Raw genomic sequence first — 72,089 nt, forward strand, 5'->3', positions numbered from 1 at the left:
ATTTTTCAGGAAGAATGCTCATCCAGTTCAAATGCCATATATCTTTGATTCGCCAAAGACAAAATAAATTTTAGATTACTTGGTGAAAGAAAAGTTTATAACTTTTCCCCCCAGATTATAAGCTACTAGCCAGAGAGAAGATAAAAGAAATGGACTAATGTAACTGTCATAATTCATTCAACCATAATACTAATACTTATCAGGCTTTTAAAAATGTCCTACAAGAAAGAATCAATAAGGGGATTCTGAAATTTCTCGAGAAAAAAGAAACAATATTAGTGGATGAAGACCATTTTCCCCCCGATAGCGAACGTGAATGTGAATAACACTGACTTGCGGTTTCAAATAAACGAAAATAGGAAGATTGTAGTTGAAAACATATTCTTCAGTCGGAGCGTTGTTATAAGGAAATTCTGGGTACCTAGCAAGTTGGTATTTGAGGTTAATGACAAAAGTGCATAAATTTTCTATGAAGAAAATAAATTACAGTAGAGGGAATGTGCTTTATAGAAGGAGGAATACAAGATATGATGGGAGATTCATGGCCAAAAGGTCGGTGAACCAGTACCTTGGAGGAAGCTCGCCTACTAAGGCCATGAATGATGAAAGAAGATATGACCAACACTCATTCCAAAAGGTACTTCAGAGGTCACCACTCCTGGATAGTCATAAAAAATATGAAAGGAAACCTCGTTTTGTCATTCCTCCTATGACAGCCCATCAATGGGCAATGGAGGCATGTGGAACATACAAATTTCTAAAGCCTCTTTCTCGAACTTAAAATGAAGGTTGTCAAGGGAAAGGATGCAGAACGTATGATAAAGGTGGATTAGTCATTAAAGGAGAATAAAAAGTTTGGGAGGAGGGCTACTGAGGATAATGAGGAAGAATATGATGACATGTTATCAGAGGAAGATGGTGACATAATCAGAAAAGCTACAATCATGGTGAGGCTCAATTTTGTCTCATTTGAGTGTGTCACAGACTCGTTGATGTTATCGAATGAGTTCGAGCCCAAAATGATGTCTGAATTCGACGTCTCCATTAAAAATAAAATTGTTGCATAATCCATTGATATTTTGAAAGATTGCGCTGGAATTCTTGTTGATGAAAAAAAAATAGTGGTTATGAAGAAACCTACTAGTGAGATAACTAAACATATTAAACAACTTTACATCATGGCACATGTTAATGGAAAGTCGGTGTCTAGAGTATTGATAGATAATGATTCCGCTGTCAATATTCTACCTTACATGATTCTTCAGAAGTTGGGGAAGAGTGTGGAAGACTTGATTCCTACAGAAGTCTTTGTGACAGCTTTTACCGAAGAATATACCAAGACTTTGTGTATCTTGCTAGCATATGTGACCGTAGGGTCTCATCATCTCTATCAGATTTCTTCGTGGTCAACTTCAGTGCTAGCTTCCAGGGTTTAGGGAGTATTAAATTCATACCAATAATTGCATGTCATCATCCATGCATCAGTTATTGTTAATGTGGAAAGGAGATGATGTACATGTGGTAAGTAAGAAAACAAGCACATATGGAGAATCCATATAATGCTGTTAAGTTTGGGTAGAGCGCATCATTTATAGCAACATTTAACCGTCGATAAAGTGTCTCGAAGAACATCACGCCAAGGCCATGAACATGTATAACACTCGAGGACCTAGCAAGACTGTTGCCCCAGTGTCATAAATTGAAGATTACGTAGATGGAAGGTTACAAAACGATTTGAAGAAAGGCTAGTCAGTTAGTTAGTTGAGCCATGCTGGTATCTCCGAGTTTCTGGTATGATCAAAATGAGCAATTGGTTTTTGAATACTCCAACAAAGCTCAAGATATAAGGGATATCGATTGATCAAAAGAAAAAGAAGCTGAGAGAAATAAACCTTGAAGGAAGAAAGTATACCTCACTGGATAATGCAAAAGGTGTATGTGTTCTTTTGTAATGCATAAGAGAAGAACATACAAGAGTGATTGGTAGAAATAAGGCTGCTACGGCTCGCCTGATTGGTTTTGTAATCGAACACTATCGTTTTAATGAGATCGGCTCCCGTGGATGTAGATCGATTTGATCGAACCACGTAAATCTTGTGTTGCCTTTTTCGTTATGTTCTTTTCTTAATGTTCTTTGAGTGTTGCTACTGTTTTTCTTATCCAAATTACTGAGGGTGCTACCAAGAAGAGGCACTCTATATTGCATGTTCTTGGGCAGTCGTCTTGATCGATACTTGAGGAGAGACCAAAGAAACAACAACTGGTATCAGAGCCATGTTCTTAGAAGTGAAACTCACACGGTGATGGATGTGAAAATCGAACTAGATCGATTCGCTGGGAAAGGGGACTTTGCAATCTGGCGCAGGACAATGCATGCCATATTGGTTCAACATAAGGTTGCCAAGGCTCTCGAGGGAAATAACAAACTCTTATACAGAGATAATGGAATTGGCATTCAGTACAATGAAACTTCACTTAAGTGACAAAGTTCTCCGTGAAGTCTCATCAAAGAGGAAAACTACACGTATTTGGGCAAAACTAGAATTTCTTTATATGACCAAGTCACTGCAAGATCGAATATATCTTAAAGGAAAGCTATTTGGTTTCAAGATGATCGAGTCAAAGACAATTGGAGAAAATTTGGATGAGTTTAACAAAATCATCCTGGACTTAGAGAATATTGGGATAGAGATTGAAGAAAAAGATAAGGCTATCTTGGTACTCAACTCTCTGCCCAAATCATTCTTGGTATTTGTGGATACCATAAAATATGCCAAAGAATCACTAGTCTTTGAGGAGGTTCAAAAGGCATTGAAGGCAAAAGAATCACAGAGTATGTTGGAGAAGGACTCGAGAGATATAGGTGATAACCTACATATAAAGGGCAGATAAGATAAGAGGGATATAAGAACAAAGAATATAAGCAGATCTAGGTCAAAGACAAGAAAATTGAAGTGTTTCTCATGTCTTAAACAAGGGCACTTCAGAAGAGACTGCCCGATCGATATACCCCAAGAGATAAAGCCAAGGATCAAGGTGAAGCGTCCACTGTCCAAGATGGTTATGAAAGTGCTTAGGTATTATGAGTTTCAGATTTCAAACCTGATCAACATTGGGTTATTGATAGTGGATGCTCTTTTCATATGACACCAAATAAACTCTGGTTCGAAGAGATAGAGGAGATTGATGGTGGAAAAGTCATTCTTGGAAAAAACAAGACCTATATGATAAAAGGGATCGATTCTATAAGGCTGGTGATGGAAAATGATACTGAAGTAATCCTCAAGGAAATGAGACTAGTTCCAGACTCGAAGAGAAACTTAATCTCCTTAGGTAGCCTTGACCTTGCTGGATATACCTTCAAGGCCGAGAGAGGAACAATGACAATTTACAGAGATGCATTAAGTATGATGAAAGGACATAGATCAAATGGACTGTATGTCCTCTCAGGGAACACATTAGTGGGCTCAGCCAGTCCAGCTGAAGAAAAACAAAACAACTCCAAGATGTGGCATCTCAGAATAGCTCACATAAGTGAGAATGGTATTCTTGAACTCCATAAACAAGGCTAACTTGGAGATAAGCCACTCAAACAAATGGAATTTTGTGAATACTGCATAAGAGTAAAATCTACAAGGGTTAAGTTCAATATTGGAAAAAACACATCTCCGGCACTTTTGGATCATGTTCATTTAGATCTCTGGGTTCCGTCAAGAGTATCATCGAATGGCGGAGCAAGGTATTTAGTCCATCCATTAAGACAACATTATCAGAAAATTTTCGGTAAATCTTAATCAGATTATTTTCGTTATCTTTTCTATATTTTATGTATTTGATATATACTTACTTTTATATTTTATGTATGTAACACTTCTCTTATTAAGTGTAAACATTATAACACATCAAGAAAATTGAGTATCAAATACGTACATGAAATGTAGTGAATGTAAATACCAATGATCCAATCTAAATCCATATAAATTCTATGCATTAATGAAGTTTTGTTTGGCCACTTGATTTTCTCCATCCTTAGATGAGTTGGTTTTCTTTCCTTGATTGTGGTGTCTTTACAAATGAAACCCCACTCGGTTCTCTGATCTCTCCCATACATATGTGGGTATTTGATGTGGCTTGATTTCTTGATAATAAATTAAAGAATATTTTTTATTGCATATTATTTATTTTTTTGAAAGCAACATTTATTAATTTTATACCCTGTAAACATTTACAATATTTGGGAAATATAACGAGGGTACAAAATATGTGAATTCAAAAGAAACCCTATGTTGACTGCCCTTGGATGCTAGTATGTACGCCACCTGATCTGCATATGGACGACAACGTTTGATCAATGAGTCTCAACAAAGAAACAAGTACATCCACACGAGAAAATGGATGGGGTTGATAGTGTGTTCGAGCATATTCATCCATTGTCACATCCTCTTATGGGACAGAAATCTGCAAATCAGCCTTTATTGTTTGGTGAGTTCAGTTTGACACAATTTAGTAGTTATCTTCCGCCTAGATTTGATAACTCTACGAGAGGGGAGAAAGCGGATGGGTGGATTGAACAAATATTTGTGATTTCTCTGTATGCTATGTCTGCTTGGTTACGATCGACTAGATTCCAACTTTTATGGAATTTAATATTGTGGTGGTAGATGATTGAGGCTGGATTGAGAGTCCATGGTCATTCTGTCGATTGAGATGAGTTTCGATCTCGTTTTCTTGATAAGTTGTGAAAAGAGGAGTGGCCTCATTACAAGTCATTTGCACTTGTAATTGTCCCTCTTTCAACCCTGTAATTGAATATAGTTTAGATCAAAATATTTCTTTACCGCATTTTTTTCTTATCAAAAAGTTCATTAATTTTATAGCAGGATGTAAGCAAGTTGAATAGAATAAAAAATAATTATATGCTCATCATAAATATATCAATCATCAAAAGAACTAGTTTTTTTTTTAAAAAAATATATAAAATAAAATAAAATAAAATCAAACTTTTTTTTTTTTGGAGAGAAGAAACAAGAAAAACTTAGCAAAGCAAAGGGATTTTCTTCTTTATTTCTAAAGTTGATAATGCATAGGATAAAAAGTTTAGAATTACAAGTAAAACAAATGGATTTTTTTCTTTATTTCCAAGTTGATAATTCATAGGATAAGAAGTTAAGAATTATTATATAACAAAAGAGGAAGAAGACATAGTAAAAAAGAGAAAAATAATTTCCCCTCTGCCTTAAGCATTAAGCCACTACAAAAAACAGTTGGATTAGCGACGGTTATAGGATAAACCGTCGTCTACTAAAGTAAGCATGATAAACTGTCATTAAAATTGCGACTGTTCGAACAACCCGTCGCCATTTTGTGCGACGGGTTTTTCGACTGTCGCCTTTGGCGACGTTTATATTTAAGTTCGTCGTCAGGTTTTTCGGTATGATACAAAACCGTCGCAATATTCGACGACAGTTTTTGTAGCCCGTCGCCAATAGCGACGGTTGTGCACAAACCGTCGCCGATCAGATCGGCGACGGGTTTTCAAAAACTGTCGCTACTGGCGACAGTTTAACTTAAAACTGTAGCTACTGGTTTTCGACTGTAGCTATGATTCAGGTATATCATTAAAAATTCTTACGTAAATTAGAAAAATATGACATGAAGCTGTCATACAAAAATTTAATATATCAAAACTAAATTTTAAAAAGTTAATTTACGAAAACAAAAAAATTATACAAGTTATTGGACTAAGAATATTATTTTTTTCTTAAACAATTTTATTTATTATAGGTAACACAAAATGATGACTATATTATTTTGTTTCTTGTTGTACAATTTATCAAGGTTCTAAAAGGCGTGAAGCGCCCCGAAGCGCGGATGTCGAGCTCCAAGCTTTTCAAGCTTAAGCGAGATTAGCACAGGCTTAAGCGTGAAAAAGCGTTTTTTATATTCAGTATAATTGTAATTATCTCAAACCAATAATTAGATAAAATAATACATAAATATGATAAATTTTATGTCTGATGCATTAATTCTCATATTTATAAAATCATAAAATATCAAAATTAAAATCTTAATTTGTTTTTGCAACTAAAACACATTAAAAATGTTAAATATTTGTCAAATCATTATCAGACATGCTTAATCATAATTAAATAAAAAATAAACATCTAAATTATAAACCTAATTTATTATTTTAAAATAAAAAAACATACCTTCAAAATAAAAAAATTAATAGATGCGATCATTTGTAGTTAAGCACGCTTAATCAAACATCTTAATTATGCTTAATTCGGTCAAACTACAGTTTGACCGTTTTTTTCCGCTTTCTCCGAAGCGGGGCGTTTTCGCCAAGCTTCAAGCTTAAGCGAGCTTAAGCGGAGCTTAAGCGAACTTTTTAGAACACTGCAATTTATAATCCAATTGTGAATATAAAAATATATTATTAGTAAACTACCAAAAGACACCAAACTAGTGTAACAGAGAGCATTTATTTCACATATTTTTTTCATTAAAAAAATATTAAAGAATGTAAACCATAGTTTCTTGCTCCTAGATAAGCAAACATTTTAAAGAGTGTAAACCATAGTTTCTTGCTCTTAGATGAGATTTCGTTCTAAATTTGAGATATTGATATCAGAAACATTAGTTAATTATTGGTATTTACAATCCATGATTTTCTATTTTTGGTGGATCATATAAAATATTTATTAACTTTTGAAGATGATTAAGCATGTAGCATGCTTGGCATTCCGCATTCCATCATCATGCTTGTAAATAATGATTATTATTATTGTTGAACTACTTATAATTTCACATAATCATGCATGTTTTTTGGTATATATTGTAACTCAAGATATATAAATTTTAAGGATTCAGCAGCTATGATCATTTTCATAGTCGTTATTCTACTTGAAGAGTGAGTCTCATGTGAGACCATCTCACGGGTCTTAATCTGTGAGACGGGTCGACCCTACCCATATTCACAATAAAAAGTAATACTCTTAGCATAAAAATTAATACTTTTTCATTGATGACCCAAATAATAGATCCGTCTCACAAATATGACCCGTGAGACCGTCTCACACAAGTTTTTGCCCTACTTGAATATGTCGATCACACACATCTAGTAATGCTAATGCTATATATATGAAAGAGATCGATACATAGTAGTTTAGGCTATCATATGATTTAAAATACTTGAGTTGAATAGTGATTCACTAAATATAATTTGGAAAAAGGGTAAAAACCCGGTCCTAAAATAATAATAAAAACTAAGATATATAAACATTTTCAATAACAAATTATTGTTCAGATCACGGATTAGCAACATTGTAGAATAAACTGTCGCTATTTTATATTAGCGACGGTTTCAATGAAACTGTTGCTATTTTAGCGACACTTTACATGAAACTGTCGCTAATATTCAGCGACAGCTCATATATACCGTCGCTCTTAGCGACGGAAAAGCTATTACCGTTGCTAATAGCGACATTTTTACTACCCCGTCGCCGATGAAATCTGCGACGCTATATAAACCGTCGTCTTTTGCAACGGTTTAACCTTTAACCGTCGCTAATGGCGACGGTTTTGGAATAACCGTCGCTATGATTCTATTTATACCGGCATTGCGAGCATTTTCTTCAGCGATTTTCGCCTTTCTTCTCTGGTAGTAACGAAACTCTATCAATTTGTTTAGACAATTTTCGGTTTTTTTACTTTGTAGTAACATTTTTTCCATTTAATTTCGTAGGTTTGCTCGTTGGTGTGATCTTCCCGCGCATATCTTCCCGCACGTCAGGAAGCGTTTTCTTTTAGTTAATTTAATATTTAATTTTTGCGTAGTATTTTATTTATTAATTTTAGCAATTTTAGCTTAGTAGATTATTAATTTGGTTAATCATGCATGTTTTTTTACTAGATAGATTAAAAACCGTCGTGTGCTAGTTTTTTTTTTATCGGAAATTATATTTTATTCATTAAACACGTAATCATAAATGTGCAGAGCTTCGCCAGGGACGCCTCTTAAAATTCTTTTCAAATTTTGAAATTCCAATCCACAACATAACTAACATATGTTTTATTGTAGTTGTCTCATTAAATCATACAAATAAATTATCTTTAAACCCTAGAAATTTTCTTCATATCTGCCTGAAAAATGTTCTCAAATTATCTTTATTCTCAAAATTTCATTACACTTTTCATTCAAAATATTTTCACAGAAGATTTCTCCACTAAAAACTTGTTGACAATAGATTTTTAGTTTATTCTCTCCATGAAAAATAAAGTCATTTCCTCGGTTTTGAGGCTTCCGGTTTGAGAAAGTTTCTCGGGTTTCTGGGACTGGGTCGGGTAATTTCCGAAAATGTCATGTTCAAGTATAATTTTTTCTGTGGAGTAGTGTTTTGGATACCCGATGATGTCGCCGTATTCCGTTCTCATTTGCTACCCAAAATGCAGGGTTTTTACCAAGGTTTCGAATTTAAAGAATTCGACTCTTTCAACGCACAAAACACGATGAGAGGCATTCAATTTACACTGAGTAAACACCAGAATCTTAGACTCGACAGAGCTTTAGAGCAACTAGAGTCGCTATCCTCAAAACAAAATTCTGACGCCTCCGTCACAGTGGCCGACGATATTTCTGTCAATAATGAAGACGCCATTCTCAAGTATTTTCAACCGTATCTTAATCCTCTACTTTTTTCATTTACTGCAGTGAAGAGCTTTTCCTAATTTTTATCATTTTGATCTTCTTTCTGTGGAATTAAGGGGCCATGGGACAACAGAGATGGACGGACGTGTGGTGGCGACCATATGCGGAGTGGTTGAGCGCGTGAACAAGCTTGTTTATGTTAGGACTTTGAGAGCCAGGTTCATTTTTGTTTTTAACCTGAATAGTTTGATCTTGACAATTGTATATTTATCTGTGTTTCATTTTGTCGTAGGTACAAGCCTGAAATTGGTGATATCATAGTCGGCCGTGTTATTGAGGTAATTTTTTTCTCTTGTGTCGTTCTTCATCGTCAGATTATTTAAACCCAATTTTAATGAGTATTGTTGACATTTTATAAAACCTGAATAGACATTAACAATTTATATTATGTATCATATCTGGTTCCTTTATGATATGAATCTGTTGTTTTATGTGAACTCTTAATGAGATCCATCAAGTGATGCAGATTTTTTTCGTTAATCTGCTTTTTTTTAAGAGAACCCCAAACGATGGGGGACTAAAGAGACCTGTCTATAAAAATGAAGCATAAGTACACCGAGGGGGATCAAGCCTAACTGAAAAGCTTTTGTTCTTTTTGATTTAAGGTTGCACCAAAGCGCTGGAGATTGGAGATCAACTTTAGCCAGGATGCAGTGTTGATGCTCTCGTCAATGAACCTGCCAGATGGCATCCAGGTACTTTTGGTGCTTTTGGTTTAAAATATTGTGAACAATATGCGAGGAGTGCTGAAAGGATTAAGATACTGATGGTTGAGGTCGTTTTTTTTTTTGCTGCTGTGTCTTCTTTTTGCTGCATTGTTAGGAGTCAGCATACACTTCTGAATATAGTTGGCTAAACAAGATTCTTGTTGAAGTTTTCATGCGCTATCCATGTGAAATTTCTAGTGGTAATTGGTTTCAATCCGACAACTGCAGTTTGTTGGGCCTCATTCATTCTTACTTCTGTGCTCGTTTTTGATTTCATGCATTTGGGTTTCAGAGACGAAGAACTGCAGTTGATGAACTCAATATGCGCAGTGTTTTTGAAGAGAATGATGTTCTCTGTGTAAGCTCCTTGAATATTCTTGTGCACGAACCAGCCGATCTCAAATTTTTATTTTTATGTGGTTTAGTATTCTTGAAAGTTAATTCTGGCAAAACCCACTATATTTAGCAATCAAGGATGATATTTTCAGTTTGACATTATATATTGCCTCTTAAGTTTCTAACTGTTTCAGGCTGAAGTTCGTGGCTTCCAGCATGACGGCTGCCTACACCTACAAGCCAGAAGCCAGAAGTATGGAAAGGTTTGTTTATAATATTTGTTCAATATGTGAGCAGCAGTGGTGCGTTGTGTAACTATTTTCAGAAAACTATGATCTAATGGCGGTATTGATATTCCATTTGATCTAAAAAGTTGTTACAGCTATTATACCAGTGAAGAATTCCATTGATACCATAGAATGCTTGATGAATCTTTAATCCAAAAGTATCGAAGATTTCCATTGATACCATAGAATGCTTGATGAATCTTTTATCCAAAAGTATTTTAAACTTGTTCATCACATTATCTGTGAAGATTTACGTTGGTACAATGTCAGAGATTTCTTCATAAATTTTCTTATACACCTAATCGCAAAAACACGTTAGCATCACATATCTGTTTATCTTTGCAAGCATCCACCTTGATTATATTTACACAATCATGTTACGTTTGTCAAATCATCTTAATTTGCTTTTTGAAATTGGTGATCCTCGTGAAATAGTTGCAGCAAGTTCTCTGGGTAACCCATAACCTCAACTATCCTCATATCTATTCTAAAATTACTTGATTTTATGTTACTCAATTGCCTTCTCTTTTTGTTTCAGCTCAAGAGTGGTCAGTTACTTTCTGTTCCCCCTTATCTAGTGAAAAAACGTAAACAACATTTCTACCATCTAGACCAATATGGAGTTGATCTGATACTGGGTTGTAATGGATTCATTTGGGTTGGTGAACATGTCGAAGTGAGAGACGACACGATAGACGATCTATCAAACAAATCTGAAGAACAAAATAAATCTTGGAACATGATAAACGATGAAGAATCAGAAGAAACATGCACCCCACTTGAGACGAGGCAGCGCATATGCAGGACGGCAAATGCCATCCGAGTGTTGTCTACCTTAGGCTTCATGATCACAGTTGAAAATACAATGGAAGTCATTAATCTAAGCGTGGCTTTGAATGATGACATACATGAGATGCTTGGTGCGGAGTTCTATGTTGTAGTTGCTGAGAAAGAGGCTGAACGTCGAAGCTTGTTATCAAAAAAGAGATGATTATCCAGATTTTGTTGCATAAACATCTTGTTTTGGAATTCTGTAGGATTATCAAGGACTTGAGAAGAGCAGTGTGAGATGATCAATTGCTGATGTCTTGATTTGATTACCTCTTTTTTGTTTGCCTGCATCACCATGAAATGATTAATTGCTGATGTCTTATTTTGCTTTCTTTGTTCATTACTAGTTTTGACGTACTTTTCGTGGGGAAATAATGAAATTTGTGCTAGGGTTTCAAATCAAGGCTTGTTCAGTAGATAAATGGCTAATGAAGTCAATCATATGCGATTTTGTTTAGAGCCTTGTTTGTTGGCTCGGGTGTTACAAAAAGGATATATCGAGTATTGTAGATGCCATGACTTAATGCTTGGCTGTTTGTGGCCATGGGAAATTTAGTCCATCCATTAAGACAACATTATCAGAACATTTTCAGTAAATCTTAATCAGATTATTTTTGTTATCTTTTTTATATTTTATGTATTTGATATCTAATTACTTTTATATTTTATGTAATTAAGTGTAAACATTATAACACATCATGAAAATTGAGTATCAAATACATGAAATGTAGTGAATGTAAATACCAATGATCCAATCTAAATCCATATAGATTCTATGCATTAATGAAGTTTTGTTTGGCACTTGATTTTCTCCATCCTTAGATGAGTTGGTTTTCTTTCCTTGATTGCGGTGTCTTTACAAATGAAACCCCACCCGGTTCTCTGATCCCTCCCTCCTATACATATGTGGGTATTTGATGTGGCTTGATTTCTTGATCATAAATTAAAGATTTTTTTTATTGCATATTATTTATTTTTTGAAAGCCACATTTATTAATTTTATAGCATGTAAACATTTACAATATTTGGGAAATATAACGAGGGTACAAAATCTTTGAATTCAAAAGAAACCCTTTGTTGACTGCCCCAGACTTTGAAAAATTACTGGGCTTGTGTCCACCTATTCAGGAGCCACTGGAATGGAAAATCTTCTCTCCAATGCATTCACAGATGCAAATGGAGCTTGGAAGCCCATACTTGTGTACCGATAGCTTCTCTGGGGAAATTAATGACGACCCAAATACTATTCCTTTCCAATATGGAACAAATGCTTCTGATATTGACATCTTCTTGGACTCCATTTTAAATGATCCAGAGGAGCCGAGCTGTGCGCTGACTGTATAAAAATCTGGTGGGTATAGCCCTGCAGTGGACAGAAACAGCTCTTCCAGACCTGGAATCATGCATATTAAGGACACGCCAAACATCGAATCAAGTAAATGCCCATGATTCTGCTGAACATGGAATTGCTCCTAGGAGAATGCATTTGCAGATGATATTGGAAATTGGACCGGCTCAGTGCCCCCTTCGTGGAGATTCAAATGACATTAAAGTCAAAGATGAGGAAGAGTCAGCAGTGACTGAGGTGAGAACTTTTACCATACAAATGATCAAATATTAACAGTAAAGCCCATTCTAAGAATTATTTTTTTCACAATTTTGTTTTTTACAGGATGACGATTCTATGAATCTGCACACTTCGAATAAGCCAGAGGAACCAACATCAGATGAATCAAATCAAGAGAAACAGTCCAATGATTTGAGCGGAAGCGTAACTGTCAAATCCAAGAAACATGATAGAAGTCGTGAATATGTTCCTTCTGTCCGCTCCGGGATTGATCCCTATTTGTATGTGCCCAAGATAGTTGTCACCACGAGTCTCGTCCTCGCACTTGTTGGGACATTGTGGTATCTTAGATTATGAATCAAAGAGAACCGTTTTATTTTTGGGTAATATGACCAGATAAACAGTCTATAGCCTGACAAATGTTGTCTTGATTTCAGCATATATTGCATGTGGGGGAGTAAATTTTTTATTAGGACGACTGTCGTGTATAAATTAATAATGGATATGATCTGATTTTGTTCCACTCAACGTTTCTGTTGTCTTGGTTTTTACACGCGCGTATAAAAAAAAACAAGATGGGTCGAGACCTACGCGCTAGCCAACTGCGCCACCACCCCTTGTTTTAACAGTGGAGTACATATATCTAAACTATTATTCATTACTAGTTACTATACTAAAGTGACCTGTTTAACATTTCAAAAAAAAAAAAAAGTGACCTGCACCACAGAGATTTTAGTTATTTGAAAGTACTAAATCTTTATTTATTTTCTGTAAGCCTAGATCCGGTTCTTTGAATGTACTGACTTACGAGGATACTGATTAACTGAAATTGAGATCCCAGACTCGTAGAAAATAAAACGTATGAGTACATATTTTCTTGTATTGATAGGCCGAAAGACAAACATTTGGTCAGTAAGAAAATTCTTTGACATAGTAGACTTGTAATCTCAAAAGTTCGATTAGTTGACTTGGTTTATCTTAATGCATAGAGCCCCTTTTCTTGATGCAACTAAATCCAAACAAAACAGGAAAGAAGACAATTCCATCGTCCACTGAAGCAATTAATATAGTGAATAACAGTGTACCGTTGATTCCAAATCATCACCACAAAATGCATTCAACCTTGTGTGAAAATATAATAATCATGACTGAATTCAGGTTGTCAACTCCATGATGGCGCTCACAATGTCTCCATCGTGAGTCTTTAAAGCCTTCACAGCCTTGGCCTTGGAAACACCTGCTTGTGTCATCACCAAATCAATATCCCGAGCCTCGACTCCCGTCTCATCAACCTCCTCCTCTTCATCATCCGCATGCACATGGCCAGCCGTAGCAGCACCTATTCCAGACTTGGCCATCACAGAGCCCATATCTGGCATCCTGAATTGTTGGGCAGCCTGTGACTGTAACTGAGAGCTCAAATCCTCGATTTTAGCCTCCCCAAAAATGACATAGGTCTCAGAATTCGGGCTTTTGAATACATCCGGTTTTGAGATGAAAAATAACACCTGCAGTATCATTGATGTCGCGATTATACTAGCATCTGAAAATGTATATCACAAAAGGGAACAAAGAATGTAATAGGGGGATTACGTTTTTGGTTCTCTTGATTGTGACCCTGCTTACTCCAGTAACAGGTTTCATCCCTAGTTTCAGCATTGCCTTACGACTCTTCTTCTCGCTTCTGCTCTGCTTAGAACCTGTTCAATTCTCCAGCCAAAGAAACTCCACTTCAAGGACACCAGAAGCTCAAATTTTTTAACAAGCCAAAAGGTAAAAGAAATGCTGCAGAAAGTATTTCGAATGTTGCCAAGCACAAGAATTTTTTTTATACAATTATTCTCAAGAATATATACTAGATAGAGAATCGGAACCAAAAATGAAAAAGAAAACGATCTGCGATACAAAACAATAAGCAACATCCTAAATGCAGTACAAAAGAAAAAAAAACTGTAATCTATCATCCTAAATCAAACACAAATTGGCCAACAACAACGAGGATGTCCCGTGAAGTTCTCATGAAGCATAGAAAATTCGGATAACTAATCCATACAGCCCTATACTATTAATTTAGTATCACAAAACATGTAGATTTTTAGTAAACAAAGAAAACTAGATTCATGGCCAAAAGCTTTACATACAATCAGAAGAACAGGAGAAAAGAAAACACAAACCTTGGGTTCCATCTTCCTTGTCATCACCTTCATCATCAGAATCGTCAGCTTCATCTTCGTTGTCATCATCTTCCTTCACATCCTCCACCAGCGGCTCATCCTTGAAAAAAAAATAAAGAAAAATCATCCCAACTCATAAAACTCAGAAGAAAACTTGGAAAGAATACCTGCGTCTTTTTCTGGGATTCAATTTCTTCGACGGGACCCGGCATGACGCGTTTGTTCAGGAACTAGGAATACAGCCAGCCACACCACAGGAGAAGATAGCTAAAGTTAGGTACGTGGAAGAAGAAGAAGAAGAAATCAAGATTGGATCTTTACTATCCTCTAGGGGTTGTCTTTACTATCCTCTAGGGTTGATTGGTAGTTTATGGGCTTCCTTCTTGGGTTCAAACAGGCAGGCGAAGAGTCCATATAAAATGGCCTTTTACCATATACCCCTTATACAAATTTCTCCTCAAAAAATATATACAAATTTTACTTATTTGTTTACGATAAAATTTATTCAAATGCTTTAGACAACATATGACTTGAATAACTTAATAATGATATAAAAAAATATTTAGGAATAGCTTGCACGATTAGATGGGAAAATAAATTTGAAAAATTTACCACTAGATAATTTTCTTTCTAGGTGGATGGTTATTTTGTTTATACACTTAAAATTATTTAAGAAAAAAAAACAACTTGCAAGATAGTAAGTCAATTTCGACCCATCTTCATGTAAACTTCAAGTTATCCTCTGAGATGTGGCTTAACAATGAAGCAGAGAAGATGTAGATATCTCGAGTACCATATGCATTAGCAGTGATAAATTTGATGTTCGTCATGATCTGTACAAGACTGGATGTTCTACAAGTAGTGGGAGCAGTTAGTCAGTATATAGCGAATCCTGGACGAGCGCATCGGAACACGGTTAAGAGGATTTAGATATATTAAGAGTACCTCAAATGGTGTATTATGTTTTGGAGGATCGTATTTTATACTCAAGGGCTATGTCGATTCAGATTATTCAGGTGATCATGATAAGAGGAAATCTGGTACTGATTGGTTATGTGTTTACACTTGCAGGGGGATCAGTAAGCTGGGTTCCAAAATTGCAAATAATTTTGGCGTTATCAACAATGGAGGAAGAATACATAACATCTACTCAAGCTTACAAGCAGACAATATGAATTAAAAGGTTATTAGGGGAGATCGGACACAAACAAGAGAAAGTTCTTTTGTTTTGTGACAATCAAATCTCCTTGCACATCGCAATGAAATCAGCTTTTCATTCCACGACTAAACACTCGAAAAGTAGTTGAGGAAGGAAGTATGAATATGCAGAAGATCCATACAAAGGATTACACAGATGATGTTCTGGCCAATCCAGTGAACGTTAATGAGTTTAAGTGATGTAGATCTTCAGGCCTAGCGGAAACATAAGCATCAAGGAATGAGAAGATTAAAAAGATGTGTTTGACTCTCATTCAAATCTCCAAGTAAGAGAAATGTCGTTCAATCATGTGAAAGAATTTCACATAGTTAAAAAAGGTAGGGATGCACACTTATTATATTAGGCATCATATTTGAATTTATATCCATCTTCAGATGATGAAAATATGCGAAAGTTTCTTGCGTTCAGACAAGGAAGAACGCCTATATATAGGTGCATCATTCACCTCGTTTCTCATCACATTCTCAGTTTTTTCTCTCATCTCATATCATTTGAATGCTTAGTTTTATAATATTTGTGAGGTGTTTGTTCTGATGTATTAAGAGAGTATGTGTTCTCTTTTGAAAATACAGTGAGTGGTTGTAGATCATAAAATATTTATAGTTGAATTATTTTCATCTTACCCCGTGTTTTTGCTCTAAAAATTTTTAGAAGGTTTTCACGTAAATTTCGGTGTTCAATTTTATTATTTTTTTTTCATATTTATATCTGAAGATGCTGCAGGACCAACAAAGTCATATAAAGATTTAAATTATGGTAGATAAGAATAAGATGGAAATATTTAAAAAGAAAATATATTTTAGGAAAAAAAATTATCAATAAATTTATATGGTAAAAAAATTATTGTAATTTTTTAAATAAAGTTTCACAAGATGATAGATAGAATCCACACGTGCAATTCTTGGCTTAATTTAATACATTTATTTTCAAGCTGCAAATTGCATGCCTGATACGGTATGCATTTTGATAATTTGTCGTCCCCAAATAACAATTAAAAAGGAATTATTTGTTAAAAAAATGAAATGAATCAAAAGCCAACAATTTCCCAACAAATAGTTTTATTAACTAAAGAGGAATATTTGATTGGATTCGATGTTAGGATCCAAACGATTGCATGGTTAAGAAATAAATATATTTTTTAAAAAAATTAACGCGATAAAACTTAATCATGGATATATAAATAAGAGTGAGTCTCATGTGAGACCGTCTCACGGATCATAATCCGTGAGACGGGTCAACCCTACCCATATTCACAATAAAAAGTAATACTTTTAGCATAAAAAGTAATATTTTTTCATGGATGACCCAAATAAGAGATCCGTCTCACAAATACGATCCGTGAGACCGTCTCACATAAGTTTTTGCCTATAAATAATGCGTTTGATCTCAAGATCAGAAAATACATTTGAAGTAATGGAGATGTGTGTTAATGTTATTTTATTTCATCAATTAACATCGAGAAAGGTAGTAGATACAATCCAAATATTCCTTAATTCGATAAGACAAATATAATGTCCACCTATTAAAGAGTGGGATTCATGTGAGACCGTCTCACGAATATTAATCTGTGAGACGGGTCAACTCTACCCATATTCACAATAAAAAGTAATACTTTTAGCATAAAAAATAATACTTTTTCATGGATGACCCAAATAAGAGATCTGTCTCACGAATACGACCTGTGAGACCGTCTCACACAAATTTGTGCCCCTATTAAAATATTAAAATATATAGTATCATTCTTTGACTTTTTCCCTTGAAATCCATGTACTTTGTGCACCTTTCATGGTGTCAAACTAATTAAGGGCTCTCCATTTCATTATTTTATTATTATAATTGCCATTTTTATAAGATAAACTTTAATAAACCAGATAGATAAATTAATTAACGATGACTTTACACAGCAAATTGCACGCATCTCTCTCTCTAGGGCGGCGTGGATTTTAATGAATATGTGCCTTAACAAATACGTACTTTGACCATCAATTAATGATTTTTATGTGTACTATTTTATAATGTATTTTCCTCGCCATAGTACTACTGAATAATAAATAAACAAATATATAGATATATATATATATATATGTTAATTGCCAGGACAAAACGATTATATTAATGAAAAAGAGATTAATTTTTTATTTCGTATATATCATATCACAAAAATAAACTTAAAAGCAATTATTACAGGCAAAGCTACTATAAATATGTTTGTCTCTGCATATGCACACACCAACCAACACAGTACTGCTTCCTTGTTTTCAAGCCCTTTAGGAAAAATGAGTCTTAAAATGGAAGAGGAGGCTTCTTTCTTATTCGCCATGCAACTGGCCTCTGCTTCTGTGCTACCTAATGTCCTCAAAGTGGCGCTGGAGCTCGACCTCCTTGAACTCATGAAGAGTAAGGGACCCGACGCCTTTATTTCGCCCTCAGAACTCGTCGCGGAAATCCCCACTAACAATCCAGAGGCGCATAACATGGTGGACAGAATCCTCCGTCTGCTCGCAGGTTATTCTATTTTAAATTGCAAAGTGAAAACCCTGCCCGATGGCGGCATTGAGCGGCTATATTCCTTGGCTCCAGTCTGCAAGTTTTACACCAAGAATGATGATGGAGTTTCTCTAGCCCCTTTGTTGATCATGAATCAGGACAGGGTTCACTTGGAGACTTGGCAAGTATCAACTATTTATTAATCTCTACACGTTTGATATATACATGTAATTAATCATTAACAATTGTATGAGTAGGTGCCACTTGAAAGATGCAATTCTCGAGGGTGGAGTTCCTTTTGAAAAAGCATATAAAATGAATCCATTTGAGTATCAGGGCACAGATCCTAGATTTAACAAGGTTTTTAATAGTGCAATGTCCAATTCTGCCACAATTTTTATGAAAAAAATTTTAGACACGTATGAGGGATTCAAGGGTCTGGGAACTTTGGTCGATGTTGGAGGTGGAATCGGTGTTTCCCTGCGCATGATCCTATCCAAGCATCCAACTATAAAGGCTATTAATTTTGATTTGCCCCATGTTGTTCGAGACGCACCATCTTATGCAGGTACATGAAATATTTGTGTTGGCTCTTGATCATGTATTTTAAAGTGGTGCCATTGAAATATTTATGTTTGGAGGCCACCTTTTAATTTAATTAGATGGTTTATGTGAAACTTAAGTTGGCCGGTTTTTTTGTTTTGATCAGGCGTGGAGCACATGGGCGGAGACATGTTCGTTCGTGTTCCCAAAGGAGATGCCATTTTCATGAAGGTGAAATTGAATCACAATAAAAAAATATTTTATTCAATATATGTAATTAAAGAACTTATGTATTTTCATAATATTTTATTTGTCTAAGTTCTTTTTTTAACTTTTTTGTATGATTATGTCCACAGTGGATTCTTCATGACTGGAGCGATACACATTGCTTAAAAATATTGAAGAGATGCCATGAAGCACTTCCAAATAAAGGAAAAATAATTGTTGTGGAGCGTATCCTTTCAGAGACCCCAGGTGAAGGGCAAATAAACAATTTCCAAGTTGATGTGGTTATGCTAGCATATAATCCCGGTGGGAAGGAGAGGACAGAAAAGGAATTTCATGCATTGGCAAAGCAAGCAGGGTTCAAAGAATCACGAACAGTTTGTTGTGCTCTCCCACTCTCCGTCATGGAGTTTTATAAATAAATAAAATATTGGGTTGAATATCCGTTTTTTATAATAAAAATTTGGGTTTGCTCTGCCCCTTCTATCTTTTTATGATGTTGTTTACATGCAAAAAATAATGAATATTGAAGCCTTTTTAGGCATTGTACGTAGTACTCTTATGATTGATCTTACATCATATCTGTAATAATCTTAGAGACTTTCGTATTATTCAAATACTATTTTGAATTCAATACACCTATGAAACGGGTGTTTATACATCATGATAGAAAAGCCATGCTTGAATGAACCTTTTCCATGAGACATAATGCATTTTGAAGAATAGAATAATTAGCTTCACCTAATGCCAACCAATTGTTTATCTATGCAATATATTCAAACCAATATCTTTTTTCTCCTAGTAAACAAAAACAGATAAAAAAAATTGTGGTTAATTTCCATGTGCATAATTTGATAACTTAAAATATATATGATTCAAGTTATTATAATAGCATAAATGCTACCATAATCAGTATGTGTATCTTGCTACTTTACACATATTATCTAAGTTGGGAATTTGAACACTTACCCCTATATGTGTGAAGGCGAACGAAGCGGTTGCCTCAGTGACCCCTTGAAGTCGAGTCCCTAGCAACATATAAACTAGAGAATTATGAATTTTTGATTGGCAAAGTAATTTGGTACATATTATTACATGCAATCAACACGGTAAATTTTATATTTGACCATTCTATAGTTTCAAAATTATTGTAGAAAATTTTTATTAAATGATTTCATATATTTGAAATAATTCTAATTAAATCTTTAAATTTATTTGAGTTTGCAAGTATTTTGAATTTATGGTTGTAAAAATGTGAATATGATTCCGAAAATTACTATTTTTTAAATTATAATTTTTTAAGAGAAAAATTATAATTTTAAACATGAAATTTATGATATTCATTTAGTTGCGAAATAAAAGGGGAACCGATTGGTAGGAACATATGATATGTCCCACGAATGGGTGATATTTGTAATGACCTAAAACTTAAAAATTTCAAGCCTTCTCTCTCAAATTGCCAAGTTTTTGAATTGTATGTGTCATAGGGTGGACGTCGTTACTTTGGGTGTTTGTACGAATTTGAATCGATTTTATGGCATACTAGGATGGGCTCGGGGTGTCGGTTCATGGTCCGTACAATCGAGTTTAGAATAGTAAGCATTCATGTATTGAATTTTCGTGGGTTTGCAAGTCGCGCATGTACACGGACCCTGGCACGGGGTCCGTGCCTTCGTTTTCTTCTTGGTGTCATTCTTGTGAGCTGACACGGACCCCCACACGGACTAGGGTACGGGGTCCGTGCCTTTGTTTTCTTTCACGGTGTCAATTTTGCGACCTTACACGGACCCCTACACGGACCTAGGTACGGGGTCCGTGTACTTCATGACTTAGGGAAAAATTGATTGTTTTCTTGGGAGTTTCATGTCTGGGTTTAGCACGTTGATTTAAATGAGGTCAAGTCACGAGTGTTTTAGAGTGTTTTAAGTTATTTATGGAATTAGCTGGTGAGCATGTGTACCTACGTCTAAGTTATGCAAGTTAAGTATGCAAATTCATGTTAGCATGTGCAGCAGCGGCCCCAAGTGATATCCAACGAATCCCTCAACGCCAAGTAAGTATGTTGACGTGCAGGAAAATATTTTCAAGTTTTTGAGGTATGCTAAATATCTTGTGACCAATTTATGTATGAGGTTGGAAAGCGTTAAATCATGAACTGGGACCAACCCACCCCGTTAAATTATGAACGAGTTTAGAGGATGTTTATGAGGAGACTGAAGGTGGGGACCAAGGAGCGGGCTTGGACTGAGCGGGAGGCTAAACCCGATGACCGCCATGTTTTATGTTTTATGAAAACATTCAATACTTTTGTCAAACTTTAAATTTCAATTTTTTTTTGTTACAACAATTTTTGAGACGTACATTTTATTTCTTTTATCGAATTTTGATTGTTCACGTTTTAATTAAGAAATTTTAAATTTTTTCGCAAATTTTGAGTAGTAAAAGTACGGTACGTTACAGTTGGTATCAGAACGGTATTCTTGTAAAAGGTTATGCCTACTGCCAGTTGCAAGAAGCTCACGAAGTCACTCCTCAAGTCTGTAAGTTTTAAAATTTTAATTATGTTATGTAGTAAGTTTTGAGTCATGATTTCAGCATGAGTCTATTAAAATTCAATTACGTGCATCTTATGATATTGATACTATCAAATTAAGTTCATCGAGGTAATCTTTGCTTTTATGGAAATGACCGAGGCAGATAGGGTCAGGTGTGCCACGTTCCTTCTGACAGGGGACGCCGGACTATGATGGGAGAGTGCGTCAGTGGCAGTCAACTTGCAAGTGTTGCCTTAGAATGGTTTCAATGAGGTTTTCTACTCTAAGTACTTCACTAAAGAAGTACGTTCCCGTCTGACCAGGGAGTTCATGTCGCTGCAGCAGGGAGACAATAGCGTGGCAGACTTTGTCAGGAAGTTTGAGAGGGGGTGTCACTTTGTACCCCTGATAGCTAATGATGCCCAGAGTAAGCTGAGGCATTTCATGGATGGATTGCTGCCGATCTTGCGCCGTGATGTCCGAGTTGCTGGTCCTACTACTTATGCAGTCGCCGTATCTAGAGCATTGGCGGCTGAGCAGGATCAGAGGGATATCGAGTTGGACAGGCAGGGCAAGAGGCCCTATCAGGCACCACCGCAACACCATCAGCAACAACATCAGATACCCCAGTTTAAGAAACCCTATCAGGGGCCGCCGGGGAAGAAGCCTTATCAGGACTGCCAAGAGGCAAGGGTCCGATTCAGTAGCAGGGGGCGCCTCAGAAGCTCGGAAATTTCCCAGTGTGCCCTAAGTGCAACCGCCAGCATCCGAGGCAGTGCTTATATGGGTCAAACAAGTGTTTTAAATGTGGAACTACTGACCACATGCTGAAAGAGTGCCTACAATGGAAGCAGCCAACTCAGGGCAGAGTGTTCGTCATGCATGCACAAGAGGCGAACCCAGACACGACTTTACTGACCGGTAAACTTTTCTACCTAAGCCCAGTATAATTTTTCCTTGCATGTGGAATTTTATTTGAGATTATTAATGTGCTAGCGATATTTTGAGTAACTTGGAGTATTGATATCTTCTATGCTTAAGGTTAATGTTAGTAATTTGTGATATAAGTTTAAGTTGTGTTAACGTCTCTCAGGAAATATTTTCATTGAGAGAATAGCCACTCAGGCCTTGATAGATTCAGGAGCCATCCATTCATTTATTTCGAAAACGTTCGCTAGCCACTTGGATATCAAGACCATTGGACTCGAAGTGAATTATTCAGTGACAGTCCCATCCGGGGAAGAATTATCAATTACTAGTGTGGTCAGAGAAATCGGTCTGGAATTACACGGCCACCTAGTGTACGCCGACTTGATCGTCTTTCCACTGCCATAGTTTGATATCATTCTGGAAATTGACTGACTGACGAGGAACATAGTCTCAATTGATTTTCAGAAGAGATCCGTTTTGGTTAGGTCGGTGGGCATGGAGCAGTTTCTGTTTGAACCAGCCAGATGGAGAAGTTTCTCTCGCGTGATCTCTTGCATGCATGCTTGAAGACTTATTTCTAAGGGATGTCAAGCCTTCTTAGCCAGCGTTATTTCTACACCTGACATGCCCACTACGTCGGTATCAGATGTGCCAGTAGTCAGAGACTTATCAGACGTCTTTCCTGACGACGTCACAGGTCTTCCACCAGAGAGAGAGGTGGAGTTTGCAATTAAGATCATGCCAGGCACATCGCCAATCTCTAAGGCACCGTACCAATTAGCTCCAGCTGAGATTTTAGAACTCAAGCAACAGATTCAGGAGCTTCTCGACAAGGAATTCATCCGCCCCAGTTTCTCACCGTGGGGCGCACAAGTACTTTTTCTAAAGAAGAAGGATGGGAGTATGAGGCTGTGCATCGATTACCGAGAGTTGAACAAGGTAACGATAAAGAACAAGTACCCACTTCCTAGGATCGAAGACTTGTTTGATCAGTTGAAGGGAGCCACGGTGTTCTCTAAGATAGATCTTAGATTAGGGTATCACCAGCTGAAGGTGAAAGATGCAGATGTGCACAAGACAGCCTTCAGGACCAGGTATGGGCATTACGAGTTCTTAGTGATGCCATTCGGACTGACGAACGCTCCAACAATTTTCATGGACTTGATAAACCGAGTATTTCAGCTTTACTTAGACCAATTCGTCATAGTGTTCATTGACAATATTCTTATTTACTCGAAGAGTCATGAGGAGCACAGTCAGCAGTTGAAGACAGTTTTGCAGACCTTGCAGAGTCGCAAGTTATTTGCGAAGTTCAGCAAGTGCAAGTTTTGGTTGGAGAAGGTGGCGTTTTTCGGTCACATTATATCTAGCAATGGGATTGAAGTGGATCCAACCAAGGTGGCAGCAGTTAGAGATTGGGTTGAACCGAAGAATGCATCAGAGATCCGCAGTTTTCTGGGTTTAGCCGGTTACTACCGTAAGTTTATTAAGGGATTTTCGTCCATAGCAGTGCCATTCACTTCACTGACCAAGAAGAATGCTAAGTTCGTGTGGAGTGGCGAGTGCCAGAAGAGCTTCGATACTTTGAAGCAAGCTCTTATTTCAGCATTAGTGTTAGCCATGCCAACAGGACGAGGTGAATTTGTGCTATACACCGATGCATCTAAGCTCGGGTTAGACGCAGTTCTGATGCAGCAGGGTCGGGTTATAGCCTATGCTTCTAGGCAGTTGAAAGTGCACGAGGAGAACTACCCGACTCATGATCTTGAGCTAGCCGCTGTTGTCTTTGCGTTGAAGATTTGGAGACACTACTTGTATGACGAGAAGTGTCAGATATTTACCGATCACAAGAGTCTCAAGTATTTCTTCACGCAGAAGGAACTGAACATGAGACAGAGACTGTGGTTAGAGCTGGTGAAAGACTACGACTGCGAGATTAGCTACCATCCGGGAAAGGCTAATGTTGTCGCAGATGCCTTGAGCAAGAAATTGGCAGTTGTAGCACAATTGTCAGTACAGAGATCTCTTCATTCTGAGATTCAGAGGTTTGATTTAGAAATTTATCGCAAGGGCAGAGCTCCAAGGCTGTCTAATCTGACAGTACAATCTTCCTTGCTAGACCGTATTCGTGCGGGCCAGCCTTCAGACTAGCAATTGCAGAAATGGAGGCTGAAGGATGAATCCAAGGGCAGTGTACTCTACACAATGTCAGATGGTTTGGTGAGATACATAGGTAGAATGTGGGTGCCTAGTGTTGATTTGATCAGAGAGGATATTCTGACAGAGGCACATGCATCTTTGTATTCCATTCGCCCATGAGGGACCAAAATGTACAAAGACTTGCAGGTTTTGTATTGGTGGCCAGGGATGAAGAGAGACATCCGTAGATTTGTGTCTGAAGACCTTACTTGTCAGCAGGTGAAGGCAGAGCATCAGAGGCCAGCAGAAATGCTTAAGCCACTCCCCATCCCAGAGTGGAAATGAGAGAATATTACAATGGACTTTGTGGTTGGGTTGCCGAGGTCAGTCAGAGGATCAAAGTCTATTTGGGTTATAATGGATCGACTCACTAAGTCAGCGCACTTTTTGCCAGTGAAGACGACTTTCTCCATGACGCAGTATGCGGAGCTCTATATCAGGGAGATAGTTCGATTACACGGGATCCCAGTTTCAATCGCTTCCGACAGGGACCCGAGATTTACATCGTCCTTTTGGAAGAGCTTACATGCAGCCATGGGGACGAAGTTGCTTTTCAATACTGCTTTTCACCCGCAGACAGATAGCCAGTCTGAGCGAGTGATTCAAATTTTGGAGGATCTATTGCGAGCCTGTATGATCGATTTCCAGGGGACTTGGGAATCGAAGATACCTCTAGTGGAGTTTACCTACAACAACAGTGTCTAATCATCCATTGGTATGGCTCCATACGAGGCATTGTATGGAAGTAGGGATGGCAATGAGTAGGGTATTGGTCAGATTTCATACACCATCCCCATACCTATTTATTAAATTCATCCCCATACCCATCGGGTATTGAATTTCATCATCATCCCCAAACCCATCGGATTATCGGATACCCATACCCTACCCAAATACCCTATTATCATATACAATTGAATTTTTTCAAATTAATTTGTTTCAATGAAGTTATGAATATTTAAAAATTATTTAAATGAACAATAAGAAAAATTATTAATGATAAAAAATTGCAAAAGAAACTTTATAGAAAAAATAACAAAATATTAAAAATAGCCCAAGTTAAAAAAAAACCAAAACCAATAAAAAAACAAAGTCACGTACATTCCAAACTCCCAAAATTAATTGGTTAAAAAACACCCTAAAATGAATTGGGAAATATGCAAACAAAAAGGAATACAATGAACCATAATCAAGAAATAAAATATTTTCAATTTTTGAAGTCAAACATGGAATAAACTTAGCAGTGGAGAAGATGAGAAATTGAATGAAAAATAAAAAATGGTAAAACCTTGAAACGTAAAAGTGAAAGGGAAGAGAAAAGAAAAAATACTGATTTACTTGGATTTGAGAAGATGAATCTTTAATATAAATAAGTATAATTACTATATATATACATATATACATACATATATACATACATACTTATATATATATTAATTTAAACGGGTATTCGGGTCGAGTGTGGGTCGGATTATATCAAACCCACCTCCATACCCGAACCCGAAAATCTCCATAGCCAATTATTTAATCGGGTCTAAAAATCCCTCCATACCCTCTTCTATTCGGGTCGGATATCGGATCTTCCAACGGTTTCGGAGAAAATTTCCATCTCTATATGGAAGGAAGTGCAGATCACCGATTCATTGGGATGAAGTCGGTGAAAGAACAGAACTTGGTCCAGAGATAGTTCAGCAGACTGCAGATGTGGTGGCCAAGATTCGAGACAGGATGAAGACTAGCCAGAGTCGCCAAAAGAGCTATGCCGATAAGAGGATAAGAGATCTGGAGTTTACCGTAGGTGAGATCACGTCTTCGTGAAGATAGCAACCATGAAGGGAGTTTTGAGATTTGGGAAGAAAGGCAAGCTCATTCCGAGATTTATTGGACCTTTGAAATTCTGTACAGAGTTGGGACACTAGCTATTGTGTTGCCCTTCCACCGAATCTGGCCGGGGTACACAATGTTTTCCATGTCTCGATGCTGAGGAAGTACCTAGCTAACCCTTCGTATGTGTTGAGTTACGAGCCGTTGCAGTTGGCTCCAGACTTGTCATATGAAAAAAGACCTGTCCAAATCCTAGACAGACAGGAGCAGAGAATTCGGAACAAAGTGACCAAGTTGGTCAAAGTCTGATGGCTAAATCAATTCATGGAGGAAGCCACTTGGGAGTCAGAAGCGGACATGAGGATTTGCTACCCGGAGTTGTCTAGTAAGATTTAATTTCGAGGACGAAATTTTTATAAGTGGGGGAGGAACTGTAATGCTCAAATTCAGTACACGTATAATCTCATGCATTTATTTAATTATTAAAGCATTTATTTAATTTTAAAATCAGTCTTAGTGGTGCATGATTTACTTAAATTGCATTATTTTAATGTTTATGTGATGCACGTTAAAATGTTTTTCGAGTTTCATGTTTCAGGCGATTATTCGATGCGGGACCGAGGAAAAGATACTGGTGACGATTTTGGCGATTTTTAATGCGGTATTTTATTTTAAGTTAAGGATGGGGTATTTTAATTAAATTATTAAGTGTTAGTATTTTAAAGCCTAATTTATTTATTGGGTGACTTTAAGATTTTAAAACCTTTAAAGATTTAGTGTTTGTGATCTTTATTTTAATTAGGGGATTTTTTTTATTTAAAGGTTAGTAGGGATATTATTTTAATTAATTTGTTAATTGAGTTAACATTTTAATTAGTATCTTGATTGGCATGGTTAATGATATAATTAAGCAAAAATCACTCATTAATTATTTCTAACACATGCGCACACACTCTACACACACACATACACGTATCACACAACACACACAAACACATACACATCCATTCATTCATATTTTTGAAAAGAAACATAGGGCTCATATCTAGAGAGCAGCCGCCCCCCCACCCCTTCAGTTTCTAGCAAGGTTTTGTTGTGTTTTCTTCAAAGAAAATCGAGCCACCATCGTCCCAGATGAAGCCTCACTCTGTCTCCGCTTTGGTATCGCCGTATCGTGAGTTTTTCATATCAAAGGCACGTATTTTCTGTTATTTCTGCATTGTTCTCGTCATATTATGCGTTGTGTTGTCATTTTTGCGCAAAAATAGATGTGTGATGCGTAGAAGTTTGAGCAATTATGTCTATATCACTTTTGAAACCATTTTTAGATCTAAATTACGTTTTTAGTGTATTTTTAAATACTGTGCTTTTTCGGTCGTGATTCTGAGAAAACTTTCGACACGAAAATTGTACAAAAATTTGATACCTTTGATTTGACAGTAAATTCAAAATAATTGGATAAACATTGAGTGAGTTATGAGATTTTTCGTGGGACTGCTCAAATTGCGTTTTTCAGAAAACAATGATATTGATGCGTTCTTGAAGTTTATTTGTTGCAGGCTTCGTTGAGGATCGACGGGTGATCGTTGCTGTGTCTAAGTATGCTTATTATGACGTTGGGTTGACATTTGAATTGTCGGTTAGTGTCGATAGGCACTTGAATATATTAGAAGTCGTAGGAAACTATTTGGTGTCAATTGCCACGTTTTTGAATTGTATGTGTCATAGGGTGGACGTCGTTGCTTTGGGTGTTTGTACGAATTTGAATCGATTGTATGGCATACTAGGATGGGGCTCGGGGTGTCGGTTCATGGTCCGTACAATCGAGTCTATAATGGTAAGCATTTCATGTATTGAATTTTCGTGGGTTTGTAAGTCACGCAGGTACACGGAACCGGACACGGAACCTGGCACGGGGTACGTGCCTTCATTTTCTTCTTGGTGTCATTCTTGCGAGCCGACACGGACCCCTACACGGACTAGGGAATGGGGTCCGTGCGTTTGTTTTCTTTCACGGTGTCAATTTTGCGACCATACACGGACCCCTACACGGACCCTGGCACGGGGTCCTCGCCCTTCCTTATTTTTGGTATTTATTTTGCGCACCTACACGGACCTAGGTACGGGGTCCGTGTACTTCATGACTTTGGGAAAAATTATTGTTTGCTTGGGAGTTTCATGTCTGGGTTTAGCACGATGATTTAAATGAGGTCAAGTCACTAGTGTTTTAGAGTGTCTTTAAGTTATTTATGGAATTCGGTGGTGAGCATGTGTACCAACGTCTAAGTTATGCAAGTTAAGTATGCAAATTCATGTTAGCATGTGCAGCAGCGGCCCTAAGTGAAATCCAACGAATCCCTCCACGTCAAGTAAGTATGTTGACATGCAAGATAATATTTTCAAGTTTTTGAGGTATGCTAAATGTCTTGTGACCAATTTATGTATGGGGTTGGAAAGCGTTAAATCATGAACGGGGACCAACCTCTCCCGTTAAATTTTAAATGGGTTTAGATCGAGAATGGAAAGCATTAAATCATGAATGAGGACCAATCAGTCCGTTAAATTATGAACGGGGATCTCATGTATGTGGCAGTGGATCTTCCCTGTCAGCCTAGTACTGTGGTTTTGTCTTATCAGGTGATTATGTTATGGGTCACTTGCTTTGAAACATGCCTCTATGCAAAATGACGAAGTTATGTATGTTTAAGTATGCAAGCATGTTTAAGAAAAGTTTAAGTTGATGACACGTCTAATTATGTATGTACGTATGTTCAGGTTTTGTTATGCAAGTTCAGGTTTTAAGTATGTATGTTCTATTTTCAAGTTGCATGTGATTTTATTATATAGTACTTGTTACTCCCAGTTTATACATGTTGAGTCTTTAGACTCACTAGACTTGATCGATGCAGGTGAGAATGTTTGTGAGGAGACTGAAGGTGGGGACCAAGGAGCGGGCTTCGACTGAGCGGGAGGCTAAACCCGAGGACCGCCATGTTTTAAGTTTTATGAAAACATTCAATACTTTTGTCAAACTTTAAATTTCAAATCTTTTGTTGCAACAACTTGTGAGACGTACAGTTTATTTCTTTTATCGAATTTTGATTGTTCACATTTTAATTAAGAAAATTTTAAATTTTTTCCGTAAATTTTGAGTAGTAAAAGTACGGTAGTTACAAAATGAGTCGCTGATATTTCGTCAGGAGTGACGTCTCCTTATCAGTAAGGCCCCGCCCTCCATCAATGGAGGACCGAAGCCCTTCAATTTTTGTCCAGACTGCCAGCGTCTTCTCCAACATGATCTTTTCAAAAATGGCCTTGCGGGAAGCTATCATTGAGGCCATAAATTCCCTCAAAAGATCTGGCTCACTTGAACTGCCTGCCTTCACCATTTTGATATATTTTGTTTGCAACAATAACCTCTCTACATGTATTTATAGATGAAAGGATCTCTCGCATATGGACAGTCACTAGGAGTTAAAGAGGCTCTATGTCCAAGCTTTCAACAGTTCATTATCCTCGATTAGTCTTTAATCTACATGCTTAGGGGGAAAATGGTTAAGTCATTAATTAAATAGACTTCTCAACCGTTTCCTTCTAACTACATTATTCATGCGGTTCATTTTACTTGGGCACGAGACCTCCACGTCATCTCATAAATAATTACGCAATATTTTTTTACTGCCTCTGGTTGACGTGACAGCTTTCACTTTTTTAAAATTCAAATAAATTCTTTTACCGCCGCCCAAGTTGTTCAAAATTTACAAAACACTCTCCATTAACAGTCCTCCACGTGGACTGACTAGTGATAATCTGAACCGCAAATACATACTCTTCATTTGAAACCATACTGAGCTTACCTTTCTATTACAAACTCTATCGCATATTCATCTAACCTGCATGTACTTAGTTGAAAACTCGCGATAAATCAAGAAAATTGATGCCTCAATTGCTCAGAATACAATCGCTGTTAACTTCGCGTCCATATTTGTCATGCACAACAAAGAAATGAAAGCCATTTTTCGCACAATTGAACAATCTGGGCTTCGCTCTTTTCTGGGCTGCAGCTTCAAATACTCAGACACACTACTCAAGGAATTCTTCGACTCTGCGCACATGAAGAACGGCGAAATTATTTGCGTCATCCAAAACAAAAACCTTCTATTCACACAGAAGATGTTTGCTGAATTGTTCAGCCTACCAATGGAAGGAGTAACTGATTTCTCTACACTACCTAATGGGAATATTGATATCTGGCGTAATGCCTTCTCAGACACCGACTCTCCAATCTCTCATCGAACCTGTAAAAAACGAGAATTAAAGATTGCATCCAGATTGCTGGCAGATATTGTTGCCAAAGGATTGCTTGTCAAAGCTGGTGCTTATGATAAAATCACTTTGGAGAAATTTCTGGTTATGGCCACTATCTCATCCAACCTGCAAGTTAACTGGTCTGACGTTCTCTTCAGTATATTGGTGGCCATGATCAATAAAGAAAATCAATCGCAAGGCTTTGCGGTTCCAATCTGCCATATGCTACTTGATGTCGGGGTTCAACTAGTTGATATGATTGAAGTTGGCAAAACTAAGCTCTTCACCTGGGTATCGGTTGAAAAATTTATAAAAAAAAAATCGATCGGACGAGGAGATAGTCTCCATCAAAACTGAAACCGGAGAAGAGTTTGTCAAACAAAAGAAATGATTCACAACCGCTTCGACCGCCAAGGAAACAAAGAGGAAGCTGGTTCTGAAAACAAGCTCCTATGATTAATCCAAAGATAATGTTCCAGTTGCCCAAGTCTTTAAAAAGAACAGAACTGCAAAACCAGCAAAGATCAAACTGGTCAAGCATCTTTCTGCCCCTCTGATCCCTGCTCCAAACCCTGCAATCTCTGCCACTAAGTTGAAAGGGAATAAAATTACAGAGACAGCAATTGAGTCCTCTTATTCTGGACTTCCCATCATTCTCTCCTCAGATAAAGGCAAACATGTGATGATTGAGAACCCACCTCGAAACAACGCAGCTCATACGACCATCGTACTCGGAAACGAATGTGTGAATGAGGCTATTCAGAAAAAGATCAAGATGTTTGATAAATGGGTTCAATATCGAACGACTGTGACTTTTGATTCATTACTTGAAATCGGAAAAGTAAAAGCAGCCACTAAGCTGGAACGGTCCATTTTGGAATGGGCAGAAACGGCTGATATTCAAACCGCTCTTCAACGGCAAGACTTTCTGGAACTTCAAATGAAAGAAAGCACTCTCCGAATCATCATACGGTTGAAGAGAGATAATTTTGATCCTTTTTGTCCTACTGCCAAGGATGACTCAGCATTTATCTCTCAACTTGAGATGGACGCATTATCGCTGGCTATGAGAGTCGCTCAAATGCGACAGGAACTCAATCTTCCAGCTGCTACTGAACAGGGCAAGTTCGATTCTATGATGAATATCAATGAAAATTTAAGTTCAGAACAGTTCCACACCATCTCTACGAAAAAGGACTCATCATCTATCTCTCCCGATACAAGCACTAAACCCCCTTCACCAGTATTTACTATGCCAACTCAATCGGGTGATGCAGAAACACAGAGTCATCAGATTGCCACCAATATTCGATCCGAGTCTCCATCAATCTCTGTAATGGATTAGTCTACCCATCCGTCTACACGTGGTACCTCAGCTGATCAAAAGGTTTCTGTTGATGAGGCAGAATAATTTTTATCCGACTTTGATAAAGTTGTCACCTTTCAGGATTATCCAATGATATCTTCCCCTATTTCTCCCACCAAGGATGATCCGATATCTCCCTCAGAACAACTATTGTCCTCGCCCAAGGAAGCAAAGATAAATGATCCTTTGGTGCATATAAATTCTCCTCCATCCAGTTCTTCGCCACCAAAACATGAGGCACCAACTGAAACCGGCTCTAAAAGATCTGTCTCCACTGAGAATATTGATCAGACCATTGAGAACATTACAAATGAACTCCTTGAGCTAGAACCATCAAAAGATGCCGGTAAAATATCTTCTACTCAATTAGTTTCTTTCCAAAACAGGCTACTATATGAAGAAGGAGATCCTGAACAACAAGAGGATCCAGAAGAAGGTTGTCAGAAGTAGATTCTGACAACATTAAATACCATGGATCAATCTATTTCGGCTCTCAATAGAAAACAATTTGCTCTCCAAGAAGACTTTCGATCAATCAAGGAAGACTTTCGATCAGTCAAGACTGCTTTCCGAAATGATCTTTCTACCATGGAAACAAGTCTTTCTCTTTCGCAGGCTAAACATAATTCTGCCCATCTCAACATGTGCCTTGGTCTTTCGGAGCAAATGACTCGTCTGCAAACAAATCTAGAACAACACCTCGATGCCCAAGGTGCTCAGCTTGCGGAAATCATGACTTTCCTCGTACAAGGTGATGTCAAAAAGGGGGAAAGAGATCGGTAAAAGAAAATTCAAGATGCAAAACTATCTGTACTGAAGGAATTACGTGAGTCAAGAAAAAAGGAAGACAAAGCTAAAGTTGAGGATCAAATAAAGGAAATTAGCAATCTCAAACAATTGTGAAATACTTTGAACATTGTAATTTCATTCACTTAATGAAATACAATTATTTTGCTCTTTTAAATCTTATGCTGAATAATCTTCCAGCTGGATTTTGTCATCACCAAAAAGGGAGAAATTGTTGAAGCAAGAATTTTGACGTATTACAAAAACAAGACAGTATTTCGGTTCATATATTTGACATATATCAGTTCAACCATCTAGCTCAAATTATGGTATATCTTTCTAACCGGTTAAAGCTAAAAGAAGTTTCAACCGCTTATAAGAACCAGATAATATAAAGGAGCATTTATTGATCAAAGACATTCTCTGACCGGTTTAATGCATTTAAAGTATTACACCATCTTGAAGTCTATGTATATACATCTGCTCCAAGATTGATCTGCATTTATGATCCTATCCCAAAGAAGAGAGACCAAGTGTAGACTGCATGTTCTGATGCTTAATACAGTTTCTATAAAAGGAACTCCTCAGGAAAAGTGCTTCAGAACAATGCTGAGCAAAAAGAAGATTAAATGCGTTCATTAAAGAACATTTAATGCTCATAAATACGATAGCGACTCATTTGTTCAGAGAATCAGGTTAACGTTGCTATGTCCTTCCCGAACGTTAAAGCAATCGTGTATATTAACAGAAGAGTGTGCCAAGCAGATGCCAGTTCTTTTCAGCTCACAATTGAATCGCAACAGAGCACTCTAAAAGTTCATATACCTCATCGCTCAATCAGCATGCACAAAAACAGAAATTCAGTTGATCAATTTTAGGATCATTTTCGTGCTACTCACAACAAACCTTTATTTTCATCAGTAACTTGTTGGTTATTTGATCAAGTCTTGTTATCTGGTGAACTGAGTGTTCTTAATATCCAGAAGTATAAAGTCATCACTAAGAGTTCCAATACAGGCAGTGTGATAAGTCCTGATTGGAGTGGGCTGTTGCAAACACGTTGTAAAGCCAAAGTATTTTAGTGGAATCCTTCCTGGAAAAGGAAGAAGGGGTGACGTATGAGTGTTAAATCTCCGAACATCCATAAAAATCTTGTGTTGTTTACTTATCGCAAGCTCTTATCTTTTTAACTGCAACTTGTTAAGTCTGCTTAAAGTGTTTGAACCGTCATTGGAAATTGTGAAATGTTTTCCGCACTCATAAGTGGTTCAACTTTCCAACCGTTTGAGAAAGAATTTTCAACCGCCTAAAAACGTTTGAAGAAAAACTTATTTTAAACAAGAAAATTTGAAAGAGTTCATTTACCCCCCCCCCCCCCCCCCCCCCCCCCCCCCCCCCCCCCCACCTCTAAATTCTTTCCCGATTCTAACACCATAAAATAATATTTTTTATCTTTTAAAACTCTTTGTTTGCCCAAAATCGGCTTCCTAGAAAAAATCGAGCTCGACTCGTAAAATAATTCGAACTCAAACATTTTTAGGGAAATTAAATCATTTTTAAATCATATAAGGAAGCCTTGCCATTATTTAATTAAAAATACATATTCTTGTCTTGGTCGTCCCCGATCTCCTTTTCCCTGCTTTTATCGAATATTTGGGTAAAAATCTTTAATTTTATGAAATCATGCCATATTATCATTTAATCATGAAATCATGCATTTAATCATATAATAAATATCATGCTAGCATTAAAAGAATTTAAATAAAACAATTAAGTAATAAAATAATTTTGAATGCATGTGGTTTACGTAGACTGATTTTTCAAACGTTACAATAAACATTAAGATAAATATTCTCGAGTTAAAAATCAGGTAAATGATTATCTTCACCTTTTTTTATAAATGATTTCAAAATCAAAAGTAGCTAAATGATCCTGCCATCTTGCAAACATTTGCTTATAGACATCATGTTTAAAAACTTTATTAAACATAAATTTTGCAGATTTGCAATCATTTTTTATAATAAACTTTTGATTATATAAATCATTTTGAACTTTTAAAATACATCTTACAATAGTTAAAATTTCTTTTGCTACTGTAGAATAATTTTTCTGGGCATTATTCCATTTTCCAAAATAAAATCTGATAAGATATTCTTGTTTTGTTTGTGGATCTATCTGTTTTAATATTCCTCCAAAACCTATATCCGAAGAATCTGTTTCAACAACTTTATCCCATTGAGGATTTGCAAGTATAAGAAAAGGAAGATTTTTAACCTTTTCTTTAATATTTTTAACTGCTTTAGTTTGTTTTTCAGACCAAGGTAAATGATTTTGCTTTAGTCTATCATATAAGATAGCAGAATCATTGGTTAAATTTTTTATATAAGGAGAAATATAATTTAAACTTCCTAAAAATCTTTGTAACTGAGTTTTATCAGTTATTATATCAGGAAATTTTGAACCAAATTCTATACTTCTTTGAATAGGAATTATTTTTCCATTTTCAATCATATGACCAAGAAATCGGATATTAGTTTGAAACAAAATCATTTTAGATTTTGATATAACAAGACCATTTTGAATAACAATATTTTTAAACATATCTAAATGTTAAAAATGTGTTTAAATATCATTTGAAAATACTAAGATATCATCTATATAAACAATTACAAAATTGCTATAAGAATAAAAAAATATCATTCATAATTTGTTAAAATTCTGAAGGGACATTTTTAAGGCCAAATGGCATGACTGTCCATTCATAATGTCCTATTAAAACATTGAAAGCAGTTTTATATCTATGAGAATCTTCTGTTTGAATCTATCAAAATCCTGTTTTTAAATCAAATTTTAAGAATATAATTGCATATAGTAATCTATCTAATAAATCATTTTTTATTAGGGATAGGATGCTTAATCCATTTTAAAACCTTATTAAGAGGTTGATAGTTTATGACTAATCTAGGAACTCCTCTTTCCTGCTCAGAATGTTAATAACATAAAAAGCAGTACATGACCAAGGAGATTGAGAATGTTTTATTAAACTTTTTTTCTAACAAAGAATGAATTTTATTCTTACATAATTCTAAGTATTCAGAATTCATCTGACAAGGACGAGCCTTGGTAGGAATATTCTTTTCATCAAAATTTTCTTCATAAGGAAGAGAGATAATATGCTTCTTTCTATTCCAAAAAGCATGAGGGAGATCATTCCATATTTCTAATGAAAATTTATTATAAATAATTTTTATTATTTCCTATAATTTAAGATTTTTTAATTTATCATTTATTGTTAGAATTTTTACTTCTTCTTTTAAAGTATTTATTTGAAAAGTTTTTCTTTCAATCTTTTCTTGTAATTCATTTAAAATTCTGTAAACATGTTTAGTTATAAACTGAAAGGAACTAGGATTACCTTGAAAAGTTCCTGTTATACATGCTTCATCAATATGATTTAAAGGATAAATTTGATAAATGAAAGGAAGACCAAGTATAAGTTGGCTAGAAATATCTTTTGCTAATAAAAAACTGGTTTGAATACAGTTTTTATCTTTGCAAATAAATGCTTTTGGTAATTCATAATTTATTTCTAATGGTTCTCCTCCTGCATGAGAAAGATAATTAGTAGTTTTATGAAAATATTTTGTAGGAATTAATCCTTCCTATTTAACATTTAAATCTGCACCACTATCAATCATAGCAATGAAATTCTTTTTATAAGAATTATCAATTAATAAAGTAATATTGGTATACCATTTTTGAGATAATCATACTTAAAACAGATAAATGTTTCTGATTGGAATCAGGAAATGAAATATCTTGAATATTTTCAAAACTTTCAATATTATCAATATTACAAGCTAAATTATTTTTGTTATTTTCAATAACTCAAATACGATAATTTAAACTATTTTTGTTATGTTGTAAAATTTTTAAATAGAACTAAATCTTGTATAGTAATTGGATTTTGTTTATTATATTTATTCTGTGAAAGATTTTTAACTTCTTTCATAGAATATGCTTGTTCTTGTTTAACAAGAATGTTATTATTGCTTGTAGAAACAGTATTTTCCATTTGATCGATAATTGTGAATTTTAATATTGGATCCTTAATCATTTTAAAAAATTCTAAAATATTATTATTAATTAAAACATTTATATTTAAATCTTGAAATTGCGAAATAAGTTTATAAAAATCATCATTTTTATCATTATTATCATTTATATGATTGATACAAAATTTCCTTGTATACAGTTATTACATTTTTCTAAATCTGAAATATCAGATTCATTATCCAGAATTTCTTCAGAATTATAGGATTTTGAAGAATTCTCAGTTTCACTATCAGAATTATTATTTGAATCCATTAATATTTTAAATATTGTTTCTTTTAGATTATCATCTATATCTGAATTATTAATTTTGTTTTTAGCCCAACATTGATTAGCATAATGTCCTGGATTTTTACATTTTCTACAAATTATTAATTTATTTTTAGCTTTATAATTTTCAACTTTCTGTAAATCACAGTTTTTTTTCTTTTCTTCTTTTTCTCTTTTTGTCTTTCAGACAAATGTCTTTTCTTTCTATATATTTTTTCTTCTTTTTCTATTATTTTCTTCTTACCTTTATTAGGTAAGTCCATATCAAATTGATCACAAATTTACATAATTGTTTTTTCTCAAGTAAATTTTGTCTTTTAATTTAATTATTTAATTTTAATTTATTACATAGAGCTAAACCCTCTTGTATACAAGTGCTTATTAATTTTCTATAAGTATAATTTTCATATGGAATATAAATATCATCTTTTCTTAGAATTTTTTTAATTCTTTCAGCAAATAGAAAAGGTAAGCCATCTATAAACTTGGCTTTCCAAAGACTATTATTACAGTCTGGAATATCATATATTCGTGATAAAAATGTATCTTTATACCATCTAAAATCAGTAAGTGTTTTACATTTTAGATTACTTAATAGAATACGAATTTGTTCACCATTATCAATGAATCTAAAAGTAAAATGTTCAATAATTGTCATTATTAATGAATAGACTGAATTTTCTAATTGAATTTGATTTTCAATTTTAATTGAATTAAGAATTTCTTCTTTATGAGTTTGATTCAAATAAATATCCCACCAACCGTTAAGTTGGTCAGTAAACCCTGCTATAATCATTTTACCAATATTTTTATCATTATTGCCTGAAGTTTTACAAGTAGTGCTATATATAAGCATTCTATGTGCAGTATTATAAATCTGTTTATCATTAAAACCATCAATATTCCACTCATAAATACTTTTCTCATTATAACTATTAGAGAAAATGTATTCTTGTTCTTCTCAAACATCATCCATAGGAGTTGGTCTATCATAATAATATTTGGTTTGGGTAGGTCTATCTGTCCATTTAATTTTATTGACTTCTTCTTCAAAATAATTATCAATGTTTTCAAACTCTTCATTAAGAGTATTTAAATTAAGATTTCTAAATTTTTCTTTTAATAATCTTTCTATATCAGAAACAGAAGACTTAAATTTAAAATCCTTAATTTCTGGAGGGGATTGAATAGAAGAAGTTGCAATAGAAACAATATTAGTTTCTTCTTTAGATTGTATATGAACATCTGATTTAATTTTATTAATTGTCAAAATAATTTTATCAATACGATCTTTTAGAGAATTTATTTCTTCTCCTATTATCGTAACATATAAATTTGTATAATTCTGTTTTTCAATTATCTGATTAATATGTTTAACAGTTATTTGTAACATATCATTGTCAAATAATTTTGAAAAAGTAGTAAAATTTTAAATTTTTTATTTTTTTCTATAATAAAAGATTGTTGAGGAGGGTAAACAGATTTTTGAATTTGTCCCGAAGAATGTTTATAATTTCTTTCAAGTATAGAAATATAATCTATAATAAATGTTTTGAAAAACCAAGGAACAAAATGTATTAATTTATTCTGGTTTTCATAATATTTGTAAAATTCTGAAACAATATATTCAAATTCTTCTTCAGAGAAGCTTTTAAAATATCAATCTCTGAAAACTTCTCATTTGGGTAAATAAAATTCTACATTTATTTTGGCCCTAGCTATAGAACCTTTAGTAAAATCAATTTTACTATCCATTAAATAATATGATTCATTTCTGAAACTGTATCAGTTTCTCTAACTTTTTGAAAGTTACTTTTATGAACAATATTGTTCTGATTTATAATTAAATCATCTACTGTATCAGTGAATTCTAAATCTTATCTTACTTGATAAGTAGATGCTCTAGAAGTTTGTGGTATATCTACCATATAATCTAGATGAGAAATAAAAGAATGATTAGATCTTGATCTAGCATAAACAAAAGAGGGTAATAATCTTATTTGTTCATTATTGAACTGTATTTGAACAGATCTTTCATTATTTTGTATTACTTGTTGTAAATCCCTATTTATTATAGGATTTCTAGGAACATCTTGTTCAATTATCTAATTTTCTGGAAATTCTATTTCTTCCCATTTTATAGATCTTCGAGTTGTAATATTAGATCTATTAAAATTAGTTTCTATAAGAATAATTTCATTTAATTTCTTATCTATTCTTTTACACATAGGATTCAATGTAAATAATGGTTTCTAATAAATACGATGACAAATACATATTACTTATGTTCCAGGAGTATAATTATAACCATGAGTTTTAACATTTAATGTTAAAAAGTCTAATATATTTATATCAGACAGAGATAAAAGATAAATTAGGATAAACATTAAAGTATACTAGACCATGAGCCAGACTAGATTGAATTATTCCCATAAGGGACTGTTTTCAATTTAAATTTCTACCATCTATTAAAGCTGCTATAAAGCTTTCTGGTAAGCCTTCTAAAGTTAAAGATCTAAATGCAATTTGTATTAATTCTATATGAATAAATCTATAATTTTTCATATATGGTAAAATATCTTTATTATTTAACAATCTAATAACCATTTCTTCATTATGAAGAGGTACCGAAGATTCGGTAGTTTTAACTACTTGTTTGAAACCAATTTTTTCAAAGGTTCATAACTTATATATCATTTTAGATTCTATCTTAGGAATAGTCCATTTATTCAAAAAATCTAAATTTTCAGGTAAATCATATTCTTCATTTAGACTGTTTTGAACAGTTTATTTCATATTGAAAATATTCATTTGAATAAATGTGCTAAATTATTAACCAAATTATTTCCATGGCTTTGATACCATCTGAGGTTTGGAATCAAAGTGAATCTCATACGTGCCATTGTTTTACCAAACTTTTACTTAGTGACTTTCACACACATGGAGGTTATTGGTTTCCAGCTTATATACCATCTTCAACTCAAACTGAGCTAAGAAAAGGAGAAATTTAAACTCCAGAATAATAATGAATATAATGTTCTTATTTGGAATTTTTACAAAACATAAAGGATTTACTAAAGATATACCAAAGAAATTAAATAACAGAGGATTTTACCGAGGGGCCATAGAATCATAAATTCATAAAAATCACCCAAGAATGGCTAAGCAGGCTGAAGGGCTACAACATGTCCGAGGCTTGGAATCAAAGTGAATATGATACGTGGCATTGTTTTACCAAACTTTTCCTTAGTGGCTTTCGCACACATGGAGGTTATTGGTTTCCCGCCTATATACCATCTTCAACTCAAACTGAGCTAAGAAAAGGAGAAATTTAAAATCCAGAATAATAATGAATATAAGGTTCTTATTTGGAATTTTTACAAAACATAAAGGATTTACGAAAGATATACCAAAGAAATTAAACAACAGAGGATTTTACCGAGGGCCCATAGAATCATAAATTCATAAAAATCACCCATAAACGCCTTAAACACCATTTCTCGGCTAAGCAGGCTGAAGGGCTACAACATGAATTTATTTTTTCTGGATAAACTCGAACCTTGTGTTTACCATTTCCTGGTTCATCTTTTTACCTTATGTTCTAACCAAAGACTCTTATATTACATTAAATTCCAAAAATTTAAATAAATCTTTTATTATCTCAATTTAATTCCAAGTTACAAATAAATATAGATCATAGCATAGTAAGGTAATAATTTAACACGAATTCTTTAGCTTGTCATTCAGACTAATCTATGAAATATAAAAATTTAAAAACAATGAATAAAAAACAGAAATTAAAAAAAATAAACTTACAAAGTTGTTAAAGCTTACAAAGTTGTTATCAGAACTTCAAGCTTTTATTGATAAACTTCAGAAGGGTTGTTTACAAGAGAGAATAGAGAGGAGCAAACTCGACTGTGTCCTCTAAAAACACAGAATGAACCTATACATAGATAGAAGAGCCGGACATAAAGCTCCGGATTCCATCTTAAAATAAAAACAGTACAATACTTTATTAAAGTAAAAAGTTTACAGTGATATGCCACCCACTTTTGTCACGATATGCCATGATGTGATATTCCACCAACTTTTATTCCACTTCTGACGACTTTAATCATCTTTAATATGATCTTTTATAGAATTCTTAAAATTCTCAAAAATATCATTAATTTGAGAGAATTGAGGAATATCATCCTCTGGATCCTGTGCATCATGCATCTTCATTAGATGGATAAATTGATTTTCACTAGAATTAGACACCATAGATTTATCTGATTTTGAATCAGAACATCCAATATTCTGAAAAGATCCTTCTTCATTTCTTCAATGTAAACCTCAATCATTTTATCTTTTGAATAAATCTCAGAATATTTTTGAGTGAGAATCTTAAATGGACTCATAGAAGCTTTCTCTTTCTCTTGTGGATTATGAAATTCTTTCTGATATAACGAAATTTTCTCCTCCATTTGATGAATAGTGTCATAATCATAAGGTTTTCCAGTTTCTAGATCATCACTTAATAATTTGTCCCAAAATTTAGTAGAACTAACTCGCTATATGCAAGGGATATCTTCATCATAGTACCCAAATTCTGGTTGCCATTTCCAGATCTATGGAATTCCAAATTCCATAGAGAATAAACATAAAGTTTTCTCATCTATCCAATGTTCAGTAAATGATTTTTAATACTTGAAGAAACATTTAACCAAGTATTCATGGATTTCATAAAAATTTCTGGCAAAATCTTTGCAGATGGACCAAATATCTTCCACCATATTAAAAACCAATTTGGAACGGGATAATAAAAAACATTTTCACAAATCGTTAGGAACCATGTATGTTTCCTCTTTTCATTTTCATAAAACAGAGTTTTATTAAAACTTTCAATATAATCCCAAAAATTGAATTTAGAACTCATTTTATGATTTTCAGAATAAAATTCTTTTTCAACTAATGTAGATATATCCCATTCGTCATTAGATATTATCATTTTGATAATAAATTTCGAGAAGTTATAACTTACTTTCTGCTGAGTATTACTGAAAAAGTGAGTTATATCAGCATTTTTTTGTGGATAACAGAAGATTTTCATAAAATCCTCTTTGCTTATAAGAACCATATACATATGATGTATTGGATAAGTATCTTTCCATGATAACCCATGGAGTTTTTTCCCATTGGATATCTTTTTCTTCTATAAGAAAAATTAATTCTCGATGTTTTGTCTCTGTATATAGAACAAAATCATTATCATCTTCTTTTATGATATTAGCATATGATGCTGAAGCTTGAGAATCTGTATTATTTCTCTGCTTTTGTTTCAAGAATTCTGAAATTCATTGTATAATTTATTTTGCTCAGTATTATTGGCCGATGAACTTGATAAATTCTGGGCTATTAGCCTCTGTTTACCATGCTGTGCAATAATATTAGGGGGTTTTCCCCTACCACCTCGTCTTCTACAAGAGAACTCTCCTCTTCCTCGAGAGTTCATATATGTAAATATAAACACGAAGATAAATATTCTCGAGTAAAAAAATCAGGTAAGTGATTATCTTCACCTTTTTTATAAATGATTTCAAAATCAAAAGGAGCTAAATGAACATGCCATTTTGCAAACATTTGCTTAGAGACATCATGTTTAAAATCTTTATTAAACATAAATTTTGCAGATTTGCAATTAGTTTTTATAATAAACTTTTGATTATATAAATCATCTCGAAATTTTAAAATACATAGTTGTTGGTTTTTTCATATTTTTGAAAATAAAGGGTTTTGAGGTGATTTATACGCCGGGACTTAAATTTTATCGATGTCGGTTTTTCAATAAAAAATGCGAGATTTTTTGGCAACCCGGCTAATAAATTCACAAATTTATTTAAGCAAAAACCTTGGTAATATTTTATTAAATCCTAGTTAACACTGATGGGCCTATTTTAGTGGCTTAATAGGCCTAAAGCCTTGTTAGTGACTTAATTAGTATAAAATATACAAATCCCACCCCAAAACCATACCATTGTACACGCCTCCCTCTCATTAAAATATTCAGAAACTCTCCACACCCTAGACACGGTACACACGAAATTTGGAAGGAGAAATCAAGCAAGGTTTGGAAGAAAAGCATCCTAAGGTCTCATACGTCAAAGTTCCTCGCATCGTCTACGTTTAATCGTACGTTTAAAACGCAAAGGCACGCCATAATTCTTTCTTTTCTCGTCTTTCACACCATAGTAAATATTTAAAATCGTTTTGCATGAATAAACATGGAGAACTTGTTTATATTTCGTTTTTCATGCATGGGTGATGTTAACACATGATTTTTGATTCACATAACTGGTATATTAATTGGTTAAAGGGGCTGCCATGATTAGGATATGATCAAGGAGGATTTACACAAGTTTTAGAGGCATAGAAATCACCACAAACATTGCACAACCTGAATAGAAAACAAGATGAACCAACTTGCTGTCTTGGAATTGAGGGGTTCGTTTTTATGGGTTGGTGGCTGGGCATGGGTTTGGTTGGGACCAGGGTTTGGCTATGGTCGTGAGGGGCCTAGGGAAGAGTCCTAGCCATGCTAGGACTCGAGTTAAGAGGGCTGGGAGGAGTCCTAGACAACAAGGACTCCACCCGAGAAGCAAGTGTGCAGGCGCTGGTTGTGCAGCTGGCGCAGGGTGAAGTAGCTCGGCTAGGGGGCTTTGGGGCTGGGCTAGGCTAGTTCCTTAGGGTCCTAAGAGGGTGCACAAGGGTCTAGGCAGAGGCTGGTGCGGCCTGGCTGGTTGCTAGTCGAGAAGGAACATGATGAAAGCATGGACATCAGGTTACGCGAGGATGCTGCCACTGGTTCAGTGGGTTGCTGCTCACGTCCAGGGGCTTGGGTTGGTCTGGGTATGGTCTAGGCGTGGTCCAGGGTGGTCAGTGGTTAAGTGGCTTGATGAGTCCTACGCAACTAGGAAACCTAATACACTTAGGACACCAACACACGCGCAAATGCAGAATTTTGAGTTAAGTTCCAGCAGGGATTGTGCGACTTAGGGGATGTATTTCTCAATTATAAAGTTGGCTGTTTATTTTAAAATGATGTCCAAAATATTTTATGTAATTTTTGGTGGTTCGGCTGATGTTAGGGAGGTTTAAAAAAAAATTCTAGTAATTTTAAAGCAATAAAAAAGACAGACGTTTCAACTTATTCGAGATTTGGTTGAAAAAGGTATTATTCGACTGGAATTTGTTAGGACTGAAAACCAGCTGGCTGATATATTCATGAAATCATTGGACTTTGAGAGTTTTTCCAATCTTCGAAAATCTCTCAGCATGTGCGTACAATGATCACACAAACATGTTGTCACTGGTGTTGCCAACACCAGTGACAACACCTTTCATGCATGACCATTTTTAAGATACTAGGCATACTGCATAATCATAATTATCCTATTTTGATTGTGCAATATGTACTAATGTTGGTAATTCCTTCAGTGTGCACCCCGACTGAGTACAAACTTTCAATCAAGATGCGTAAGTGCTTTATTCTCAATCACAGCCATCAAAGAATTGAGGATTTATCAAGAATCTCTTGAACATGTCCAATACGAAAATAGTGAACTGAGGAACTTGGGATTTTTGGAAAAAAAACAGAAAAAAAGGAAAAAATAAAATTTATTAGATTAGCAGAAAATGGAAAAATTTACTTAGAGGAGTCCTTTGAAAACCGTTCTTTTATTGTGAGAGCTAACACTTCTAATTCAAAATAGAGATGGAAAAAACTACCTAGATGAGTTCCTTGAAGACCATTCTTCTATTGTTCCAACACAGCAAAATTTTTATATTGCCCGACATTTCGATATTTATCATTTCTGAGGCATATTTAGGACATGCATGTTGATCCTTGTTTTCGTGAATTCATCGTGAACATTGACATATCAATATCTAGCCTATAACAGCTGATGAAAACTTGATTACCTAAACTCTGAATTTGAGTGACTAATTGTGTCAGTGAGTTATAATCGATGTGGGTTTTACTGGGATAATTTTCTGGAACTGTCGTTACTAGAGTTTGAATCAATATTACCGTTAGATGAGAATGCGGACAGCAAAACTGCAAATCTAGCCTGTAAATTATTACCGATACTATGTGTTGGAACTTTTCAAGTTTGCAATTTTGATTTTGATGTTAACAAAACTTGTTATTGTGTTTCTAACTTATTTACTCAAGTGTGAAGTTATTAACACAAGAAGCAAACTGGAAATGAATTCTGCACAAACTGAATTTATGGCGAGTTTCAGTGTTTTGATGATATCTCTCAGCTGGATGATCCAAATGACAATCCGCTAACTAGAATGAATAGAAAACTCAATTTGGAACAAGTTGTATCGCACGTCAGTGGGGCAAATCATGGTATAACTGATCGCTGAAGTACCGAACTGATTGCACGAAAACAACAATCAGTTAGGTTTGAGCAGTTGCGGTATTTTGGTCATATCTATCAGCTCGGTTATCGAAATGAAACGGATTCTGTATGCGTTGGAAAGATAAGACAAAGATCTACAAATCATCTTCAGAAGTCAAAGTCTGAATCGAAGCTTACAATGCTGATAAATGGCGATGAAGCTACTGGTTTTGCACAAACTGAAATCAGCTAGGTTGATTTCAGCACACCAGCTGAAACTGAACCAACTGAACCAGCTGCTGACCAGCTGACCAACCAACTGAAATGAACCAGCTGCTGACCAACTGAACTAACTGAACCAGCTGCTGACCAGATAAACTGAACTAGCTGCTGACCAGCTGAACTGAACTGAACCAGCAGTTGACCAACTGAACTGAACTGAAATAGCTGCTGACCAGTTGAACTGAACGACCAGTTGAGTTGACCAGAGTTGACCAGTCGAGAAAATGTCCAGCAAGACGAATTTGACCGTTGTAATTCCATAAACAGTACAGAAACTTTCCAAACGGTCATATTCTTGTGTCTAACGTATATATCAGTGTTGGAGCCTATAAATACAACATCTTGAACATCAAACAAGAGCTTTTGGAGAAGATTAAAAGCATGAACACTTAGCATGAATATATCAGCTAGTTGATAGCACAAGCCCTTGTGTGAGGATACATTTGAGATGCACACTGTAAATGATAAATTCCTCACACACAATCACTCGCACATATACAAAAGAGTTTAACTTCAAAGTTTAGTTGAGTGAGTATTTCACAAAGAAAATAAACTTGTGTATGTAGTCTTTGCATATGCGACATTAAACAATATGCTGATTGTGAGGTGCTGCCTATAATCTTGAGTGCTAGGAGTTCAGTTTAGGCAGTGTGTAAGTCCTAGCTGAATGAGTTTGTACAAATTGTTGTATAAATCAAATTTTCCTAGTGAATCCTTCCCAAGGGGAAGAAGGGGTGACGTAGGAGTATTTAAATCTCCGAACATCCATAAACAAATTCGTGTCTATTTGTTTATTGCATTTACTTATCATTTCCATAGTTTTAAAGATGCATTGTTGAAGCATTTTATGTGTTCTTCAAATACCAAAATATTGGATACCAAGTGTTTGATAAAATATTTCACCTAAAATATTTTTACTCATTCAACTTGCATATATTTTAAATAGTTTACAAAATATTTAATCGGTTTCTACGAAGAATTATTTCGAGAATTTTCCGCTTGGTTTGAACATCAAACTCGATTCAATTCACCAGTGTTTAATATTTCAAGAACCGAGCTATTGTAGCTCAACGGTGATCCCCCTAACCGATCCCATCACTATGCGAATTTTTTTTAACAGAAACATTGTATCAGTTTTTTTGTTATCGTTAGAGTAAAAGTATATATACATTGTTACCGTTGAATCCTTGTTAATTACTCTTGCTAATCTTCACTAATTACTTTCAATCGTTCGTTGCCCTCATTTTTTTTCCTTGCGTAAATCTTGAATTCTCTCGTAACATCCTCTCACTCTTTACAGATGGCCGACAATCAATTCGACCCGTTGGATATTCGAAGCGAAATGGCGGCCAATCGCCTCTGAGGCAACACCACCTGCAGAGTCTCCTACCAATAATCCATTTAAGATGGTGGTTGCTGCTCCAGAGACCATCCCACTGGAAGAGATTGCTCCCGGAGAACTAGGAAATCCCGTCGATATCGATAATCCTCCAAATTACGAGGCTTATCAGAGGGCATTTCACCCTCAACCTATGCGACGACGTTCAAAACGTCAAGCCGGGTATGACCCAGACTTTGTCCCTACCAAAAAGCCACGTACTGCCGCCTTTATTCTCGACCCCAACTTCTCATCTGGGGATGATTATGATGATGGAGACTTCCAGTTTGTCGCAAGACCACGTGCCTCGGGTGCTACAAAGAAAATTGCCACTACTACCTCTGCATCATCTCCTCCTAACTTGTTTGAGTCACATGAAGCCTTGGGTGAGCCCATTTTCTCTTCTGACGATGAACAATCATTGGCCGAGTTTCTCAGTCGGCTAAAAGAGGCAAAGACAACGAACCAAAACCCCGCTGATGATAAAGAATCTGATTATGAGCCTGATGAAGAAATGACTCAAGAATTTGAGGAGAATCGGTATGTTCCTGTCTCAAGTCCCTCATCCACCTCAGACTTTGAGAATGAAGAAAAAATTAATGACGCATCCATTGGTGCTGACACTGGATCAGCCGACGAAGATGATGCAGTTACAGTTGATGTTGGCATCAGTGTTGCCAACACCACAGACGACACCCTTGATGATATGACCTTGGTTCTGCCTTCTCAAATGCATTCTACTCTGAGGATGTTGTGGGCCGATGGCATCTTTATGGCCATCAAGAATTTGTGGAGGAGAGGAACATGAATGTCGAGGCATATGAAAGATACAACTTAATCTCGTTCCTCCAAAATCGAAGATTGCTCGCTAATGTGACCTTGGTTCTGCCCTATCCAAAGAGACCAGTGATGGAATTCTATAGCAATCTCACTGCTGCAGTCGGTGATGCAAATTCAGTGCGCTTTGGCCGAGTATTTTTGCATGATGCCATTTACAAGTTCTCCCCTGCTGTTATCAACGAACACTACGGGACACCGAGTGTTATTGAGGACACCCCCCGGTTGACATTGATGAAATTACCACCGTACTGACTGGGGTGTCATCACAAATTTCCATGTTCGCCCACATCGCTTGCCTTCAGCAAATTTGTCATCTTTCTATTCGGTTCTCCACAAGACGGCAATCCAAAATTGGATCCCCTCCTCCAACACCACGGTGGTCACTAGACTGCAGGCTTTTGTTTTGTTTGATATTGGTACAGGACTTCCCTTTGACTTTGGCAAACTTGTGTATCAGACAGTCCTTCAATTTGCTGAAGGAGGGCTCAAGTATACCCGACTCCCATTCCCTTCTCTGATATGCCAAGGAGGACGAGGAACAACTTATAAGCATCAAGGAGTCGCTGAAAATTGCCCGGCCTATTTTAAGGGAAACCGGAAACTGGACCTACCTTGTCGAGTTCTGGTGTTGCCACAAGTGCTGAAAACATGCCATCCTCCTCTATTCCTGAAGGGTTTATCTTACTAACCACTAACGAGATACACGCACAAATTGAATTTGGGCTACAACAAATTAAACAGGCAAAGGACGTCATTGCCTACTACGAAAATAAAATAGATGACTATCGACTACTTCTAGAAGTCTGCGTGCATTCTGGCCCAAACAGGGGAGATGATGAGCCATAAATGGGAGATGCTACTGGTTCCTCAGCTGGACCTAAAAGAAAAGATATCAATGACCCAGCTGCGGACTGAGTCCCTGTATTTTCTTGTGCTTCTCTTCTTTTATTGTTTTTTTTTTATTTCTAGTGCTTTGTCTTTTCTTGTTTTTTATTTATGCGCTTTTATGTTGTTCAAATGATGAGTAATGAACTCCTATTTCCTTTGTCTTCATTTGACTTATCTTGGTGTTTGGTGTAGTGAGTTAGTGTTGACAACACTATCCACAACACCAATTAACTAACATGTCCAATTCAGGGGGAGATGCATTTTAAAACTTAGGGGGAGCTAAACTGATTACAAGCTTGGCTGTCATCATTTTTGAAGTTTTGTCCAGAAATGCATAAAAGGGGTGATTGAAAAGAATATTTTATTCCTATTTAATCTATATTCTATGTAAAGAGAAATATTAGAATTTTTCATTTCTAAACTAACTTAAATTGGTCAAGATAATAAGATTTATCCCTAGATAATTTTATTCTTGGGATTTATCTCACATGTTTTAATTTATGAACTCATCTATAAGATATAATATCTCTCAAATATAATATCCTAGATTTGAATAGAGTTTCATTCCTAATAAACTTGTTGTTTTCCTTGTGTGTAGAATTTGAGTATCTATTGAAAGATATATTTAGGGCAAAGAGGGAGCTCTATATAGTAGTATATCAAGAGAAGAATTACGGGGCTTTTGGAGGGATTTGCTACAGCCGCTAAAGCTTTGTTGAACCTGCACAAATCCAATATTGAAGATTCATGAGAAGAGTTTGTGTGATTGATTCACATTATCGCCGTGTTGCTGTTTGGTATTGACGACACTCTGGAACAACACTGAGTGAAGTGTCGAGTGAAGAGTGGTGTCGTTTGCTTTCGAGCAACACGCCTATTTTGTTTTATGCATCTAGTTGTTAGTTTGATTTATTTTGATGTTATTTAACTCCATGGAGTGTCAAGGAATTCAGTTTTATTATTCTCACAAGTATTGTTTTGGTGTAAACGATTTACATAATTTTTTAGTGAATTTTTTAACCATAAGGCATTGCACAAGTAATTGTACTTGTGCATAATTTAATCTGGTGCTTATTAATTAAAGTTTAAGTTTGTGTTAAAAATAAATTTCCGCTGCATGTTGTGCGCTCGTGTTGACAACACCAGAGCACAACACTAACTTCTAATACACACAATTTATTAATTTTCTGTACGTTTATGAGCAGCATTCCTATAACTTACGTTTGCCCTTGGATCCCTCACATCCATATAATTTGAATTCTTTTGACTTTGATTCGTGTGTGTGTGAGCGCGTGTATTAAATTTGAAAAGATGACGTCAAGAAGCTAACTTTATGCATGGAGCGTGAGCAGGCCCTTACATCCGAAAGCCCAGGCGACTGGTATAACGCAGATTCATGCACGGCTGGTGATTGATTCTTTAGATATTGCTGGAAAGAAAAATCCTGTGATGTTTAGCAAATCAGGAAAGATTTTTTTGAGATATTTTTACTTCTCGGACAGATCCTTGCAGTTGTGTTTAAACGGAGGGAGCAAGCAATAAAATTTCATCATTTAGTATGGCGAAAAATTCTCCATAGATCACGAGGTTCTCTATCTCTAACAAAACTCCAAATTCACAATAAACTGCCCCTTAAAGCGATCCATAACTCGTGATGATGAGGTATTTTGGGATGATAAAACTCGTTCTGTGAATTTTTATTCAAGAATAGCATCGAATACAACATTGTTCCCTTGAAACAAATGATAACAGACATTTATTTACACTACTCAGAGCTGAAAATAAATACTTGCCTGCTCCCTCAGCACCGAAGGTTATAAATATACAAAGATTACATAAGCGATCATTCACATTATGCTAGTAAATACAGGACAGAAAATCCGACTACTTTTAGCCAAAATTTATTCGAGGCTTGCTTCACTTAACCAGCTTAAGTGTTTTCGGATTGTGGATCAACAAGTGGTTGACGAACAAACTGCCCCTTAACACGTGGCCGTTGCTCAGCCAGCTTCTTTCTGCTCTCGTATCGCACCTGCCATCAAAACCATAAATGACAGGTTTTAAAAAATTCATCAGAAATTATATAATTCATATATTAATCCATATATATCGTGTAAACACACGATATATAAACTTCTAGAATGTAGCTGAGAGATTATCAATTCATTTTGTTTGATTTGTACGATGAATCAAGAAAGGAAACTAATAATTCAAGATTCTTCATAACGCACATAATTTATTGGAGAAAATGGTGAATATATTACATCCCGAAATCAGTAAAAAATTATCATATTACCTTCTTCTCAAAGCATCTATCTTTCCTCTTCATCCTGAATTTCGTAAGAGCTGCTTCTCTTTCCACGGATCTATAAGAGGCCCCTTCATAAACATGGACAGCCTCTTCAATACCACATTCTGACGTCCCTTTAACAACCGAAGTCAAATTAATGTCGCTATTTTTTCCTGAACATTTGTTATAATGTTGGCTGATATTTCCATTACAGAAACTGTTATTCCCTATCTGATCATTCTCAGGATAACTGTGCCCTCGATGATCCAAATTCTCCAATTTTCGACCCTGTCTGTTATCTATCTGATCGAAAGCATTACTCATTCTTTGATCCATATGATTCTGAAATTGCTTAGAAATTAAGGATTGTCGATCTAACGAATAAAACGAACCCAGATGAGGGATTAATGGTTCCGTATGGTGTGCTGAACCTGGACTAGGCAACGGTGCTGGGCTCGTTTGCGGACAATATAACGAAGGCATCACAGAACCATAAGAATTTATAGCATTATCAAATCTTACACCCTTAACTGGAATAGGGAGAGATGTATGTCTCTGCAGAGAATAAGATGATGTTATTTCGGGTTGTCCTGATTGAATATTAGCCACAGAAACATGTTTTTGATAGGTCATTGTAGGGCCATGTGTATCGGAATTATACTCTGGGATATGATTGGATTGTTGTTTTTCGGAATTGGCTTCTTGGCCTTTTTGTTGTTGATTATTGTTACAAGTGCTTGGTGATTTCGAGTAACTCGGTTGCAGTGGCTTGTTTTTGTACCTGCATTTGATCGGACAAGGATCTGTTTACTATTTGATGAGGTCGCATTGCATCAACATCGGACAATAAATTAATATATATTCCGAAATATTACGTATTGAACAGCTTTTGGCATTATAATTAACTAGCTTTTTCTACCAAAGGGAACTTATACATCGCATGGCATTTTTACCTCATTATTTTCTTTAGTTCACCCATTAGTTTCTCTCCTATTTTAGGAAACAGAAGATCATGATTCTATTCTTTAATTTAAAATTTTGTAAACAATCAGAAATGGAAATTAGTAAAAAGTACACACCCACCTGGAGAAGGCGGAAGCATCAGAGTGGTTTAACCTTTGGTTCTCATCATTTACTTGATTCACAGATCCACTGGGGTTAGATCTTCTCAAAGAAAGATCCAACACTGGCAAAATGTCAAACTTGTTTGTGCTAGAATTTGACGCATAGCATCCAAAATCACCTTTACTATAATTACGAAAAGCTCCAATTAAATCGATAGCCTCTGTGGAAGAATTCCCACGTATCTGATTATTTTCAGAACTATGGTCATCAGACATCTTGTCTTGTCCTCGTGTTTTGGCATGATCCCTGTCTATGTTGGCCTCAGCCTCTAATTGTATAGTCAGAATGCCTATATTTTTATTATTTATCAGTCATAGAGCTCAAAGGATAAAAGGGATCCAAGAAAAAGAATTGGAATATTACCTCCAGTTCTATCATCATTTGGTCCCATACGAACATTCATGTCATTGGAAAGACATTTACCATTTTTTTGCTGTGATGGGAAACGGGCATGTTCCATATCTGCTCCCTCGGCCTCTAACTCTGGTTTTGTGCAGGAACTCTGCAGATAAAATAGGCAAAGATTAGAAGTCAATGTATTTTTCAAATTTGTTTTCAAGAAGCGGAGAAAACACACCATCCAAGAAAATATGCATACCGTCACAAAAAATGTAATGAAGAAGATTAAAATGTACCTGAGCATCGATTTCTTTTTCAATGCTTTCCCTATTTCTCTGAACGCAAGCCCTATAACCACTTGAATGATCATTACTAATAGCATTATTTTCAGCTGTCGCTTCAACCTTCTGTTGAGCTACACTCTCATCTGGAGGTCCCGGGCCAGCAGCACTATTTGCCTGATATAGCGGTGTGATATGGTGAGTAGAGAACATTAACATTGTATCAGATGACACTCAGGGTAAACAGATTGAGCTTACAGCTTGTTTCCTCCAGACGTGCTGCCACAAGTTCCTCAGCTCGTTTTTCCTCACTGGTTTTACAAGAAAGTCAGCTGCTCCTCTCAACATGCATTTATAGACAGTACTAACCGAGTTGTGTGCGGACATCACTGCATCACCAAATAAATGATGCTCTTTTTTAAGATAACTTAACTCGGATAAATTTAATAATTTGAATGCCAAACAAAGAAGTATACTTATTACTGGAATATTTTTGCATCGATGGTGCTCCATAATTAAGGTGAGAAGAGCGTATCCAGAGATCGAGGGCAATTTAACTTCTGTCAAAATAAGGTCTATGTTGCGGGATCTTTCTTTCAAAACTTCCCATGCTTTTAAGCCATCGGACACTGAAGTAACTGTTATGAAAAAATAGAGTTGATTCTCAAACATCAGCGGTTGAAAAAAAAAGCCATCCCCGAGCAGGAAAAAAATAGTAAACCAAATTCAAACTTGTAACTTTTACTCAGCCATTGGGTGAAACTATGTCAGATATTAAGAGGTGTGTATCTAACTACACCGTCAACGAATAAGAATCAACACTCAATGTATCATACTTCTGATTAAGTTCACACAAGAAGACAAGAGCTGGTTGCACCCTGACCATAACATCCACAGTGCAGTTGAATTAAACAAATAACTTGAATCAAAAGAGAACCAAAAATGCCAATTTGGGCGAAAATCAAGATTTCCGATAATGAAATCGTATCTTATACATTAAATTTATTTTTTTAAAAAATGAAAATTAATGTAGGGTGCATCATTTCATGGATTAAGTTCCAGCAAAACTTAATTGATGAGTACTAATCCAAAACAAGTCAAAACCCACAAAATGTTGAAGGAAAAAGATTTCCCCTAGTATCATCTAACAAAGTCAAAAAAGAATCTCGATCACCAACCTCCATTAAATCCCAATGATAAAATCTTCAGAGCAAAAAAAAAAACATATACCCCCACTAATAATTTTGAACAGGAAAAACCAACCTCTGTAACTGCATTTTCTGAGAAGGGCGGCAATAATGTGCCTGGTGGAATCATCAGCTTCCACCAACAGCACCCTAACCGCCATTTTTGGAAGAAACCTCTCCCACCCAACGACAGAAGAAGAAGAAGCACCCGCGGCGGCTGCGTTTCCACCACCTTCTGTGCTACTCTTCTTTTGAGATATTTGCTCATCCCCTGTTCCAACCTCTGTTTCTTGGAGTTCTAATTCCATTCCGTCTTCGCTGCTCACCACAACTTCCCCCATTTTTCAAAATTCTTGAGAGCATGTGATTAGGTAAAATCACAGCTGCAGGAGGAGTTGGAAAATATACAACACCGTGTACTAGATTATTTATCACCTTTTTCCAGTACATTTTCAAAGAAAAAATCTTTAAATGAGCTTCCATTGATCTTGAATTTCCTATGGTGACCTTTTACTGCTACATCTTTACCCACCTGACATCTAGTGGCTCAAATTTGTTCAAAAAAAGTTGGAAATTACAGATGATTCACTCAAGAACAAGCACTAATAACATAGATAAACATGCAATTTTATGAATTATCTTTTTCTACTAAGTAGATTCAATCAAAATTTGAACTTGAATTTCATTGTTTGCCATGTACTATGCCACATAATTTTTACATGTAAAAATGACAATCACACATGTATACTAGGAAAACATCATGTGCTAAAGTGTAAATAATCCCATAAATATCTAAATGACTGTTATGTACGGCCCAAGTCTTCGTTATTTTATTGTTTTTAAAAGAATTACTGTATTAGGCTTTTTAAAATTGGTTGGCCTGGAAGCAATGGACCACATTAGAATAAAGAATATGGCACTCACCCGAGATATTTTTTAAAACGAGATATTTTTTAATATGACCTTGACAAGTGGACACGATATATTTGTGGCCTCGGAGTTGTCAGGTGGCCAATGAGAGGAGGAGATTGACAAAGTCATCGGTTCGAATCTGGAAAAACTTTTTTTAAAATTGTGTGTGTGCCACGGGGATTAGAGGTCATGGTGACCGAATATTATAAAACACTGTTTGACATCTTTTCTTTTTCAAGATTCCCAAGGAAGCGGGGATCCTTTCAGAAATTCAAACAAATCTAAATGCTAATCACTAGGGCCACGTTTGGTAGCTTTGATTATCGGAGGACTAAGGAAGAAACAATTGTTTATCCGGTGTTTGCCTTGTTTTTTAGTTGAGAGCTGATATCCTCCAGCCCGTGAAAAGGACACTATATGGCCGTGTAAAGGAGAGAAAGTAATCCCAAGTATTTGGTGGGATACCCAATCCTTACATGAACAGTGTTTCAGATTTAAGCTTCACCTCCTCAATTTACCATTTATCCCACCAACATAAAAATTCAACCTCTTCTCATCTCTTTTCACTGGCTGTGTGTCGTGGTGCTGAAGACGTCGATTCTGTTGGAGGTAAAGTAATTTTCTGTCGTCTGCATCCTTTTTGTAGGAAAATTAAAGTTGGTACTCTTTCACATCAAATGGTTGGGGCATCATTTCATCTAGAAGTGTAGGGAAGGAAACATTTTATCAATCTGAAATCAAGGATACTAACAGAAGATGCGTACAAATATCAATAATATGATAAAAATAAAAAAAATAAATTATTTTATTATTTATCTTGATATAATTTTTTGTCATATTAAATAAATAAATTAATTAAAATTTTATATAACATAATTTCAAAATTGTTTCCAAAATTAAAATTCAAGCTGTTGATTTTATGTTTTATAATAAATAATAATGAACATGATATATATAAGGACTAACTCATAGAAACAACATCAAAACTAATTAAATAGTAATTATTTGATAAAAAAATATAACTTAATTTTTTTTTTAGAATTTTATATCACATATAATTAATTTTATATCAGAATCGATCTTTTGTATATTAATATTAATAACTATTAATTTCTTGTTAAATAGGTTTTAAATAATAAATAAATCAACGTATGTAATAAATACACATTCAAAAAAAAATGATATGGTAAATATCAAATTAAACTCAAACAATAATTATTAAATATAGATTTAAAACTACTGATATGATTTCACCATTAAAATTTGAAATATAACCAAAGAAATAAACTTTCATAAAAAAATGTTATTTTGTATTTGTTGAATTAGTTAGTTTGATTTCAAAATAATTAAAGAAATATATTAAAAGTCATATGTAAAATCTCAAATATTTTGACAAATGTTAATCAATTACATTACAGTTATATTTATTATAATAATTATATCATATATTGTTTTTATATTAGAAAATAACTTATGTATCTTTTTATTTCTCATTGCTATCTCTTTTCATGCATTCATATTTATAGTTTTGATTGATCATTGATTTTGATGAGCAGATGTAGGCATGCTTAACGGGTCCACCGGACCGGTTCCGGACCGGTTCCTACCGGTTCTCGGTCCGGTGAGTTCGGAACCGGTCTGAACCGGTATGGAACCGGTTCCGAACCGGTTCCGGTTCCAAGGAGAAACATTTGGAACCAATCCGAACCTACACCGGTTCGGCCTCTAATAAACCGGTTCCGGTTCGGGTCGAACCGGTTCCGAACTTAATTTATTATATTTATTATATAATTAAAATTAAAAATATTAAGAGACAATTTTTTATTCAATATTTCGGTGCAAATATATGTGCATTACATTTAAAAAAAATTTAACAAAATAACTTAAACATTTATTTTTACAATTTAACATCTAAAACTCATCACGATTTACTAAAATATATTTTGAATATTCTGGATCTTCGTCGGAGCTTGAGCTTTGAAATTCGTCGATCGCGCCAGATGTCCTATTCTTTTTTTCTGCAGCAAACCAATCTTGTAGGCATGTTAGCATGGAAAGTGTTTCTGGCTTTAAATTAGTTCTTTGATCACCAATGATCCTTCCACATACTGAAAATGCTGATTCGGAAGCAACACTTGAACTTTGAATTGGTAGGACATCTCTTGCGATTGCAGCTAACACTGAATAAAGTTTAGAATTTACTTTCCACCAATCAAGAACATCGAAATTCTCCGTCGTCTCAATATATTGGCTTAGATAAATTTGGATCTCATTGTAGTTGGTTGTTGTCACCGATTTTCCTTTGAACTTTTGTCGTTTCAAACTTTGAAAAAAGTTAAGTGCTCCACTTTTGCTTTTATATGTCGGCATCTCCTCCGGCTGCGCGCTCGGTTCATCACATTGTTCACTAGCATACAAATCAAACAATTCTTGGAGAGAATGCGTTATTGACTTCTTTTGATCGTCAACATTCTTCCCAAGAAATTTAGCATAATATTCAAAAAAAATGTCTAATCCTCCTTGATTTTGAGTAGGATCAAGTAATGTTGCTAAACCATGCACAATTGGTATAGTTTCCCAATATTTTTTAAATTTATCTTCCATATTTGAAACAAAATCACGCATAACAGAATCATTACGATATTCAATAAATTTATAAAACATATTGAAAAGCAAAGGTAGAAACATCGTTGAAGTAGGGTAGTTAATGCCAGAAAATTTTTCGGTCGCTTCTTTAAAAATTTCTAACAAAGAAACACATTTATTCAAAATAATCCAATCATCGTCATTTAGCATCAAACTTTCTATCGCAATATTATTATAATATGGAGTAACTAAATCTTGAAAACGTAATAAAGTATGAAGCAAGTGATATAAAGAATTCCATCTAGTATCAATTGGAAGAGGAAATTTTTTAAATTTAATTCCGGTTGATTCGACTAGTGTTTTCCAGTCACGTCCATATCTCCTTTCACGTAATAATTTCCCACATAATTTGAACTTTTCTATAACAGTGGCCATTTGCTCATCACATGCACATTTAACACATAAGTTGATAATATGACACGCACATCTAACATGAAGCAAATTACCTTCTAAAATTGGTTTTAATGAATCTTTAAGATATTTAATTGCAAGAGTATTGGCACTCGCATTATCTAACGTGATCGACATTATTTTATTTTGTATGCCATAAATCTTCACAACATTTAAAACATATCTAGCAATAGTGTATGCATTGTGAGACGATTCTAAATGATCTAGCGCTAAAATTCTTTTTTGCATCGTCCAAGTTTCGTCAATCCAATGACATGTAACAACAAGATATGATTCATATTTTAAATTAGTCCAAATATCAGTTGTCAAACTAACTCTACAAGAAATATTTGAAAGATGCGATTTTAGTGTTTCTTTATATTCCTTATAAATATCAAAACAATATTTCTTAAGTGTGTGCCTAGAAATATTGTGAAAACCAGGTTGGATAGTACTAGTAAATTCAACAAAACCTTCTTGTTCAGCTAATATAAAAGGTTGACAACATTTGGTAACAAACTTTACGATAGCTTTCCTAGAAATTTCTTTTGTAATTGTGAAAGCTTTACCACTTGAAGGATTAATTTGTTGTTGTGTTAATTCCCTACCGAATGGTTGTAGCGTATCGGGGTCAAGTTTATGCATTTTAACTAAATGTTTTTTCAAAGTGCCGGTTCCACCGGAACCACCACCTGTTTTGTAAGAATACCCCGTTTTGCAAATTTTACAAACGGCAAAAGAGTTATTCGTACCTTGTTGTTCAATATCAAAGTGATCCCAAACTTTGTTTCGCTTTGCACGGGCCGTCGTCGTGCTCGTAGAAATTGTGTTGCTTGCTCGATTAGACGATGGCGTCCCTACATCTTTGTTGGGGAGTTCCATGGGTTCTTCATCCTCGTGGCCAGGTTCGACTTCATCAAAGTCGGGGATGTAGCCATAATATTCACCAAAGTCGGGAGCGTATTCGCCACCACCACCACGACGGTTTGAAGATGATGCCATTGAAATATATTGCTTGTGGGGAAATGAAAGTTGAGAGAAAATTGATATGTGAAATGTAAAAAATGACTTGTATTTATAGGTGATTTTTGGGGCTTAAAAAAAAAATTTTATTTGCAATTAGGCCCCCAAAATTGGGGGCCAAATTGAGAAAAAAAAATGCAGATTCAGAACGGCTACTGAATCTGCATGGTGTCGTTGGCTGCAAATGCAGCCGTTGCATTTGCAGGCCCACGGCTGCAAATGCAACGGCTGCATTTGCAGGCCAACTGGGCCAACGGCTGCATTTGCAGCCGTTGGCCCAAAAACCCTTTTTTTTTTATTTTTTTTAAAAATTTCGGATTTCGGGTTTGGGACCGGTTCCGGGTCCGGTTTCGGGTCGGTTCCGGGTCCGGGCTGGAACCGGTTCAAAACCGGACCCGAAACCGGTTGAACCGGTTCAGAATATGCTGAACCGGTTCAACCCACAAACCAATGGTTTGTGCATGGTTTCGGGTCCGGTTCTTCCCTTCCGGACCTGGTTCCGGGCTTAACGGACCGGTTCCGGTTCGGATCCGGTCCGAACCGGTCCGTTAAGCATGCCTAAGCAGATGTATGTAATTTTTTAGTTATATAAATTAAAAAATAATCATGTATATAACATTTACATTTGTTATAGATATTTTTTGGGATAATGCCCATTTTCGTCCTTTTCGTTAACCGCTTTTCCCGTTTCAGTCCCTCGTGATTTTTGACTGCTTAATTAATCCTTCATGTTTTCAAAATATTCCCGAATTGGTCCCTACCGTTATCCTGACGTTAAGGTTAACGTTGACTTGTGAAAAACGGTAAACATTAGCGACGGTTTTTCAAAAGCCGTCGCTAATTAGCGTCGCTACTATTTCCATAAAATAAATTTTAAGTTTTTTTTAAAAAATTATTAAAATTAATTTTTTTTATTTTATGAAAATATTAAACCGTCGCTAATTAGCGACGGCGTTTTAAACACCGTCGCTATTAGCGACGGTCTGTTAAACACCGTCGCTAAATAGCGACGCTGTTTTCGACGGTTTAATATTTCCATAAAATAAAAAAATTTAATTTTAATAATTTTTTAAAAAAAACTTAGAATCGGACTATGCTAACAATATTAATGATCTTAACTAACACTTAAAAATTTACAAAAAATTAAAGCAAACAAGTTTACCTTTTCAAATTAAACAATTTAACTTTTAAATAAGTAAATTTATAAACCCACATATATATATATATATACATGTAAGGATTAAACAATTTAACTTTTAAATAAGTAAATTTATTTATTAATATAAATATTAAAAATAATTTCAAATTGAATATGTTATATATGTCAATTAATTATTGGTTCAAAAAAATTAATAAAAAATCACATGTTATAGTTAAGTACAAAATTTATAAAATTCTATTAAAAAAAATCTACAAAAGTCTATAAAAGTCTTGCAAAAAAATCTACATAAATCCACATAAATCTGTTTATAAATCTGTGAGATTCTATAAAAATCAATAAAAATTTATCAAATCCATAAAAGTCTATCATTTAAAAAAGTCATTAAAAGTCATCAAAACTCTGAATTGAATACACCCCACTTAAAATTTTTCTCTCTTACACGATTTTAGTTTCGACTTAGGTTAAACTTTTTCTCTTTAATTTTTTGTAAATTTTTAAGTGTTAGTTAAGATCATTAATATTGTTAGCATAGTCCGATTCTAAGTTTTTTTTTTTTTTACATTATTAAATTTTTTTTTATTTTATGAAAATATAAACCGTCGCTAATTAGCGACGAAGTTTTGAAAACCCGTCGCCAATTAGCGACGGTTTTATAGTTTTGAAAACCCGTCGCCAATTAGCGACGGTTTTATAAAACCGACGCTAATGTCAAGTCAAACCGTCGCTAATATCAAGTCAACGTTAGCCTTAACGACAGGATAACGGTAGGGACCAATTCGAGAATATTTTGAAGACATGAAGGATTAATTAATCAGTCAAAAATCATGAGGGACTGAAATGGGAAAAGCGGTTAACGAAAAGGACGAAAATGGGTATTATCCCGATATCTTTTTCTTCAGATTTTCATATTTTTGAATTTTTACTATCTTTTAAAATAAAATCAAAATTATATATTTATTACATTATAAATTTTTAATATGGATATCTATTATCTCATCTGAAAAAAAATAGATACGAATATATAATTTTTTTTATATCAAGTATTTTTCATATACATAAGTTAATGAAGAATTTTTTAGAAATATATAATTTATATTTTTCATCAAGTTTTCATATACAAATCATTGTTATTTTTTTTATTTATTTGTGTATGCTTAGTTCTTATATCATATGTACATTGGACATTTCAAAGTATTTGTTTTCTATGATCCATTTTTAATATCAAATATGTCATAATATTGAATATTTGAAATAATTTGCTTTTAAGTTTTAGAGATGTAGTATAATCAAATTATATGCAATATTTCTGTCACTTAATTAACTATGGAATTTTTTTATTTTTTTACTATGGATTTTTTATTATTTTAGGCACCGTTTAGTTCGTGGTATAAGACAAATAGTATGAAGATAAGTAATATTTTTTAATAATAAAATATATAAAAATGATAGTTAATATAATGTTTGATTTGATTGATTAGTTTCATTAAATTTGAGATAATGTGATATTATCGTTTCGTCCTTTTGAAAATATTAATAAAATATTTATAATATTATTTATTAATGGTAATATTTAATTTCAATTCATTGATTTGATTGATGTGAGATAAATAATTGATAATTTGATTAACATAAGATAAATGATTGATAGATGAATAAATAATATGGTACACCAAACATAATATTTTAAGGTACCGTTTGATCCGCTATATTATTTATCCATATTTTTATCTACATTTGTATCCAATATATATATATATATATATATATATATATATATATATATATATATAATATATATATATATATATATATATATATATATACACACACACACACACACAAAATGTTGGGATCAGAAGATAATTTAGAGAGGGGATGAATAAAATCTTTAAGAAATTGACGTTTTAAATTTGTTTACAATCGTTTTTAGACTGTTGAAATTTTCTTGAACGGTTAAAAATGTGAACCACTTAAAAAGTGTGGATGGCGGTTCAGAATTTCTAATGATAGCTACAACTAGTTGGCTAGCTTGTTAACAAGAAACGATTCAAAATGTAAGAGATTGCAAAAAGTAAATGCACATGATTTTATGGATGTTCGGAGATAAAATTTGTTAGGATCGGGAAAGAGTTTAGAGGGGTGGTGAATGAACTCTTTCAAATTTTCTCTTTTAAAATTGATTTCAATCGTTTTTAGGCAGTTGAAAAATTCTTCTTAAACTGTTGAAAATATGAACCACTGTTAAGTGTGGAAAAACGGTTCACAATATTCAATGAAGCTTGAACTCGTTAACAAGCTTGATCAATAAGTAAGGACTGAAAAGTAAGTGCTTGCTGGAAGTAATATGACACAAGGTTTTTATGGATTTTCGGAGAATTAATACTCCTACGTCACCCCTTCTTCTTCTTTAGGAAGGATTTCACTAAAAGACTTTGGCTTTACAACATTTTTGCAACAGCCCACTCCAACCAGGACTTATCACATTGCCTGTATTGGAACTCTTAGTTATCACTTTACACTTCTGGATATTAAGAACACTCAGTTCACTAGACACTAAGACTTGATCTAATAACCAAAAGGTTACTTATGTGAATAAACGATTGGAGTGAGTAGCACGAAAATGATACTAAGATGATCAAATAATTTTCTGTTCAAAGCGTGTTGGTGGAGCGATAAAGTATGTAAACTTTTAAGAGCGCTCTAAGATCTTTTCAAGTATGCAAGCAAGCTGTAGTAATTCGGTTGTCAATCAAGTCCCTTGATTTCTAGCACACTCTTCTGTTTATATAAACGATTTTCTTAACGGTCGGGAAGGACATAGCAACGTTAACCTGATTCTCTAAACAGATGTGTCGTTGTCTTCTTTATGAGCATTAAATGTTCTTTAAAGAACGCATTTAATCTTCTTTTTGCTCAGCATCGTTCTGAAATGCTTTTTTTGAGGAGTTCCTTTTATAGTAACTATTTTTAGCATCAGAACATGCAGTCTATACTTGGTCTCCATTCTTTGGGATAGAATCATAAATGTGGATCATTCTTGGAACAGATGTAAATATGTTTACTTCAAGGTAGTGTAATACTTTTAATGTATGAAGACGCTTAGAGAATGTCTTTGAGCAATAAATGGCCCTTCTTAAATAATCTGATTATGATAAGCGGTTGAAACTCCTTTGAGCTTTGGCCGGTAGAAAGATACTCCATCATTTCATCTGGACGATTGAACTGATATATGTCACACATATGAATCGGAGAGCTATCTTGTTTTTGTCATTCGCCAAAATACTTGGGAATAATATTTTCTTTAACAATTTCCCCCTTTTTCGGTGATGACAAAACCCAGCTGGAAGACTATACAGCATAATAATTTTAAAGGAGATTTAAAAAGCGAAAGAATTTTATTTCATTAAGTGAATGAAATTACAATGTTCGAAATATCTCACAATATTCAGGATGACTAAATTCCTTTCTTTGAACCTGAACTTTGTTCCCCAGCTTTTGTTTTGTTTTCCTTTTCTTTTGACTCATGAAATTCCTTCATTACAGATATTTCTGCTTCTTGAATTGCCCTTTGCCGCTCTCTTTCCACTTTTTTGACATCACCATGAACGAGGAAAGTCATAATTTCTGCAAGCTGAGCACCTTGAGCATCGAGGCGTTGTTCTAGATTTGTCTGAAGACGAGTCATTTGCTCTGATAGGCCAAGGCACAGGTTCAGATGAGCAGAATTATGTTTTGCTTGCATGAGAGAAAAACTTGATTCCATGGTGGAAAGATCATTACGGAAAGCAATATTGGCTGATCGAAAGTCCTCCTTGAGATCAAATTGTTTGCGATTAAGAGCCAAAATGGATTGATCCATGGTGATCAGCCTTTCAGAATTTGCTGTTGGCAGATTTCTTCTCGATCTTCTTGTTGTTCAGGTTCACCTTCTTCAGATAGTAACCTGTCTTGGAAAGAAACCAGTTGATAGGAAGATAGCTTACCCGCACATTTTGATGGTTCAGGCTCATGGAGTTCAGCCGTAATATTCTCAATGATCTGATCAATATCATCAGTGGAGGCAGAGGTTTTAGAGCTGGTTACCATTGGTTCCTTAGGTTTTGGTGATGAAGGACTAGGTGGAGGAGAGTGGGTAGGCATGGAGGATATGATCAACTCGGTTTCCTGTACTTCCTTTGGAGAGGTCAATAGCTGTTCGGGAAGAGCTGTTGGATCATCATTAGTGGGAGAGCTTGTTGGAGATTCTGATTTTTCTTGAAATGTTGCCGCTTTATCAAAATCAGATAGAAACTTCACTGCTTCATCAACAGAAAGAGATGGAGTTTCTGATAGATGAACAGGAGATTCATGGTAATGTTGTTCAGTAGTAAGAATGTCTTCTGACGAGATCTTGTCAGAGGGCGGTTCAATGTGTGTCTCATCATTCTTTTGATCGGTTTCGTGAATCATTGGTGAAGAGAGCTTAGTGCTTGTACCGGGAGAAGTAGATGAGCGATCCTTATTTGTGGAGATGGCTTGAAACTGTTATGAGGTCAGATCTTTATTAATTTCCATCAGAGAATCGAATTTACTCTGTTATGTGACAGCTGGAGATTGAGATCATGTCGCATTTGAGGGACTCTCATGGCGAGTGACAAAGCGTACATCTCAAGTTGAGAGATGACGGCTGAATCATCCTTGGCCGTAGGACAAAAAGGATCAAAAAATTTTCTTTTCAACTGTATGATGATTCGGAGAGTACTTTCTTTCATTTGAAGTTCCAGAAAGTCTCGTCGATGAAGAAAGGTTGGAATATCAGCCGTTTCTGTCCATTCCAAAATGGACCGCTCTAGCTTAGCAACATCTTTTATTTTTCCAGTTTGAAGTAATGAGTCAAACGTTTCAGTGGTTCGATATCGAACCCATTGATCGAACATCTTTATCTTCTACTGGATAGCCTCATTCACACGCTCACTTGCGAGGACTATGGCCGTATGAACTGCATTGTTTTGTGGTGGATTTTCAATCATCACATGTTTGCCTTTATCTGATAAGAGAATAATCGGAACTCCGGAGTAAGAGGACTCAATCTATATTTCTGTAATTTGAATCCCTTTCAACTTAGTGACTGAGATTGCAGGGATTAGGGCAAGAACAAATGGTGCCGAAAGATGTTTCACAAGTCTGTTCTTTGCTGTCTTGGAGGTTTCAGTTCTTTTCTTCTTAAAAACTTGAGAGAATGGAATATCATCTTTGGATTCTTCATCAGAACCGGATTTTAGATCTCTTTTGGTTTCCTTGGGTGTTGACACCAGCTTTGATGTCTTCTTCTTCTTCTTCTTCTTCACAAATTCTTCCCTAGTATCGGTTTTCACAGAGACTATTTCTTCATCAGCTGGTCGATTCTTCTCGATAAAATTTTTCAACTGTTACCCAGTTGAATAACTTGGTTTTACCAACTTCAATCATATCAACCGGTTGAACCCCTGCATTGATCAGCATGTGGCAGATTGGAACCGCAAAGCCTTGCAATTGGTTTTTCTTTTTGATTATGGCTACCAATATTTTGAATAAAATATCAGACCAATTTATCCACAGTTTGGAGGAAATGGTGGCCATAACAAGAAATTTTTCCAAGGTTCTTTTATCATATGCACCAGCTTTGGTAAGTAGTCTTTTTGCCACAATATCAGCCAACAGTCTGAGTTCAATCTTTAAATCGTGTTTCTGACATGTTGGATGAGAGATTGGAGAATTCGTGTTTGAGAAAGTACTACGCCAAATGTCGATATTTCCATCTGGCAGTGTTGAGAAATCAGTTACTCCATCTGTGGGTAAACTGAACAATTCAGCAAACATCTTCTGGGTAAACTGGAGGTTTTTGTTTTGAACCACACAAATAATTTCTCCGCTCATGTCTGCAGAATCAAAGAATTCCTTCAGTAGTGTGTCGGAGTATTTGTAGTTGCAACCCAGAAAAAAGCGAAGCCCAGAATGTTCTATCGTGCGGAACATGGCTTGCATAGATTTATTGGGCATGGCGAATACTGACGCAAAATTGACAGCAACTGTGTTTTGAACTATAGAGGCAGCCATTTCTTTGATGAATCGAGAAGATTTGAACTGAGAACCTGCAAGATAAGCTTAAACGCAATCGAGTGGAGAATAGCAAGGTAAGGCTCAATGAGGATGCAAATGTAGAATATGTATGTGCGGTTCAGAAAATCACCAGTCGGTCCACATGGAGGACTGTTAGTGGAGAGAATTTTTGTAAGTTTTGAAAAATTTTGGGCGGCGGTAAAATACTTAATTTGAAATTTTAAAAGTAAAAACTGTCACGTCAATCAGAGGTAGTTGAAAAGTTAGAGTAATTTTTACGAAATAACATGGAAATATCGTGCCCAAGTAAAATGAACCGTATGAGTAATGTAGTTAGGAGGGAACGGTTGAAAAGTCTATTTAATTAAAGACTTAACCATTTTTCCCTTTAAACATGTGGATTAAAAGCTAATCCTGGATGATGAACCGACGATGGCTTAGACAGAAAGCCTCTTTAAATTCTAGTGTCTGTCAATATGAGAGAGAGAGAGAGACCCTTCATATGAAATTTCATCTATAAATACATGTAGAAGGGTTAGTTTTACAGTCAACAAATATCAAGATTGCGAAAGCAGGCAGTTCAAGTTAGCCAGATCTTGTGAAAGAATTTATTGAATCGATGATAGCTTCCCGCAAGGCTGCTCTTGAAGACAGCATTTTTGAGAAGACGCTGGCGGTCTGGACAGAGGTCCAGGAGCTTCAGTCCTCCCTTGAAAGTGGACTAGGTGCTACCGCTAAGGAGATGTCACTTCTGATGAAATATCAGCGACTTATTTATGTCGCTAATTCATCAAACGTCTTCTCTGATGATGGCCTCTACCTTCTCATGCCCTTAAAAGAGCAGAGGACTCTGAGGAAGATTGCTTCCTCAGATGATTTTTTTACGTGCCTCCACCGGTAAGCTGACCTCTTGGTTGCACAACTGATCGAGGGCGGTAGAAGATGAAATTAGGGATGTACGATGCCGACTGTTTGTTCAATAAAATATTTCTATTTTGTATTACCGACTCTCTTTATATTTCCGTTTATTTCCTACAATAAAAACTGAACAAACGCAAGAACTATATACATCAAGACAATCAATTAATCCAAGCATATTGCGGAAGTGAGAGAACTTAGCCTCTTGTAATGGTTTGTGAAAATATCGGCCGTTTGTTGATCCGTATGAACATATTCAAGCCGTATTTCTTTCTTCATGATGAGTTCTCGGATGAAGTGATGTCTGTTATCAATATGTTTTGTCCGAGAATGCATAACTGGGTTGCATGTGATTGCTATTGCACTGTTGTTATCGCAAAAAATGGGTGATTCAGTAGCTTGGATGCCATAATATTTTAATTGTTGTTGTATCCAAAGCATCTTCGCACAAAAACTTCCAGCCGCAAGGTATTCCACTTCAGCGGTTGATGTAGTAATTGATGTTTGTTTTTTACTAAGCCATGAAATCAACTGTTCGCCTAAAAATTGACATGAACCGTTCGTACTCTTTCTGTCGACTTTCCATCCCGCATAATCTGCGTCTGAATATCCTACAAGATTAAGACTTGAATCTTTGGGATACCAAAGACCCACATTAGCAGTTACTTTAAGATATTTAAGGATACGTTTAGAGGCAATAAAATGTGATTGCATAGGTTTAGCTTGAAACAGTGCGCATAGACAAATCGCAAACATAATATCCGGTCGGCTGGCAGTCAAGTATAACAAAGAACCTATTAACTCTCTGTATATTTTTGTGTCCACAGAGATCCCCCCCCCCCCCTTCATCTCTAACCAGTTTAATTGATGAGCTCATTGGGGTGGAGGCTTGAGAGCAATTTTTCATGTCGAATTTATTTAGCATATTTCGAGTGTATTTGGCTTGATTGATAAATATACCATTTTCGGACTGCTTGACTTGCAGTCCTAAAAAGTAATTTAATTCTCCCATCATGCTCATTTCAAATTGCTCCTGCATCATCTTAGAGAATCTCTCACATAGCTTAGGGTTAGTTGATCCGAAAATAATATCGTCCATATATATTTGTACAAACAATGAATTATCATTTTTTGAGAATGTAAACAATTTTTTATCAACCGTTCCAATTGAGAAACCATGCTCAAGCAAGAATTTGGTTAATGTGTCATACCATGCTCTAGGGGCCTGTTTTAGTCCATAGAGAGCTTTGTCAAGTTTGTAAACATACTCAGGGAGAATGTGATTAACAAAACCGGGTGGTTGTTCTACATGTATTTCTTCATTTAGTAATCCATTCAAAAAGGCAGATTTAACATCCATTTGATGTACTTTGAAATCCTTATATGCTACAAATGCCAGAAATATTCTTATAGCTTCTAACCTGGCGATAGGGGCAAAGGATTCATTAAAGTCTATACCTTCTTCCTGTCTGTAGCCCTGAGCTACAAGTCTAGTCTTGTTTCTTATAATCAAACCGTTTTCATCCATTTTGTTTTTGAATACCCATCTAGTTCCAATCACATGAGTGTTATTAGGCCGAGGAACTAGATGCCAAACTTTACTTCTTTCAAACTGATTAAGTTCTTCTTGCATGACCTCTATCCAATTTGAGTCAAGTAATGCATCATCAATTTTCTTAGGTTATATCTGAGAAACAAATGCAGCATGCATAACTTCATTCATCATTTGATTTCTAGTTCTAAGAGGAGCAGTAGGGTTACCGATGACCAGCTCAAGTGGATGATGCTTTTTCCACTGGAGACATGGTCTATATGGATTCAGCTTGGTTGGTTGAATGGTTTCTTCTTCTTGCTCCAGTGTTACTTCCATCTGCGTTTGTTTGATGTCTTCTGGTTCGTTCACCTGTTGAGTTTGAGCGGTTGGATTTTCTTCTGATGTGTTTCCCCATATTTTTCTCAGATCTACCTCATCATCACTGCTTGCTTCAAGGTTAGTTGCATCAAGATTATTTATTAAATCATGTATACTGTTACTGCTGTTGTCATGACATATAGATGATTCATCAAATACAACGTGTATGGATTCTTCAACAGTGAGAGTTCTTTGGTTATAAACTCTGTATGCTTTGCTCACTGCTGAATATCCTAAAAAGGTGCCATTATCAGCTTTAACATCAAAAGCGGTGAGGTGTATTTTGCCATTAATATGAATGAAACACTTACAACCAAATATGAGAAAGTAGCCAACATTTGGTTGCTTGCTGGTCCAAATTTCATATGGAGTCTTCTCATGATTTTTATTGATCATGGACCGGTTTTGAGTATAACAGGCTGTGTTAATAGCTTTAGCCCAGAACCTTTGTGAAATACCAGATTCGACTAGCATGGTTCTAGCTGCTTCCTTCAGTGTGCGGTTTCTCCTTTCGGCTACTCTGTTTTGCTGAGGTGATCTTGCTACTGATAATTCATGTTTTATGCCATGATCTTCAAGATAGGATGACAAAAATTGGTTTAGAAATTCAGTTCCTCTATCACTCCTGATTCTTTCAATTGCTTCACTTTTCTCGTTTCGAAGTCTTTTGAGCAGCTTGATTAGTTGATCAGCGGTTTGGTTTTTGGAGTTTAGAAATATTACCCATGTAAATCTGGAGAAATCATCAATTACTACGAGAGTATTTCTTTCCCCCTAAGCTCGTTACGGATATTGGTCCAAATAAATCCATATGAAGAAGTTCCAGACATCTTGTTGATGAGTTTCTTCCTCTGCTTTTGAATGTAGAGCGAACTTGTTTTCCTAATTGACAAGCATTGAAAATTATATCTTTGGCAAAATCAATGTTAGGCAAACCAGATACAAGTTTAAGTCTGCTGATGGTAGCAATGGATTTAAAGTTGAGATGGTTGAGTCGCTTGTGCCAAAGCCATTTTTTATTTCCATTCAAGGCAATAAATCAGGTAGGTGCATTAAGATAATCATAATTCCATTTGACTTTATATGTATTTTGCTCTCTATGACCAGTTAACATGATATTACCAGCTGTGGTTTTAACAGTGCATATGAGTTTTTGAAACTCAACGGTGTAGCCATTGACACATAGTTGGCTAATGCTAATCAAGTTATAGCATAAATTTTCTACAAGAAGTATATCTTTGATGATAACTTTGTCGTGAATAATCTTGCCTTTACCAACAGCTCTACCTTTAGAATTATCACCAAAGGTGATTGTTGGACCTTTGTAGTTGACTACTTCTGATAAGAGATTTTTGTTTCCAGTCATGTGTCTAGAGCAGCCGCTATCTAGGAACCAGATAGATTTCTCTAACTTCTTTTTCTTTGTTTCCTAAATTTATTTAAAAAAAGATTGGCACCCTTATCTATTTGGGTCCAGAGTTTATAAGTCCTTTAAGAATCCACACTTGAATTATCCTGAAGGATTTTTCATGGTGTGTCCTAAGGTGAGTGTTGTGATGTGCATAATCAGATGGTGTATGCAGTGTCTTTCCTCAATATGTTGTTTTGACCATCTGATATCGTCACTCAACCGGTATATCTTTTGAACAGGTCGGCTATTGTGGTAATGGCTAGGTCTCGTTTTTTGAATTATTTCCGGTTGACCCTGACCTTCTACTGGCCCAACCTGAACCATTGTGAGCGGTTGTATTTGGCATGCGTCTGAGCCATGATCGGTTGGTTTTAGCATTTTCAATTTCGACGTATCCTAAACCACATTGCCTTCTGTTATTTTCAAGATTTACATTTTGAGTGCCTTTATCTTCAGTCTTATCATGTTCATATACCTTACTATATCTAACAAATTTGATTATTTTTAAACTGTTTTTTTCTAGTAACGGTTGAGTTGATGCTCCAGAAGTGCTACATTCATTAATGCTATAGCCTAGCCCGGTTCTGTTTCCGGCTGGTTTCTGCATTTCCTTCATCTTAACAGAGGACTTGTTCAAAAGGTTGACTGTATTTATCAGTCGTTTTCTTTCAAAGTAGCATGGAACAACCTTCGCAGATCATCATTCTCAGCCGTTAGCAGACTTAACTTTACTCTCAAACCGTTAACCTCTTTTGCTGCGAACAGCTAGAGAGAGTTAACTTGTTTTTCTATTTTGGCTTTATTGAACTGCTGTGATAACCTCTTAAACTCATCGACCATGTCGTGAAGTGCGGTGACAAGATCTTCTCGTGTGAATTCATCAGAGTTAAAGTCAAATATCATTTCATCAGTAGATTCTTGATCTTATTTGGCCATGAGACACTCTACTTTCTCATCTTCGCTTTCACTTGAAGATTCTTCAGAAATAAATTTTCAGATTCTGATTCAGCCCATTTTCCTTTGTATTCTTCTACAACTAAGACTCGCTGACTCTTCTTTTTTATGAATCTTCTGTTGTCTTTAACTCGTCTTCTATCACTTGATTTCTTTCATCTTTTCTTGGCCTGTTGCATTCTGTAATAAAGTGTCCTTTATTTCCACAGTTAAAATAAGCTTGACCATCATCAGTATGGTCCTTGTTGAAGTGAGGTTTTTTCATTT

General features: G+C 35.3%; 4 protein-coding genes and 1 long non-coding RNA gene across 8 annotated transcripts; 3 read left to right on the forward strand and 2 right to left on the reverse strand.

The window, feature by feature from the left end:
* Positions 1-7,586: 7,586 nt before the first annotated feature.
* LOC140840978 (exosome complex component RRP4 homolog) lies at positions 7,587-11,274 on the forward strand. Of its 2 annotated transcripts, none has more exons than XM_073208119.1 (9): positions 7,587-7,663; positions 7,748-7,811; positions 8,455-8,666; positions 8,767-8,868; positions 8,943-8,988; positions 9,316-9,405; positions 9,710-9,775; positions 9,948-10,016; positions 10,579-11,274. In XM_073208119.1, exons 1-9 carry the CDS (start codon positions 7,602-7,604, stop codon positions 11,029-11,031), a joined length of 1,164 nt encoding a protein of 387 aa, XP_073064220.1. In that variant the 5' UTR covers positions 7,587-7,601; the 3' UTR covers positions 11,032-11,274. The 2 variants fall into 2 exon arrangements, with proteins under 2 accessions (XP_073064220.1, XP_073064222.1); XM_073208121.1 differs by having other exon boundaries at positions 7,748-7,790.
* Positions 11,275-11,488: 214 nt separating this feature from the next.
* Positions 11,489-12,961, forward strand: LOC140840979 (uncharacterized). Its single transcript, XR_012120073.1, has 2 exons — positions 11,489-12,456; positions 12,544-12,961. It is a non-coding gene; the product is annotated as an uncharacterized lncRNA (long non-coding RNA).
* A 507-nt stretch (positions 12,962-13,468) lies between these two features.
* On the reverse strand, positions 13,469-14,956 carry LOC140840980 (nascent polypeptide-associated complex subunit alpha-like protein 2). Its single transcript, XM_073208122.1, has 4 exons — positions 14,780-14,956; positions 14,613-14,712; positions 14,032-14,138; positions 13,469-13,946 (listed from the first exon to the last, which is right to left on the reverse strand). The coding sequence occupies exons 1-4, from the start codon at positions 14,822-14,824 to the stop codon at positions 13,593-13,595; spliced, it is 606 nt and encodes a 201-aa protein (XP_073064223.1). The 5' UTR covers positions 14,825-14,956; the 3' UTR covers positions 13,469-13,592.
* A 3,036-nt stretch (positions 14,957-17,992) lies between these two features.
* On the forward strand, positions 17,993-19,580 carry LOC140840981 (caffeic acid 3-O-methyltransferase-like). Its single transcript, XM_073208123.1, has 4 exons — positions 17,993-18,499; positions 18,576-18,886; positions 19,028-19,092; positions 19,218-19,580. Exons 1-4 carry the CDS (start codon positions 18,036-18,038, stop codon positions 19,506-19,508), a joined length of 1,131 nt encoding a protein of 376 aa, XP_073064224.1. The 5' UTR covers positions 17,993-18,035; the 3' UTR covers positions 19,509-19,580.
* Positions 19,581-50,870: 31,290 nt separating this feature from the next.
* LOC140840982 (two-component response regulator-like APRR5) lies at positions 50,871-55,191 on the reverse strand. Of its 3 annotated transcripts, none has more exons than XM_073208125.1 (8): positions 54,493-55,191; positions 53,706-53,867; positions 53,488-53,618; positions 53,245-53,406; positions 52,973-53,111; positions 52,568-52,877; positions 51,491-52,265; positions 50,871-51,226 (listed from the first exon to the last, which is right to left on the reverse strand). In XM_073208125.1, the coding sequence occupies exons 1-8, from the start codon at positions 54,755-54,757 to the stop codon at positions 51,125-51,127; spliced, it is 2,046 nt and encodes a 681-aa protein (XP_073064226.1). In that variant the 5' UTR covers positions 54,758-55,191; the 3' UTR covers positions 50,871-51,124. The 3 variants fall into 3 exon arrangements, with proteins under 3 accessions (XP_073064226.1, XP_073064227.1, XP_073064225.1); XM_073208124.1 differs by having other exon boundaries at positions 50,872-51,226; positions 52,568-52,898; positions 54,493-55,190; XM_073208126.1 differs by lacking the exon at positions 54,493-55,191 and having other exon boundaries at positions 52,568-52,898; positions 53,713-53,859.
* Between the last annotated feature and the right edge of the window lie 16,898 nt (positions 55,192-72,089).

Source organism: Primulina eburnea, chromosome 9, assembly GCF_022965805.1.
Source record: "Primulina eburnea isolate SZY01 chromosome 9, ASM2296580v1, whole genome shotgun sequence".
NCBI classification, from domain to species: Eukaryota; Viridiplantae; Streptophyta; class Magnoliopsida; order Lamiales; family Gesneriaceae; genus Primulina; species Primulina eburnea.

Bases quoted from the DNA above. Each gene is read 5' to 3' on its own strand.
- LOC140840978 (XM_073208119.1), top strand. From the start codon at position 7,602: ATGATTCTATTTATACCGGCATTGCGAGCATTTTCTTCAGCGATTTTC. The intron at 8,869-8,942 runs GTTCATTTTTGT...ATTTTGTCGTAG, and splicing joins GTTAGGACTTTGAGAGCCAG to GTACAAGCCTGAAATTGGTG. The intron at 9,406-9,709 runs GTACTTTTGGTG...TTTGGGTTTCAG, and splicing joins ACCTGCCAGATGGCATCCAG to AGACGAAGAACTGCAGTTGA.
- LOC140840980 (XM_073208122.1), bottom strand. From the start codon at position 14,824: ATGCCGGGTCCCGTCGAAGAAATTGAATCCCAGAAAAAGACGCAG. The intron at 14,139-14,612 runs GTTTGTGTTTTC...AGAATTGAACAG, and splicing joins CAAGGAAGATGGAACCCAAG to GTTCTAAGCAGAGCAGAAGC. The intron at 13,947-14,031 runs GTAATCCCCCTA...ATGATACTGCAG, and splicing joins CAATCAAGAGAACCAAAAAC to GTGTTATTTTTCATCTCAAA.
- LOC140840981 (XM_073208123.1), top strand. From the start codon at position 18,036: ATGTTTGTCTCTGCATATGCACACACCAACCAACACAGTACTGCTTCC. The intron at 18,500-18,575 runs GCAAGTATCAAC...TTGTATGAGTAG, and splicing joins AGGGTTCACTTGGAGACTTG to GTGCCACTTGAAAGATGCAA. The intron at 19,093-19,217 runs GTGAAATTGAAT...TTATGTCCACAG, and splicing joins GAGATGCCATTTTCATGAAG to TGGATTCTTCATGACTGGAG.
- LOC140840982 (XM_073208124.1), bottom strand. From the start codon at position 54,757: ATGGGGGAAGTTGTGGTGAGCAGCGAAGACGGAATGGAATTAGAACTC. The intron at 53,407-53,487 runs GTAAGCTCAATC...CCGCTATATCAG, and splicing joins ACGTCTGGAGGAAACAAGCT to GCAAATAGTGCTGCTGGCCC. The intron at 52,899-52,972 runs GTAATATTCCAA...ATAAAAATATAG, and splicing joins AAATGATGATAGAACTGGAG to GCATTCTGACTATACAATTA.